The sequence below is a fragment of the Macaca mulatta genome, chromosome 7, assembly GCF_049350105.2.
Source record: "Macaca mulatta isolate MMU2019108-1 chromosome 7, T2T-MMU8v2.0, whole genome shotgun sequence".
NCBI classification, from domain to species: domain Eukaryota; kingdom Metazoa; phylum Chordata; class Mammalia; order Primates; family Cercopithecidae; genus Macaca; species Macaca mulatta.
The window spans coordinates 110,959,119-111,031,207 of NC_133412.1; the positions used below are offsets into that span (position 1 = coordinate 110,959,119).

Genomic DNA, 72,089 nt, shown 5'->3' on the forward strand with positions numbered 1-72,089 from the left:
CCTGAGGCCCTCACTAGAAGCTGAGCAAATGTTGGCACCCTGCTTGTAAAGCCTGCAGAACTGTGGGCTGATTAAATCTCCTTATAAGTTATCCAGTATCAGGCATTCTTTGTAATAAAACAAAAAGCTGACTAATAAAATCTGGTTAAATTAGAATTTCAGATAAATTATTAATAATTCAGGGCTCCCAGTTAAACACAGGTCACTCAAATTTGAATTTCAAATCAATAAGTTTTTTTAGTATAAGTATATCCTATTATATGGGATATACTTATACTAAAATTATTCCGAAATTTAGTTTCAGAAAAACATTTTCAAAAGAAAATGTTGTTGATCAGAAATTCAAATTCAAACAGGCATCCTGTGTCTTATCTGGCAGTCCTGCTCTGGAACCAGCCATCTGGCCATGGCTTCTGACCCTAGATGGATCGTATGTTTCCCTAGAATCTACAGTTGCTGTGCCCATTTCTTTATTTTCAGGCTTCCTCTCTGGCAGAGCAGCATCTCCCCCAGTTTGGCCAGTCTTGTGTTGCTCTTCTGGGGGCCAAGCCCAGACCCTGCTTCTCCAGACTTTCCAATGATGTGAGCACCCATGTCCTTGTAGGAAACCCCTTTCTTTGTAAAAGAACTAGATTGCCTTTGTTATCTATAACTGAACTCCTACTGATACTTTTCTGTTCCCAAGATTTTTTTTTCTAATTTAGAGCTTTATTTTTCATTTGACATGGATGGGAGTCTCTTCTCTGCAATGAGGCATTTCTATAGTTTGGTCACGGGCAGAAGAATGTAATTAGAACTAAAAACTAATAATCACAATATTTAGCACTTAGAGGTATAGCCTTCCATGCCTCACCTATGTTGCCTCTACTTTCTCTGTAGCCTTGTAAGGTAGGTAGGTATCATTAGATGAGGAGACTGAGACTCAGAAGGATTGAGTTGTATGATTGGGGTCACATAGCTAGTGAGTGGTGGGGTTGAGGTTGAAATCCTGTTCTAGTGCCTGCTCTGCGCTTCCTGCTCCTGTTCACCTGGAAAAAAATCCAAGGCAAGATAAACGCATGTTCTATTAAACAGTCTTTATTATAATGATATTAGAGCTCTTTGGCTTCCTAATGATTTTTTGTGAAGAAAAAGTATTTCCAGTCTTTCACACTTTTTTTTGGTACTGTCTTATATACATATATGTATGCCTATGTCTGTCTATCTATCTCTTCATTTATCTATCCATCCATCCTAAAATTAGATAAATGCACAATAGTAATAAGGTTATCTCAAGCTTTTAATTTGAAATACAGTCAATGTGCTATGTCTTATATTTCATCTCTAACAATAAAGGCAACATAGGAATTGACACCATAAAGGTCAACACACAGGCAGTAAGAAAGGGAGAAAAACAAAACCATTATTTGTTAAAAACCGACTATATACCAAACACCCAACTGTGGCTTAAGGTTATATATAGGTGTAGATATATATACACATATATGTATATATAGTTGTGTGCATGTATATGTGTGTGTGTGTATATATATTTTTGAGACAGACCAGGCCGGAGTGTAATGGTACGATCTCAGCTCACCACAACCTCTGCTTCCCGGGTGATTCTCCTACCTCAGCCTCCTGAGTAGCTGGGATTACAGGCATGTGCCACCAAGCCCGGCTAATTTTGTATTTTTAGTAGAGATGGGGTTTCTCCATGTTGGTCAGGCTGGTCTCGAACTCCCAACCTCAGGTGATCCGCCCGCCTCAGCCTCCCAAAGTGCTGGAATTACAGGCATGTGCCACCACGCCCAGCTAATTTTGTATTTTTAGTAGAGATGGGGTCAGGCTGGTCTCGAACTCCCAACCTCAGGTGATCCGCCTGCCTCCGCCTCCCAAAGTGCTGGGATTACAGGCATGAGCCACCATACCCGGCCAATATATTTTCTTAAATTGATTTGCTAGTATTAATCGAACTTATTTTCAAAGAAAGAATTTGTAAAAGTAAATGCGTGACTATTAAAAATGTGTCATTCTACCTAAAATCATCTCATTTTATTCCAGTCATATTACATTTTGGGAAACATTGTACTTCACAGTATTATTGTTTGATGGGTATAGCTAGAAGAGTAACCAGAGTGCGGGAGGGAAGAATGTCAAATGCCAGCTGAGATGGATAAGGGAAAGAGAATGAACAGGAAACATAAGGTGATTGCCTGGGCAGACAGGTCAGAGTCAGAACAATAATAGCCTTTTACTTTGAGAGTCCCAGTCTACATTCTTAGTGTGTTTTTGTAACAGTAAGATCTTACTCCCAGAGCTTCTCCAATGTCACAAAAAGGTTTTGTTAGTCAAAGCTTTAGACTCATTGATTTCCAAAAACAACAGGAACCTTAATGACCATTCACAATGAGGTACCAGACTTTGTTCAAAATCTCTTCCTCTTCTCACTCATCTTTGCCTGGCTAATTTATTCTCAAGAAGGGTCTTATTTCCCCATCTAGGAGAGTGGCTTAGATCTTTTGTTATATATTCCCACAGCACTGTCACCTTCTCTTTGGGAATGCCCTTCACATCTGTGTATCCTTGTTTAATGGTTGTCTTCCTCACCAGACTGGAAACTCTTCTTCACCAGACTGAAAACTCAGATTGTGTATATCTGTTCACCACTGCATCACCAATGCTTATCACAGCTCCTGGCACTTATCAGGTGCTTCATAAATATTCGATGTGTTTATTTAAGGAAAAGACAGGTATGGACCCTCACACAGGACTCTGTGACCCAACACACTACAGATACATGTTTTACTATTCATTTATAAGATAAAGTGAGCATCCTGCGAGATTTCAGGCAAGCCTTGACAAAGCAGTGACTGCCTGCATCCTCAGTACTTTTCTTATTTAACAGTTCATCCTTAGTGTCCACACAGCTTTAACTGTGCCTAACTCATACACACACACACACACACACACACACACACACACACACACACACACACAACATCCTTAGGATCAGGAGATAAGATTAACCTTGAAAAATGAAGTTTCAAGCAAAATCAAGACATAATGCATGAGATCACCCTGCTATAAAAATACTCTAAGGATTAGTCAACCAGTAGTAGCTGAAAACAGAACTCTGTCAAGGTGATAAGGTTGTAATGTCTGAAACAATGATGTATCAACATCTCAACCTAATCATTGTACTCTTTATAATTAGATGATGACATAACATAATCAAGTTGTAACCCAATAAAGTCGAGTGCATATGAGACTATGCAGATTTTTAATTTCTGTGCTTTTTAAGAAAGGTTATACTAATCGAAAGGGCATGGTGGGTGTGGAACTTAGAATAGGAAGAGGAGGGAATGATCAGAGTGTAAACATCTATATGCATGTTTCTGGCTCTGTCTGCTGAACAGATTCTCTAAACAGTGCACAGGAACATTCTGATATTTTGACCTCTCCCCAACTGGTAAATTTCCATCAAGTATATGGACCATACCATTGTCATAACTTTAATTCATGAAACCAATAAGACAATTCAGCAACTTCTTTTCTTGATTCTATTCTATCCAAGAAGTCTTCCATTGATAATTAGTTTTCCATATGGATATGCAGAACAGTATGTATAGTGTAGTAAGCTTCCATTTTATTGTAAAATAAAACCATACATATGCAGAATATATTACATTTTCGTATAAAGCCTTAAATGAGTTTCATACATCAGACTTTAACAATGAGTGCCTGTAGAGAATGGGATTGATGGTGTAGAGTTTATTGGTAGAAGCTGCATGAGAATTTTAAGAGATCTTCAGTTTGATTTTTTTTAAATTTTGACACTTCTGCATTCTCTGATTTATGTATTTTTAAATCACTGAGTACAACTTAGTTTTATAATAGGAAAAATGTAAAGTTATCCCCCTCCCATGTTAAAATAGCTTATTCGAGGCAACATTTCAGACTCTAAAAGTCCCACATTGCCTTTTCCATGTATGCCTGCAGTGGACTCTGAGCTAGAGCTGGCAGAGCAGGAGTTGTTCAGAGGTCCCACTGGTCCAGGGAGGTACTGTCCACAAAGCATCTCAGGTCCGTGTTTGCATCATGACCATCTCTTGGGAAGAACTTAGCTTTAAAAGTATTTTTCTAAAATACATAGGCTGATGACCATAGTCACTTAAGTTTCTAAGGAAAATATGAAACTTACTACCTAAACCTGTGAGTCAATTGAGGTCTTTTACTTCCCAGGACTACAATTTTAATTTCTCTGCAAAAGGATCTGTTCATTTGCATGCGCTCATGTGATGATTTTGCTTTGCTTTAGAGCTGTTACTTCTCTGAAAATAAAAAGATCTCTAAAGCCTCTGATAAAAAGAAAAGAGGATAATCACTGAAAACTTTGTCTTAACATATCTATCAACTTTATGACACAAATTTTAAAAGAGGAAAGAATTTTGGGAGGCCGGTGGTTTGTGCTGATAATACCTGTAATTTTGTAATGTGACTTAAAAGCAAAAAATCACTAAGTGGAAAAAGCATCATTTACATTTCAAATACAAATATACTCCTTAATCTTACTTCAGTTGGTTAATAGGTGAGACAATTCAATTTATTGCATATATATAAAGTATCATATGATTTTATATATAAAGGATGTGATTATATATATATTATACATAAACCACATGACACTTTAAAGTACAATTTTTACTTACATGGTTGTAAGACCTAAGGGAAAGATTCCTAATTGTTTTGTATGAAGCATTACTTTCTTTCTCTAACCTTCCTATAGGAGACCTATGTAAGTCTACAAATCAACTTGCCTTATATTTAAAGAAAGAAAAAGTAATTGGGAATTTAACTTAATATTTATGTCATTCTTCCATTCTTAGTATTTATGTCATTATTACTCTTACCCAGTAGTCATTTTGTGTAAAAAGCTTGTTATAAACCACTAAATGCTGAATTTATTAGACTGGGAGAGCATCATTTAGGAATGTTTGCTTTATAAGTCAGGAACAAATCTCTCTTTTGAATGTAAAGATCAAGATAAGAATTTTAGTATCTAAGTTAAGGTGTTTTATTCTGCAAAACCTAGAGATGAGGTCTTCTTTCCCTAAAAATGATAGAGCAATGATTTTTATTAGTCTTGGAGTCCTATTCAGAAAATTGACAAATTCTGTAGCAGAACTCTGTGCCTTTGAAATGTGAGAGACATCTCACCACAACTTCTCCATGTATAATTTACCCTGAATAATGTATGAGTCGTGTAATAGCCCTGCAGCGCATACTCATCTTCACAGAATACTGACTTCTCTAGTATTGCGTCTTCTGCTTTCCATTCCTATGCTGTGTGTTTACTATATTAAGTCTTTGATGGTGAGCAGAAAAGGTGGGAGAAGAATATTTGAGAGCTGAAAATCCTGGGCAATCCAGGAAATAGTTTAATATACTAGACTTCTCATTGTAGCTTGGTTGTGAAAATGTGATCTTTGCTTAGAACTTGCCTCTAGGGTTTCGGAAACCGGGATTTCTTTACAACTAGGGAAATAAGTGAGTAGCCAAAGAGTATCAACTTTACTTCACGGGTGTTAGAGGGGGAATTGGTATAGGGCACCGGGAGGGTTGAGAGGGAAGAGAAATTTAAGTTATTTAAATGGAAAGTAATTTAAAATATTTTTACATCGAAAGATACAGCTATGTCATGGGACAGAATTTTTAAAGTTCACATGAGTCTTAGTGGTAAGGCACAGGGCTTTGTAGACATTTCTCGTTTTTGTTTGACTGCTTTGGGATATGCCACAGGCCCACAGGCTGGCGTTCACTCTGCTAAGGACCATGAGACAACGGCAGCCTCTGCCACCCTAGTCCCACATCAGCACTGTTTTCTGAAGCCCCTTCAACAGCAAGTGCTCACTGGATCCTCCCAACGAGTTGTTAGCCCATTTCGCAGATGAGAAAACCTTGAGTACAGAAAGATTAGGTGGCTTATTGAGGTCCCACATTTAAGGACAGAGCCACAATACAACCCAGGCTACCTGCAAAATACCATTTCAGGAAAGCTTTGGAATGGAAAATACCAATAAAGCAAGATTAAAAAACCCTGAGGCCCTCTCTTGCAAGTTTTTATTTAAACAATTCTAATAGAATGCATTCTTGACTGGATGTAGAGTAATTCATTTCTCAAAGTATTTTCAATGATACATGTATTTTTTAATTAGTATTTTAAGTGCCATCTCCATGTCTACTTAGATTCATTCTATGCTATATAAAATATGGGAAATAATAAAAACATTTAAGTGCTTACTAAATGTCAAGACCTTTTCTAAATGCTGCATGTGTACTCTCTCTTTAATTACTGCAACCGCTCCATGAAGCTGTTATGATTCATATCCCCATTTCATAGATGAGAAAATGGCAGTGGAGAGAGGCAGGGTTATTTGCCTGAAGTAACGTGTAGTAAGAGGTGGAACAGTTTGAGTCCAGGACCTCTGCTTTACCATGATCCTAAATGGCATAAGGAGAAAAAGGACCGAGGCCCCCGTCCTGTACAAAGGAGGTGACTGTCAGTGGCCTCCAGGCCTCAAGGAAATCTGTGCCCTGGAAATTCTATCTCTTGGCACCCCAGAAATTATATGTCTCCTTGAGGAGTTGAGGAACTTTATGTTTTATCCTATGTTTGAAATAGCCTAAACCCAAAGTGGCCGATTCAATTTTGCTTTAAAATGAGGAAGATTAGAGGATAAAACACAACCTTAAAACCTAATAATTAACTTCACAATGCTGTAGGGTTATAGCTACTGCTAAGCCAGAACTTTATTTTCTGGATGCTAAGTCACTCTGAGATTTATCCCTGAAAGTTTATAGGAAAAAGAAAGGAATCTCTGAGAGGAAATAGCTAATGCTGACCGGGTGCTCAAACAGGACAGGGGTTTAAGAGTAATTTCTGCCATTAAGCTCTCCTGTAACCCACAAGCAATAAATGACAGTCTTTTAAAAACGACAACGTCTTATCGAATTCCTGGGCACCACACAGGAAAGAACTCGATCAATTTCTCTACACTTGTAATGTCAAGAGGACTCATACTCTAGACCTCTGTTATAAAAGAGGAATTGTTTATGGCTATTGAAAAATCCTTGTGGAGCTGTCCATCAAACTTTATGAAATATGTGAGTTACTTAGGTATCAGCTCTCTGGATCTAATTTTCTTTCCAGAGCATTTGGAATCAAACCTTTTTCTTACTGGCTGGTTTCACATTGATAAACATTGAGCATTTTTACTCTTTTCTCTCCTTTCCTACCTGTTTTTATTGACTCTCTTCCTATCCTTTTTTCTTTTCTTCATCTCCTGTTCTGAGATGAAGAAACTGTTAGTGTTTCTCAAAATGGAGCCTGTGGTCTACCTGTGTCAGAAAAGACTGGGATGCTTACTAAAACTTCAAATTTCAGGCCTTACCTCAACTGTACTAACTCAGATTTTTTGGGAGTGATACCCAAGAAACTGAACTTCAGTAAGCTCCCAAGGAGATTCCTATTCACATTGGAACAGAGAAGGTCTGGTTTAGTGGTTTTCAAACTTAATTGTTGTGGAGGGTTTGTTAAAAACACAGATGTCTAGGCCTCACCCCAGAGTTTCTGATTCAGGAGGTCCTGGGTAGACCTGGGACTTGCATTTCTATAGGGTTCCTGGGTGATGCTAATGCAGCTGCTGTTTTGGAAACCCCACTTTAAGAACTCCAGAGTGGGAGGCTGAGGCAGGAGAATGGTGTAAACCCAGGAGGCGGAGCTTGCAGTGAGCTGAGATCCGGCCACTGCACTCCAGCCCGGGCGACAGAGCGAAACTCTGTCTTAAAAAAACAAAACAAAACAAAACAAAAAACTCCAGAGCGTTGAGAAGCTCTAGTCTAATCTCTGAAGTTCTGAAAAAGCTTTTAAATAAAACATACCCTAAAATGTTGAATGTTAATTATTTTAGTTGTAAAAATATAAACATTACAAAAACACTTACATTTCTATCTGTACCTCTGTGTGTATCATTCCTCACTCTCCATCTCTACATATTGAACTCTGCTCATGGTTCAGAGGGTGATGGTCCTTGATATGGGTTGGCTGTGTGTCCCCACCTGAATGTTATCTGAATAGTAAGCCCCACATGCTGAGGGAGGGAGGTGATTGGATCATGGGTGTGGTTCCCCCAAGCTGTTCTCCTGATAAGTGAATTCTCATGAGATCTGATGGTTTAAAAGTGTTTGGCAGTCCCCTCCTTGCACGCTGTCTCTCCTGCTGCCTTGTGAAGAAGATGCTTGCTTCCCCTTCACCTTCCACCATGATTGTAAGTTTCCTGAGGCTTCTCCAGCCATGTGGAACTGTGGGCCCAATTAAAACTGTTTCCTTTATAAATACTTTGTCTCAGGCAGTTCTTTATAGCTGTTTGAAAGTGGACTAATAGAGTCCTCCTCCACGAGACCATCCTTGATTCATACAAATGTGGGTCATCTCTCTCCTCAGCCCCAAACCCCCACCCTGGCTTTCTACTTCTTTGTGGACACTGATTCCCTTCTACATGGCTGTGCAGTTGTGTTTGGGAGAAGATGTTTCATCTTTCCTACCATATTGCAAGCTCCTAAACACAAGGTTTGTGCCTTTTTATTCTGTTTTGCCCTGCAGTATATAGAGTAGTCCTAGGCACTTTGGTGATGCTCAACAGATGTTTCAGTAATAATAAATGAATGCTTTTCTGGGCGAAGGATGCATTTAATTCCTTTAAATTAGAGCTAGACTATTAAGGTTTCATATCTTCCACCTGAAGGATCCTTCCACCTGAAGGATCTTTCTTCACAAGAGTGATGGCCATTCTTTTCTTTCATTTGACTGAGAAGGTAGGTAGTGTTTTGGATGAGTCCCCTTATAGAAAAACCTATTAAAATCCAAGGAACTCTCCAATAAGTTGTTGAGGCCTAGTGCTGGTATCTCAGAAAGATTTTCCTACTCTCTGTCTATGTAAAGTGTGTTTCCTGCCTCACCTGAGAGCATGTTACAAAGGCAGCGTCCGGGGTCCTACCCCAGACCTCCCGAATGAGAATCTGCAGGTGACTTGTATGTGCGTTCATGTTTGAGAAGCAGTGCCCTAAGAAGTTTCCTTCTTTGACTGAAAAAAGTACTTAAAATAGTACTCAAGTCAGTACTTGAAATTTTGGCGATTATAGGTTTGTTAATTCTTTTTGTTTATTTTACAAGACACTCTGTGGTAACTGGGAGTTCTGCCGAGGGTTTGTAACCATCATCAAAGATTCTTATTAAATGGGCATCATTTTATGTTAGACATACTAAAGAAACATAATCTGAGCTTTGCCACAAAACCAGACATCATTGATGTGGGCAAGCATATATTAAGACATAATTAAACATACAAAGCCTATAGATGCAGCATCAATACAACATGGGTGGATTTGTTTTTGAAATTTTTGTTATTCATCCTCTGTAATCTGTATTTCTTTGATTTCAGAGTTTTCAAAACAATATTTTTTAGCTATATGTCTATAAAAATTTGGTATTAAACTAAACAGAAATTTAGTAACCTGGGCTGGTTTTATAAAGATTGATATTCCTGAGTACCTTTGAATCTGTCTCAATTTGTAATGAAAAAGCATAAAAATTCTGTCGTATGGAAAACTAGTTGTGCTATATGGTACTCATTTTTGACTTTAATTTGTAGTATAACTCATGTATAATGGATCAGGCATCAAAGGGATAATTAACAGTTTGAAGTAAATTCTCAAAAATAAGGAAAAGTGCTTATATGCTTTGTATTAAAATGTTTATTCATAATTTAGAGTTCAGAGTATGCCATTATTATACAAATATAAAAACATTCATTTAAGCTTATTTGAGATTCCTGTGCTTAGACTATTGATCCTTCCTGCTTTTCAGTGCATGGATTATGCAATATTTAATGTGTGAGGCTTACGTGGGATATAAACTTTCTTGGTTAATAAGATCTCTTTCCTTTTATGACAGTTGTGATTCTGGTAATATGCTCATTAGAAAGGTCAGAGTGGCTGCTTTGAAAATGTGTTCAGTACTGGGATGAGTATATTGGCAAGGCTCTTGAATGAGTTTGGGAACTTCATATGTCTTGTTCATAACTGTGCTTTTTTTCATTTCTTTGGGAGGTTTTATGTGACATAATTTAGCCAAAGAAGAGCAGTGTCATTAAAAAGCTATTTAAGAGATGGATAGTATTACCGGCTATAAACATTCTGCTCTCGTAGGCCCAAAAGCTTTAGAATAAGTGAACATAGCAGTTAATTGTAAGAATATCTTTTTCCATTTTACATAATATTATAGGATTTGGATGAGTTATTTCTTGACTGTTGTAGACTGTACTTTTAAATGTTCTACTTCCTAGCTATATCATTGCTGTTAAATTTCCAGCACATAATAAATAATATATTATTCACATTCATAATAATTTTGTTTCACTGAAACTGTCTTTGAGATTGAAAACAACCAATGCATGCTATCATTTCAGAATACGATAAAATGACCATGTTCATTATAAGCAGATACAAAACAATACCCATCTCTTCTTAATGGGAGCATAAAATCCTCTTCAAATTTGATATGTACTTTTCTAAGTTATATGAAGATTAGCATTGTAAACAGTCACGTTTCTTATCAGCTTTATTTCTCCTTGGGGAATTTTACTTTCTGTTTCTTCTTCCTTTCCTCAACAAAAATCTCAATAATTTCTAAATCAGTAATGGAGCGGCCAGCTTATAGTGGGCATTTGATGTATATTTGTTGAAATTTATATTTGGGGAAAAATTTTGATCCTTTAAAAAAGAAAGGTTTTAAAATGCAGACATGGGTTTCAGCAAATCTCAACAAACAGTCAATGCTAACAGCCAGGATATGGAAGGTAGTTATGTATGTTTTATATCAGTAATAACTAACATGCCTTTTAGTCTTGTATTATTGCGCTTTAATGTTTAGAATAATAAACTTCTACATAAATGCATATAAGTTCCTTGATCTCCCTGTATGTCAGTTTTCTGAATCAAAGCAAATTAACAGTAAAATAAGGCTGTTTCCAGAGATGAAATAGTTCAAAAGGCTAAGGCACTTCTTTTTTTTTTTCTAAAGTGCATATCTGCACTTAGGTTTAGAATTGCATGTCTGGAAAAACTATTCATAATCTGCTTTTCTCCCCTTTTCTTTTATTTTTGCCTGTATTTATTTTGGCCAGCTGGTGAGACAGATCTTTTTCAGGGCTCAGCCTTCCAGTCTGAGCGTGGTTCTCCAAAACCAATCTTTGGATTAAATTCCTGTTTTATTCACTCTGGTGTCTGAACAGTGTTGATGTCAGGGGGCCACGGTGACCCAGTTGTCTGTCCCAAGTGGCTGGTGGCTTGCCAAGTAAAGAGCTTAGCCAGGCGGCCACACACTGTTGCATAGTAGTGCACCTTAGCTAGGCGGTGGCCACACACTGTTGCACCTGGGGAAGGAAGTTGGGGTAGAATCCTTGGGCAATCTGTCTCACGTTTGTGTCTCATGTCAGTTGTCTCATATGAAGGTAGACACAGAGGTCTCCTGATAAAATAAATGGCCTAGTGTGGCTTTCACCTTGTCTCTAGTCTTGTCAGTACATCTGATGGGCTCACACAAAGATTGAGCTGAGGAGGCTGGGGCTTAAAAGTTATCCTTGTTCTGAAAATATTCCATGGCTTTGATTCTGGGGGAAAATGGTAAAATTTGGTTCCATTCTATGTATAATTTGTTCTAACATCGTTTTAGGATTTTTAGTTAAGTTTGAGCTCTAAGCATCACAGTCAGCCTGAGAAATGACCTTTCTTCTCAGAGGTTCTGGAATTCCAGACCTAGGCATCCCCTGAAAAAGATCAGATGGGGTGTATTGACTAGGAACCAATTTTCGTTTGGGATTGGGCAGGCTTAACAAGTGGCTAGTTCACTTCTCTGTCAGCTGTTAACATTGGCACATGAACACAGAAGATTTAAAGGGGTCTATACCTCACAGTCCTATAACCTTGAATGTGAAGGTCTCAGCTGATGTTGTCACAAAACAGAGATATGCTACAATTGAAACCCTTGAGCACTTCTCCCCTCCCTCCTTCTCTCCTCCCCCCTCCCCCTCCTTCTTCCCTCCCTTCCTCTCTCCCTCTCTCACTTCCTTCCTCTCTTCCTCCGTTCCTTCCTCCCTTCCTCCTTTCCTTCCTTCTTCCCTGCCTCCCTCCCTTCCTCCCTTCCTCCCTTCCTCCCTCCCATGTGCTCACTACACACAAAATGGCCACTTTCAGCTTTCCCTAGTTGGGATCAATAAGGCAATCTGGTATGGTAGAAAGGCAACAGAGGGGTCTGGGTGTCAGAATGAGGCTTTGTAGTCATGTCTCTACTAGCTATGTGACCTCAGTTAACTGCTCTGAACCGATTTTCTTACCTGCAGGATAGGCCTTCAAGTCCCTTCTAGCCCTAAGATCTACGGGTTTGATGGGAATAATATTACCTGCCTACCCGACTGAGTTGTTTTGGGAATTAAAGGAGATCATATTTATGAAACTACTCTTTAAACCCTCTACAAAAGATTAAGCAATATGATACTATTAATTCCCTCTGAAGAATCAAAATAGCTTGCAATTTACTCTTAATCTTCAAGACTGTGTATATATATCTTTTGTATTTAGACCTTTAATGATGTATGCCATAATGCAGGACAAATGAACAGACTAATCTGTCTCTCACTAGATGTTACTCCAAGTCACATTCTAAAGCAGTGGATTGGAGGGAGGAACTATTTTTATTTTTTTTGAAAACAGAGAGAAAATTAATCCCAGGTACACATGGTTCTGGACTTTTTTTTTTCTACTCCTTTCAAAGTTCTGAGAAGCAGTTTACTGTTTCACACTAGAGATTGCTTAAATAGAGCTGGGCACTCAACATTGTCCGGGAGGAATATGCTGTGGTCCAGAACTGCCCACAGCCAGGGAACCCGGTTAGAAGTGAGGGACGGTGAGTTTTGCCTGCAGCCACGACACACTCAGAGCCCAAAGGGAAGTGGTGGTAACATTTGTACCTGGCTGTCACTGTTGAGACACAGCAGCAGCATTATATTAGGTCCTCTATCCTCTTGTGATAGCAAAAGAGTATTTTTTATAGTTCCAGTTCAGAGTGACAAAGAAACTAAAATGTCCCAAATGTTTTAAATCTGTCTATCTATCTATCTATCTATCTATCTATCTATCTATCTATCTATCTATCTATCTATCTATCTGTATGTATGTATTTATCTATCTATCTAGTCTGTCCATCTAGCTAGTCTGTCTGTCTGTCTACCTACCTAATTTGGATGTAGCTGAGAGTAGCATAGAAAAAAATAAGACTATTCAAGAGGTTCTGAATTGTTCCATAATTCTGCATGCTTCTGAGTCATCTTTCCATCTAGATTGCCTGTTCCCTGAGGGCAGAAACTATGTATTAGGCTCTTTTCATGTCCCTGCCTTACCCTGATAGCACTGGACTCAGTCCTCAGCCCATCACAGGTGCTTGATAACTCCTATTGATGAAGAAGAGGTGGCTGGTCAGACAGAAAGAGAGAGGGGGTGGGAAATCCCATTCTTCCTCTCGTTCTCTGTGTCCTTGAATTTTGAGCTTATGGTTAAAGCTGAGGGTTAAGCACTGCTTAAGCTCTGTAAGGTGTTGTAAGGTGGTGCAAAGGGCCCTGGGAGGAGGGTCCCAGTTGCCCACCTTTTGTCCACTGCTTTGTGATGAATTCTAGATCACCTTGTGGTTACCTGCCTATTAGGAGGTGCTGTTGAAAAGTCACTTAAAAAAAATAGGACTTTGGGAGAGTGGGGCAGGATCAAATGAAGGGGACCAGCAGTGTTCATAATGGTGCTGAAATTTAATTTCAGTGCTGACCTTTTACTTGACATTTTAGATAATGCTATGGATGTGCTCAGCTATTTGTTCTTAACATATTTTCCATCTTTTGGGGGCACTAATCTACTTAAATTCAAAGTCAACAAAAGAATAGAGTAAATTTTTTGGCTTTAAAAATCACCCTTTTGAAAAAAGAGTTCATTCACAATAGCAACAAACTATGCAATGTGCATGAGTTCACTTAAATGTTCACAACTATGAAAGAGTGCAAAACTATGAAGGGGCAAAAAATTAGAAGGATCATGTTCTGAGATGGGAACAGTTCTAATTATTATATAATTAATATATAGGTGCTAATTATTCCACATTAATATATGCAGTTTAAAATTCTATTAAAAATCTTAATGAGTTACATTTTTTAGAACTTGACAACAGAATTCAAAAGTCTTCCTAAAAGAATAAATTGATCATATTGAAAAATGCAAGCTGGGCGTGGTGGCTCACGCCAGTAATCCCAGCACTTCGGGAGGCCGAGGCAGGTGGATCACCTGAGGTCAAGAGTTCAAGACCAGCCTGACCAACATGGAGAAACCCCGTCTCTACTAAAAATACAAAATTAGCCGGATGGTGGCGCATGCCTGTAATCCCAGCTACTCAGGAGGCTGAGGCAGGAGAATCGCTTAAACCTGGGAGGTGGAGGTTGCGGTGAGCCGAGATCATGCCATTGCACTCCAGCCTGGGCAAAAAGAACGAAACTCCATCTCAAAAAAAAAAAAAAAAGAAAAAAGCTTAAAAGCTTGAAAACACTAAAAACTGATGAGGCCGTGGAGTGATAGAAACTCTGCTTATAGGGAGGTAAATGTACAAGCACTCTGGAGAACAACTGGACAATACCTACTATGAAGTTGAAGATGTATACATCCGGCAGCCCAGCGAGTTACTCAAGAGATCTTTCTACATGTTTATGGAGATAGGGACGAGAATGTTTTACAGCAAAAGAAACCGCACATAAAACCTTATATACAAGGCTATAGGCAAATAATTTAAATGATACATTCCATTCATACAATGGAATATTATAAAACAGTGAAAATGAAGGAACTGGAGCTACATATATAAATTGCACAAACATTGAACAACAACAAAAAATAGGAAACAGGAATATTTTCATTTACTTACAAGAAGTTTTAAAAAATGCTAAACAAGTGTATATATTGTTTAGAAATACATATGTAGTCAGAGTATAAATAAACTCGAGAATGATAAATGTCAAGGACAGTGACAGGATAGTAAGAAGCTCTTTTTTACTGGGGGAAGTAATTTGGGAAGTGTACACAAAAGACATCAACTGTACTGCTAATGCTAAAACACCTTAAGCTCGTTGGTAGGTATATGGGTGTTTGTATTAGTCCATTCTCACACTGCTATAAGGAAATACCTGAGACTGGGTAATTTATAAAGAAAAGAGATTTAATTGGCTCATAGTTCCACAGGCTATACAGGAAGCATGATGCTGGCATCTGCTCAGCTTCTGGGGAGGCCTCAGGAAACTCACAATCATGGCAGAAGGCAAAGGGAGAGTGAGATGTCTCACATGGCGAGAGGTGGAGAGTGAGTAGGGGGAGGGGCTACACACTTTTTAAACAACCAGATCTCATGAGAACTCCGTCACTGTTGTGAGGACAATACAAAAGGGGATGGTGCTTAATCATTCAGGAGAAACCACCCCCATGATCCAATTACCTCCCACCAGGCCCCACCTCCAACATTGGGGATCACAATTTGACATGAGATTTGGTGGGGACACGGATCCAAACCATATCAGGGTTTATTATTCAATATACCTTTTCATATGGTGGAAAATCTTCACAACATGTTGAAAAATGTTAAAGGGTAAATATATGAGACTAGCACAATTTCTATTTAAACAAAACAAACCAATCATGAGGACCTTATCATACCATACCAGATATGATAGTGTCTTTTAAAAATTGAATGAGTGCATACTGTTGGCTGAGGAATGGAATTCCGACTAATGGAAAAAATAGAAAATCTTCAATCTGATTCATATCGTCTATAAATTTTGGTATGCAATTAAATGGAAGAAACAATAAAAAGGGATGGAATTTTTGCTAAGTAGTGTTGGGACAACTGGATAGCTATTTGCAAAACATATAGGGAAAAAACCAGTACTTTATCACCACATAACAAAATAAATTTCAACTGGATTAAAGAAATTTACATGCCAAATTGATAACAGTATAAAAAACTTTGAGAATATTTATATAATCTTGAGTGTGTTAAATTTTAAAAACTTGACACCAAATCCAGAAATAAAAAAAGATAAAGGTGGATTGATTTGACCATGTACAAATTTATTTTTTTGTAGCAAAACGCTACAAAAATAGTAAAAGCAGATATTAAAAAGTATATATTTGCAGCATATGTACAAAGAGTTGTCAAGAATGAAAAACCCCAAATATCAAATATACGAATTTTATGGTGAAGGCTATAACTCAAAAAGGAAGAAATCACATGAATAATATGCATTATAAAATTTTTAAAATCAGTAATTAAAGACAAATTAAACCACAACTTTCACCTAGCAAATTAGCAAATAATAAAACATAATCATCATATCCAGTGTTCAAGAAAATCACCTCCCATTCATTGCAGAAGGAATATTAAATTGGTCTTAAGATTTTCACAAGCTTTGTCTGTATCCATCAAAAACCTCTAAAATATGCCTCCTCTTTGACCTAAAAATTATACTTCTATAAATTTGTCCTAAGAAAATTAAAAATATAAGCAAATATTTAGATATTATCATGCTCATCAAGTTCTGTTTTTAAAATTGAAACATTGGAAGCCATCTAAAGGTACAAAAGCATACAGATTAAATTAAATATGGAATATTTATAAAATATGATGTTATTTCCCCATTACAAAGTACATTATCTCTGAAAGGTGGAATTAAGATGTTTATTTTTCTTAATTATATGTAAATAAAATAATTTGCTAAAATAAAGTTTTCTACAATTTTGAAAAGACAAAAAGTCTTACACTTAATTTTTAAGTCCCTGTTTTTATTGTCAAACTCTAAAGCAATTCTGAAGCTAAAAGCAAATATTCATGAACTTCTGTAAGAGCCGTAGAAGAATTTTCTATAGAGATTATTATGTTACAGTACAACTAATATATGTTGGCTAGATTTCATGGAGTAGTGACCACCATTACCATTTCATATTCTTAAGAAACATGTGAAATATAGTATATTGAGTTTATTGCATGTTTAATGCCTCAAAATAAGACTCACAGTGTCTGTGTGCTACTATTACTAGTTTTACATAATTAACAAGGAAAATAGCCCTATAGAGAAAAATATATTTTCACCAATTTTCAGGAAGAAAATTGGTGCATTAATGATGTTATAAGTTATTTGAGTAAATTAAGAATATACACCTAGGGTTGTAGGCTATGAAAGATGGACCCTACCCCAAGGCACCTGAGATGAGAAGAGATTGTGGGGCCATCAGAAAGGCTTCCTGGAGGTCATTCCCCTTGGTAGGAGTGGTTGGGAAGCATTTTATTCTGTCCTGCCCCTCTCTCTAGCAGGCACACTTTCTTAATTATGATTGATGTAGGCATCATTTATGTGAACTTTTGCTCTCTGAGCACACAACACAGCTGGTAGGCTGAGAGAGTATTCTGGGCGGTAGGAAGAATTACCTTTGGGATTAGAAACCGGATTTTTTTCCTTGTTCATGCTACTGAATATTACTGTTGATAAGAGTTACTATAAAGTTTGATAGTGAAATCAGCCCTGCTGACAAGAGTTTTCTCAGCAATTAAGCAAGGATTAACCTTCCTGAAGTAACTATTTTATCAAGTCACCCTTTTGCTAAGGAATTTTTCATGATTTCCATTACTTTATGATCTGAAAATCAGATTCCTTGATCTGGCACCCTTGGCCCTCCATTTCCTGACTATCCCACTTTCTGACCACATTTTCCACTATTTCCTATACACCACTGCCCAGGCACATGGGACCATCTACTTCCTTTAAAATGTAGGTCCAATGTTTTCCTCCTCAATATCATCACTCACACTGTTTCTCCTTGAGAATACCTTCTGCACCATCTTTGCGTGTACTACTTTTACCTCAATCCTGAGCTCCTACACAAAATATTTTTAATTTCCCAATTTGGAGATCATCTCTCTTCCTCACCAAGAACCAAATGAAGGTTTGATCTTTAACTATATGATGAAACTTACCTTTTTTTTTAGCCTGTATTATAGATACCGTGTATTAATACTTATTGTTAGTGATTACAGTAAGCTTTTCAATGGAAGGACCTGTGTTTATTTTTGTTCTGCAAAGCATTTAACCCAGTGCTTTGGGATATAAATATTTGTTGAGTGAGTGAATGAATGAAATGCCTGACTACAACCCTAGCCACCAAATCTTTGAGTTCATCTACTAATGCTTGTTCCCTGGGCTATACAAGCCAGAGGTAAGAGCTGGTGGTCCTGTTAACATATAGGCATTTAATTTTGGTTCTTACCTTCATCATGGCTGTGAGGCTTTAGAATCTCACAGTGAGTTCAGGGGGTCACTGGGTACCATGTCAGTGGGCTTCACGAACAAACCCTGGCTGCCGTTACGTCAGTAGCTGCCATCTGTTCCTCTCAAGCTCCACCTTCCTTTGGTGACTTCTGTGTGGCTGATTAAAGCCACTTGGAGGACCTCACTAATGCTCACTCCTCCTATGGGTCTCCTCTACTGATCTCGTCACTGGGGGGCTGGCTCCACAGGTAAGCCATACTTGCTACTTGTTCCTAGGAAGTCAGGGAAGAGGGGAAGGAGGCAACGGATTGCCGCTTTTCACCTCATCAAAGCTATGGGATCCTGCCTTTTGGCTGCTTTCATTGATCCTTTTATTCTCTATGGATGTTTGTTATGAGATCTTTGTGTTCACAATGAGGAGTCCTAAAAACAAAAAAGATGTCAATGTCATCCATTTAAGTAATCTGTACAGCCTTTTAGAAGCAACTAAAATATTCTGTGACAAGCATTTTCATTAAAAAACATCCAATGTGAGAGGCTTACTATAAACTACACAAAGTGTTGTGGTCTTCTAACGGGTGCAGACATGGCATCCTCATAATCACTCTCCTTTGCAGTTTGAGCCTATTGTTTTTTGTCCTTCCTGCACTGAATTGAAACCACCTTTGTCACCTCTGGAAACTTTGACTTTAGGGCAGCTCCAAGGCTGACTGAGGTGAATATGGAACACGTCCCTCCAGTGTCTGGATTGAGCAAGTGAAATATCTCTCTGGGGTAGAGGAGTGCCTGCCTGCAGGGACAAGGTAGAATGGGGGACAGGGGAAGAGTATCCACGTCTGCAGCCAGGCCAGCACAACAAGGCCTCGTTTCTCCTCCACTGCAAAAAGACTGGATGCCTCACTGTTTTGTACTTCATTTCCTTTGAGCTGCTGCCCTCTCTCCTCCTCTGCCAAGTGTATGAGTTTGGCAGGGAGGCTGGCAAGCATTTCACAAGACGGTAAAGGTTAAGGTACGGTGGAGGTTGTTTAGTGCAGAATTGTAAATATTTGTTAAAAGGTTTGTGGAGCTGCTTCTTTTGATACCTCTAATCCACCGAGACAGAAATAACTTCAAAGCCATGCCTAGTCTGACTTGGTCCTCAACCAAAGGAAAAAATCAGCTACTGCTAAAATGTGTTTTCACTCACAGCCAGGCAGCCTGCCTTAGCAGGCGTCCTGAAGGATGAATCATAACGTAATTGTCTTTGGGCACTTGCACATCTGCTTAGGAGCGTCAACAGGGCAGGAGCTGAGCTGCATGAATAAATGTGAAGGAGCCTTTAGTTTACACCGTTCCATGCTGTCGACAGCGGAACGAGAAGTCCGTTCAGAAGGATGGGCTGAGCCAGCTCGCCTGCCCACAGAGAAGGAAGGCTTCCCAGCGTGCTACTTGGAATGTAGGGAGAACAATATTTCTTTACAATTTGGGGCTTCTCCAGGGATTTCAGAGCAAGGATTTCCACATTATCTCATGAGACCTGAGTATCTGAGTTCTTAGGTGGAAAACAGGAGAGGGAATTGGAAGGTATTGCACAATTGCAGGTGGGTTTTAAGAATTTTGGTAGTTTAAAAAAATACTATAAACTTCTGTGAACAATTACTGTTGAAGCCAATTCCTTTATTTTCTTCCATTATTATTTTTATCTCACAGAATTTCATTTGTTCCCCAAAGCCATAAAGAACAGACGAGTGAATAGTATTCTGGGTGTCATCTATAGGGAGAAAATTGATTACATAAACTTAATGTAACAGTTGAAGAGGCTTTAGAACTTTGCAAGGCCTCTGGACTGAGGTTGGCTTATTTCTCAGTCAATGCTTTGTGGCTTTGGGGTTGAGATTTGAGGCCTGACCACAGTCTCCCTACTACTTTTAACTAGAAGATTGTAGTATGCATTTTCATACAAGAGCTGACTCTACTGCTGAAAGTGAAAATTGTTGGTTACATCCAAACCCTTGGATCATTTTCTGATAGATGATGATGGGCTCACTTGCTCACTGCAAGAACTCCTATGGCAGTGGATCATGGCTTGCCACACTTTAGAATCACTGAGAGTAGTAAAGAGGCAAGAATGTCTTTGCCTGCCACCAGAACTTCTGATTCTATTGGTCTGGGATGGCTCACAGGCAGGAAATAATGTTTAATGCTCCCACGTGATTCTAATGTAAAGCTAGGGTTGAGGATCTGTGTTCTGTGTTAGGTGACTGCCCAGCACAAAGAGATAAAACAGCGCCCCATCCTCTCCATATTTTCTGATTCGTTTCCTGTTTTGGCAAAGAGTGAGGATGGTAGAGGAGAGAAAATATTGTCATGATCTTTGGTCTGAGACTTCATTTTTTCCCCAAACAATAATTTTGTGTACCTATTCCTATCCCTATGAAGATACCAATGACAAAAAAAATACAAAAATTGATAAGGAAGCAGTGTTTGCTGAGTGAAATAAGTCAGGGCATTTAGAGACCTGGGTTAAGAATCCTGACTCTTAAACTCTCAAACTTTGTGATATAGGGCAAGGAATTTGACTTTTCTTCAACATTGGTTTGTTCCTCTTATAAAAAATGAATAATGATGTATATCTCATAGTGCCATTACAAGAGTTAAAATGATGATAAATGTAACATCTAGCACCTATGCACGCAATAACAGCTATTCTAATATGGTTGAGTGGGCAACAAAAACAGTTACTGAGAATCCATGAAATTTTTTTAAGAAATGAATTTTATGGTTCAGTAATAATTTCCAAAAGAATTCATTCAGTAATTTATGTATAAAATATTGAGTCAGTATTATGTACAAACAAATGTGCTGGGGATATGGGACCAGACACAGTCTCTTTTTTTTTTTTTTTTTTTTTTTTTTTTTTTTTTAATTTATTTATTATTATTATACTTTAAGTTGTAGGGTACATGTGCATAACGTGCAGGTTTGTTACATATGTATACTTGTGCCATGTTGCTGTGCTGCACCCATCAACTCGTCATTTACATCAGGTATAACTCCCAATGCAATCCCTCCCCCCTCCCCCCTCCCCATGATAGGCCCCGGTGTGTGATGTTCCCCTTCCTGAGTCCGAGTGATCTCATTGTTCAGTTCCCACCTATGAGTGAGAACATGCGGCAGACACAGTCTCTTGACTGATGGGGCTTATAGTCTAGTGGTAAGTTAGAATAGAGAAGAAGGAAAGGGAAACAATGGTGTCGAGACTTTTACCTGAAAAGGTTGAATTCTCCTCTATTTGACTAAGAAACACATCTACTGAGAACACTTATTTTGTAGGCAAGCTCAACAGTTAGATACCCAAGTTTTGTTATTACTGTGTAGCAAACCACCCCAAAACTTAGTGGCTTATAACACACATTTTGCATTATCTCTCATGGTTCTAGGGGTTGATGGGGACTCACTCAGCTGGGCTGTCTTCAGGATTTTTCACACACTTGCAGGCAAGTGGTGGCTGGGACTAGAGTCATTGGAAGCCTCTGCTGGGTTCACTGACATGGCTTGCATGTGCTGCTGGCTGCTGGCTGGGAGCACGGGTGGGGCTGTCAACTAAGACACCCCCATGAATCTTGGGCTTTTCACAACATAATGAGTGTTCCAAGAACGGGCGTTCAGAGGACCTAGGTGGAAGCATCATGGATTATTATGACCCTCAGCTTTGGAAACCACAGCATCTCACTTCTATCACTTAACTCATTAGCAGGAGGCCCCAGATTGAAGGGGTAAGAGATACTCAGGGCGTGGATTCAAAGAGGGGTAGTTCACTGGGGAGGGAGCGTTAGGTATCCTTGGATCTTTGGAGATGAGCTACCATAGAAATCCTGCAGATAGCTGGAATAGTGGCTGTGGAGTAGGGATGAGTGATTGTGAGACAGGATTCAGATTTGGAAGACATCTGTGTAGAGGTTACAGTTAGAGTGAATGGAGGACTACTTTTAGAGGAATGGAGACTCTTACAGTTATTCAATGGAAGAAAAAACTGAACCAAAAATAGGTCTCATAGGTGAAGAATGAAGAAAGTCTAAACTCGGGTGTTAATGTAGAGAAGTATCTCATCAAGAAGGGTGCGATCAGATTTAAATGTCTCAGAGTTTGAGAAGAAAGAGATCTAGAAATGTATGTGATTTAACAAAAGGGAGGTCAATAAGTCACAGCATAGTATATAATAAATATGTGCTAGGAGTTTGAGTTTATAGTATAAGATTATCAGTTAGATTGCTCCAGAAGGACTTCATGAATGGAATGAGGCCTTAGCTGGCATTTGAAGGGTGTATCTGGGAATACATTCTGGATAATACATTCTGGTTGTGTGTTTGGGCTGGTTGTGTCGGGAGCCAACCATTCACCAAACCCATCCTCATCTTGCTGGATATTCCACTGGACTACATTAGATGTTATATGACTCTGAGCTCTGATATGTGCTTATAACAACCGTCCACATGTGATTCTCCATGTTCTCTCTCCTTTTGAAATGACCCTGGAAGTCACATGTTAAGGATGGCAGAGCTGAAAGATGGAAGAATCCTGAATCCCTGAACCACCCATTGTAGGAGAGCCACCTGCCAAGTAGGAACACCTGTTTTGGATTTTAGGTAAGCAATAAAAAAACTTTTGTATTAAGCCACTGACATTTTGGTTAATGTATTCCAATGACTAGCAATATCTAGAAGTGAAAGAGTCCTTTAAAGGACAAGAAATAGACTGATGAGGCTAAGGAGGAGGGCTGGGAATGGGAATAATTGGAGAAAAAATTGAAAAAGTTGGTGGTGGCCAGATTGTGGGGGACATCTTACAATATTACCTCTTACATTTGTATTTTCAAATTTGAAAAACATGTCATATTATCTTTTTCTTACATAGCCTTATGAGGCCGATATTAATATTATATTTTAAAGATGATGAAATTTAGGCTTAAAGCCAGTGATTATACCCTAAAGATATGTAAGCACAGAGCTAAGGTTCAAATGCAGGTTGACAGAGATGGAGGCTAATACTCTCTCCAGTAATAGACAGCTAACTCATATGGCCAATTGAAAGTTGGAAACTACTACAAACAGTCTGTGTGTTCAAGGCAGAGTCTAAGGATTATTATTTTGGTAGCAGCTTTTAGGATGAATGAGCAGTGATTCTAACTAATGAGCTTTGGAGACAGCAAGGAGCAAAATGATAAGCTTGAATTAAGATGGTGGCAGATGAGAAGGAAAGGAAGGGTCAAAGTAAAGTTTTATGAAGGAGAAATCTACAGGGCCTGGATCCTGGGTGTGAGATACAAGAGTGAGGCAGGATTAGATGCTACCTACTGTTAAGGTTCAAGTATGTCTGGGCATGTTTAGCAAAATGGTAGGGAAGGCCCCAGAAGGGTTAATTTGCATGGGGACTTCAATTCATCTTGAAAAGAGGACTTTTGTCCCTGTCTGGGGGAATGGAAGAGAGGTGCTTATTCAATTCCCAGGGCCCTGTTCTAGATCTAAGACAGGCAGAGAGAGGAACAGAAGGCAAAAGCAGATGAAGATGGTTTCATGAAATATTTTGTGAAATGTGGGGCAAAAGACTGTTTCGGAGCTCAAGGAACAAACATGTTATGACATGGTGCTGGAGTAACAGGCCCTCTTGCCTTTTTCTTATAGGACCTGCATGGCTCTGACCCGATGCGGCTTGAAGGGGGTGTGCATTTTTTTGGAATTGAGTGCACTCTGCACATTTGGGAGCCTGAGGATAGCACAGGGGCAAGAATGGCATTTGGGAATTGTATCCCCTCAGAAGGTGCCAGTGGGGCAGCAGCACCTGTGCCCCTGTGGAGTAAGCAGGCAAGGGCTTCTCATCTGCATGAGTGGGACACTCACAGGGGGCTCAGGAACACCTGGTTGGGGTGAGGGGAGGGCCTTGCAGTACGTGGGGACAATGGATGAGCAAAATTTAAATTATTGCTATTGATGTAGTTATTTGCCTCTAACAATTGGTGAGCCCTGGGGAAATTCTGGATCCCACTGGGCCCCATGCTGAGAATATTAATGTATAATTTAATGAGGAGACACCTTCCATACACAAGATAGGATCATTTAAGGATTGAGACCTGAACAACAAAAACCGGCTTATTTATATAAATGTAACCTAATCCTAACCCTGTTTAAGCTTCTTATTGTGGGCCCTTTTACTTGATGGGACTTGGTCTGGCAGCATCCTTGGTGTTTAAGAGGTTATATTTTCAGAAAAAAAGAATTTTTTTTTTACTTGAATGTTTCAAAATGCTTTCATGGTATGTGAAGAAAGCCACTTGATTAAAGCGTTTGTAGTTTATATTAAATCTCTTTCTTCTTTGCAAAGAATGTAAAGTTCTGGCACAAACTAAAAGGGTTAACCTACACCTGGCCCTTTCACTGTGTCATTGCAAATACTGTGAGTAAAGTCCAAAATATGAGTCTTCATGTGAATATTTGGTAATTTCTCCCTGCCCCGCCCCTGCACCCCAAACCCCCCCAACCATGTATCTCACGCTGTAAATATGTTATTCATTTATTAAGTACTGTGTGGTGAGCAAGCAAATTAGCAGTTTTGACACCCCCTCCAGTAGTAAAGAGGGAGAAAACCTGTAGAGACTAAACGTTTGCTCATTCATTTGTTCATTGTACCACCCTTCTCTTACAAAACCCACTAACTAGAAGCCTCCTGGTATTGGTTCTGTGTCTGTGTGCTCCTTCTCCTGTGTTTTTGAGATGCAGAGCTGCCTGTTTAAACACACAAAACCCATCTACACGTTGAGTTTAGATGAGACCATCCTAAGCCACAGGCTATTATTTTTCCTGCTTTGAGTATCACTACCTCGCTCGCATTTGTTATCCTCAAAGAAATGGCTCCCAAGGGCGAGGAAGCAGTCAGTGCTGCACCTTCCTTCCCCCCTTCTCAGCAGCCCTACTTGTTTGATAGATTGCTCCATTAGAGCAAGTCTATTTACTTAAAGACAGACTGCCAGACTTCCATAAACACTTGTGAGAGAAAGACAGTCCAGTTCGTTGTTCTCTGCCCAGCCATTAGCCACGTTGTTTCAAACCTTCTGTATTTTGGCCTGGAGGACACACACTTGGAGGTCGGTGAGCCACGTTTCCTGCAGGAGCTGTTTCTGGCACTCCGGGTGTTGCTCATTCCCTTCTCTGCAGCAGGGGAGTCAGTGTCCCTTGTAGGCAAGAATACAAAGCAAACTGAAATGCTAAAGAAATAAGTTGGCAGAGCACGTTCCACAGGCCCAATCCAACAACAACCTAGTAACCATTTAATTTTTGCCCATTTGTTTTATTTGTTGCATAATATGCTTTAAGGCAAAGTTAGCACAAATAATTCATTCATCCAGTATTTACTGAATGTCTGTGATGTGCCAGGTACCATACTAGGCAATGAGGATGTAGCGTCGAAGTAAATCAGACAATAATCACTGCTCTTCTGAAGCAAACAATCTAGTGGGAAAAGAAAACAATTTGCATATTAAGTGAAAATTATGCAGTGAAACCTAAAATTACAGGGCTTCACATATTTCCTAAATCTATTTGAAATAACATACAGTGTCTTATCACTTTACAGTTTGTAAATAGTTTTTTACATATCAGGTGAAATCAAGGAGGCACTTTCATATGCTTCAACTTTATTATCATTTCAGTAGTTCTGTGAAGTGGGCGTTATTTACCTTGTTTACTAATGGTGAAGCTAAGCTCAGAGTTGGTTGTGTAAGCCCAGCTTTGCAGAGTCACCTCAAGCTCAGACATTCTGACAGAGCAACTAGAACAAAACCTCAAAACATCCAATGAGTTGTATGTTTTTGAAATAATACTGGTAAAAATGTAAACACTCAAGGTTAATAGTGGTCTGACAGTTAGTGGAGGGAGACTCAAGGAAATTCATAAATTATGCTACTGTCACTTGCATCCCTCCATACTTTGCCTCTTAGGGTGTTACATACTCAAGAAATCGTGGGGAGGGGAGTGTGGAACAAACAGTGGGAAACTAGCACCACACTCTTCTGTCTCGCAGTGAGATGCTGGAAAAGACCACTGCATTTAGAGTTTCCATACCTGAGTCTCAGTTGAATCTGTGATGTGGACTGGAGATTCCAATTATCAGGAGTGTGTCTGGGGCACTCTGGGGCCTATGAACTCTAGAAACAAAAACTCCCCAACTCCCTTCAGAGGCCAAGTCCTGCATTGAGGAGAAACTGCTGGGAGTAGAACCCAACCTGACAATAGGAATCACAACGCCAATAGAATGAGAAATTCCAGTAAGAATGGGAGAGGGAGCAGAGAAGGAGCATCTCAGAAAGCCGGGATGTATTTATCTCCTTAAAAACAACAAAAGAGGTAATTATAGAGCTATGGGCCTAGACAAGTGATCTAGACACATCCTTCTCTCCTAAAAGTGGAGGAAAACTCATCTGTCTGAAAAATGAGCAACAGAAAAAGGATCGTGGGTGAATCACATACAAAGTTACGCAAAAAGGAACATAAAAAGCAGAAAATGTCCCTATTCAATGAAGAATTTAGAAAAATGTGCTGAAATAGATGACAATTATAACCAGATGTTTCAAAATAAGCTAAAAATTTTAAGAAAGTGATAGAAACTACGAAAGAACAACAGAAGTAAGAATTAGAAAAAACTCAGAAATGAGATAATTGGGCAAAAGGATAATTTCATTGACAATAGAATTTATAAAAAAAGTTTTTAAAATTAGAAATGATAAAACTGGGAAGAAAATAAAAGTTAATTAACACAATGAATATTGTCTTAAGAGAAATAGAAGAGGGAAAAAGAAAAAAATTTAAAAATCAAGAAATGAAGGAAAGAAAAGCTGTTTGAGAGAATGTGATACATAAAAGAACAAAGAACATCCAATATACATATTATAGGAACCCCCAAAGGGGAAAATAAAATAAATGAAGCACAGGAAATATTAAAATCTGTAATATGAGGAAACTTTCCTGAAATAAAAAAATGAAGTCAGGTCTCATATTAAAAGGAATGACTTGGGAAAACTGCTCCCCAGAAAACCAATACCAAGACATACTCTAGTAAACATTGGACCTGAAAGCGACCCTAGAGAAAAAGATCCTTTGGGTATCCAGGCAAGAGAACAATTCACGTGTTAGGGAAAATAAATAAAATTTTAATCAGACCATCTAAGAGCAGTATGTTAGCCAGAGAACAACAGAATAACAATTACAATACTTAAGAAAATGTCAGCTATCTAGCCAAACTGACCTTCACATATACAGTTCAGACATGTTTCGTGGCCATGGCCCAAACTTAGGAAGCGGCAATCCTGTGAGTTCTTCCTGAGGGATCTATAAGAGCATGTGACTTAGACAACCCTGATTACTGTCAAGTTGTTGGTGGAAGGGCTGGTGGACCTTGCTGGTGGAAATGCTCCACTAAAAGGAGGAAGCAAACTCAGGAGAAGGAAGGATGATATTCAGGATGCATGGGATCCAATGCAAAACAGGTAAAAGCAAGAATAATCTGACAGATTCCTTTGTGGAAAACTGTCTTCAATAGAAGCACTTTGGAGGGTATGGGAAATTTAGTCAGATGTTTAAATAAAGCACATGAAAAAAATAAGACAATTATTCATTCCAGGACAGACAAAAAGATGTATGAGAAATTAGATAGAATCATAGTATATTACCTGACTTAATGAATAATATGTACATAGTCAAAACACAGAAACTGAATATAGATATGACTCAAGATATATTAATAAGACAAATTATATTTAGAGAATAATGAAGAAGAAAAGATGGTATAATTGAACTATTATCCTAATCCACTAGAGTAAAAAGTCAATAGCTAATGAATCAAGTAATAGGATTATATTGTATAAATTATTCAGAAATATGGAGCAAAAAATGGAGGAGAAACAGTAAAAGAGTTTGAAGATATTGTTTCTGGGGGAAAAAGATAAAGAATGTGAGAGGGATAAGGGACTGTTGTTTTGGTTATAAGCCTTTTAGTCCAATCTGATTTTTTTAGACAGCGTCTAGCTCTGTTGCCCAGGCTGGAGTGCAGTGGCCTGATCTTGGCTCACTGCAACCTCCGCCTCCCAGGTTCAAGCAATTCTCCTGCCTTGGCCTCCCGAGTAGCTGGGATTACAGGCACCCACCATCACGCCTGGCTAATTTTTGTACTTTTAGTAGAGATGGGGTTTCACCATGTTAGCCAGGGTGGTCTCAAACTTCTGGCCTCAAGTGATCCACCCGCCTCAGCCTCCCAAAGTGCTGGTATTACAGGCGTGAGCCACCACACTGGGCCCCTATCTTTTTGTCCAAAGTGTATGTAATCTTTGATAACAAATGAAAATGCTAATTAAAAAAGAAAAACCTCCACTGAGCCCTGACTTTCAAACAAAACCGACTCCCTGCCCATCACATGTCCCAAGGGCCTCACCCTGGCAGGTGACCAGCTGTCTCTCCATGGTCTCTTCCAGATTCCTCCAGGTCCGAACAAGAACCACTGATGCAGAACGTGAAGACCAGAAGCGTTCATTAGCGACCACCCTTTGTTTGATGAGGAAATCAAGGCTGATGGTGAGTGGCTGGCCCCAACGCACTGCTCTCTTGTGTCTGACTTAGATCTTGGGTCACCTGCCCGTGATTGGTGTTCTTTCTGCTGTCACAAAGTGCTCCCTCCAGTGAGTTTATTCGATCCGTGTGAACATCTGCCTTCAGGCTGCTGGTGGTCTCAGTGCCTGCTTTTCCCCTGTCCTCTTAGGCATGCTCTGATTTGAACTATTTTGGAGCTGCCTTTGGGGTGAGTTTGGCCTGTGAGTCCAGTGCACTTTAACCTGCCCTCTGCTGCCCTCTGCTGGCGACATCTGGGCTTTGCCGTTCACCCTTTTAGGCGTGGCCCCACCACTTCCTTTCTGTGAAGAACATTCTTTGCGTCTGGGCATGATTGTGCCCTCTGACCTGTGCCAATCCATGTTGACTAGTCCCGTCTGTTACCTGGGAGCTTGTTAGGAATGCAGAACCCTAGGCCCCACTCTATATTTATTGAATCAGAATCTGCATTTTAACTAGATCCCAAGTGATTCATATGCACATTAAAGTTTGAGAAGCACTGTTCTGGGTCAAACTCAGCTACACTCAGGAAACAGTCGAGATCAATCTTTTCTACTCAGTAATTATCTTGGATCACTCTAATACCTGTTCCAGTTCTGTCACTTGGTAATGATGATTTCTGGTCCAGATGCTTTTTTCTGCCGGGATGGCTGGCTGCAGTAACAGAAAGCAGGAAGTGCCGTACTTGGAATCCTAAATTTTAAAAATCCACTAAATTAAAAGCTGGGATGGCAGGAAGGCATAGCACATGAATTGTGCTACAATATTTCAATCCTCCTGCATCTTTTCCCCTTTACCTCCCACAATTAATAGAAATGTCATTTTGGCTTTGAAGATAGACTAAACTTATTATTCAGTAAGTTTAAAAAAGATCTATTTTGGTTTTGGAGGGTTTTGTTTTATTTTGTTGTGACATGGTCTCGCTCTGTCACCCAGGCATGTGCCACCACACCCAGATACATTTTAAATTTTTAGTAGAGACATGGTCTCCTCTCCAATGTTGCCCAGGCTGACCTTGAACTCCTGTGCTCAAGTGATCCTCCTGCTTCAGCCTCCTAAAGTGTTGGGATTCCAGACATGAGCCATGGCACCCAGTCTCTATTTTGTTTATAAATTATAAAATCTTTTTATATAACTGCACTGGGTATTTGGGAGACATTAGTCTGTGGGGTTTTCAGAATGCTAGAAATACAACATGTTACTTAATGAAGTATTCCCCCATGTTCTCTTTCACAACTTCATTCATTCTCAGGCATTTGATTGTCAAAGGTTTACTAAGCACCCACCATAGACCAGACATGTGTTAGGTTCTGAGAATTCAGGGCAGACGTGGCTCCTACTTTCATTGATATTCCAGTCTAATGTGGAAGACAGAGATTAAGCAAATTATGATTTCACGACAATTGTATCAAGAGAAACTGATGAAAGTTCAAATTGGTTTCCACAGAAAAATGACATTTAAATGGAGACTTAAAGGATATTGGAGTTGGTGAGGGGTGTGTGGGAAAGAGCAATTTAAGCCAAGAAAGTCCTGAGAGGAGCAGGAGCTGAGTGGGAGCACCAGGAAAAGGAGTGTGGTGGCGCACAAGCTGGAGACGGTCTGTGAGGGACATTGAGGTCAAACGGGGCAGGGTTTAGTAGCATCTGGAAGTTAGCTGGTGGTTGATCTTATTGTAAGAACAATGGGAGACCCTGGAGAGTTAAACACAGGGAAAATGATGTGATATAATTTTTTCAGTCTCACCAAACATGCTATTGTTCATGCAGTTTGAAGCTGACCCTAAATCTCTGGGCCATGGTATCTCTTATGGGCACGCCAGACTTTGGGTTGAGTGTAGGCTCTGAAACCATATTCCCCTGTTCCCAGGAGACCAGCAAAGACACCTAGTTCTCCTCCTTCTGCATGCCCTGGAACACAGAACTGTAGACTGTGGCTACCCGTGTTCCATCTACTTCCGGAAAGAGGTCCTCCCCTCCACTCTCTGCCATCCAGCCCCTTGCTCCAAAACTGTAGTAAATGGGTTTAATGTAGTCTGAAGTTTTTCTACAGAGTATATTTATCGCCATAGCAAATGATGCTCATTCTTTGAAAACAAGGCTCTGGTGTATAAATGATAAGGATAGTTTTATCCAGGCATAAAGCAGAGAGACTGACACCAGTTCATGCCTGGATAGAATGATTGGAAAGGGGAGTCCAAAGAGAGAATTCTCCTCTGACAAGAAGAATTTCAAAATATGACTCTGCCCCCCAAAAATTTGACTTCAGAAGGAGGAACTCACACTATTCGAGAAGGAGTAGGCAGGTTGTTTAGAATCTGTGAAAACGGAATAAGTGGGCATGTTTGCTTTTATGACTTACAGCAGAGCAGAAGAAAAAATAACACAAATCTATTATTAGAAATGCAGTTTGCTTTTAAATCAATTATGTAGAGACTGTGAGAAAGAGGAGTCAAAATAAACTTAGTATAAGGAAGATTTTACTCTGTAACTAGGTTTTGTTTTCTTTGGTTCTATATTTTGCTATTACTGAAAAATTGTTTATTTAGTGAAATACATTAAAGTTTTCTTAACACGTGTAACTACCTTTTACATAATTAGCCCTTCTGTAGCAGTATTTAACATCTGTCTTTGCCATAAGTCCCAAGGGCAGCTGAACCCAGGCTGCAATGGGCCACATTGACTGGCCATCTGAGCTTGTGGCTCGGTGTAGCAAACATGGTCCCCAGAGATATCCCAAGAAGCCTGGAGGACCAGTCTCAGAAAACAAACCAATGTTGGTGTGTGTTTTGTAAAAAAGTTTCTCCAAACTCACATGTAGCACTTCTCTGACCACAGCACTACCTATTGCTTTGGTTTGAAGCCAAGAATCTGCTTTTGCAATTTTAGTCTGCTTTCAATGTGTCAAAAGATGCTGTAAAATTCTCAGACCTGGATGATCATATACTGATTTATACATTTCTATTTCCACCTACATAAGCACATACCATGTAACTCACCAGGGACTTCAGGAGTAAAATCATGCAATGACAGGTAGTAACTCTAAGAATTCTGCACAATCAGTGAGTGTCCAAGCTCTTCTAGAACTCTCTATGAACCATCAATAGAGCAGGTGTAGTTTGAGGATGATTTATTCTTCAACTGAAGTCGATTCAAGTCACTTTCTAGGGAAAAAAAAGTGTTGCTTCTTAGGGAACTGTCATTTCTCTCCACATTTCCTTTTCACCCACCAATCTTGCTTGAACCAGGCTCCGTTTTAACAGTGAATGTGGAAGTAAGAATGCAGAACCCCATTCTGAGGAACAAACAGCATTTAACAGGTGAACTTGTAGAAGGAAGACCAGTATTTGGGCACCATCAAACTTAGTAGGGCATTTCTAGTGGAACAGAAATGTTTTCCTTGCGGACAGATATCTAACAGCTCTCACACTGATTTCTTGGGGAGATAATAAGTACAGTAAAGTATGCAATTTACTTTAGATGTTCTGGATGCCTTTTCCTGTGAGATTTCCTCATGTGCCTTTTTTGTGCTGTTTTGCGTTTCTGTGTACAAGAGAGAAATGTGTTTCCATTATGCCTAGTGGCAAAAGTAAGCCAGGCTGGAGGTTTTTTAATTTACTGTAAACTGCAACTTCCTTATAGCAAGGTGCTTACTACTGGGGGATGGAGTTTACAGAATGAATACAGTTGAGTGAGGTTAGAAAGAAAACCAGAGACAAAGAAAGTGGCTATATTGAGGATGCTTAAAATGTTCTATTTTCTGCAGAGGCACATATAACAAACTGACCTCTGAGAGCCATAGTCACAAGCTCATTAAAAGCCCAGAGCTAGAAAAAACCTCCAGATGTATGGCCTATTTCTCACTCCATCCTTGCCATGGTTGGGCTTAGGAACTTTGACTACCCTGGTGAAAAAGGAAAGAAAAAGAAGTGGGAGGGAGAGAATCATTTTAAAATGAAAGGTTTAAATTTGAAGTGACTGGGTATACTTAAGTGAAAGTAAAGACTCTAAAGCTAAACCAACATCAGTTCTGGAAACATAAAGAAGTGTAAATTTTTGCACATCCCACTCTCAGTACAGAATCTCTGAAACTTAAATCTGCTCAGGCACCAAGCAGAGCCCAGAGAAGTATTATACAGTAGTTCCTCCCAAGAGCACTTCCATGCATAGAACTTACAAACCATCCTAGTGAGTTTCCCAAAACGAAATCATCACTCTATGTTCCTTTGATACCAAAACAAAAAAAAAAAAAAAAAAAAAAAAAGAAGGAGAAGGAGAAGGAGGAGGAGGAGAAGGAGGAGAAGGAGAAGGGCAAGTGGAAGGGGAAGGGGAGGGGTAGGGGGAGGGGTAGGAGGAGGGGAAGGGGAAGGAGAAGGAGTCATTCTTTTTCTGGCATTGGCCAGTTTTGTAACATTAAAATTTGATATCTGTTAAATGTGTACAACATGCCTGGTCCTGTGTACCTCTGGGGTAAAAATGTAAATATGGTACAGTCATGCCCATGGAGACCTGACATTCTAGTCAGAGACATTAGATATATGCATGTTGAGTAAACGATTAAGGAATAGGACAGCGTATCACGAAGTGATCATTGGGTAAAACTGAATAACAATGACATTTGTTGCACACTTGCTATGCACCAGCTTCTGTATTAATCACGCTATGTATATTAACTATTTTACCCCGACAACAATCCTGCAGGGTAGGGGCAATTATTATCCTCATTTTACAGAAGAGAAAGTGGAGATACAGAAGGTGAGCGCCATCTTCAGGCTGTATGTCATTGAACTAGCGTTTAAACCTGGCCTGAGCTTTGCTGCCTCCCAGAGTTTAAAGCAGAGAGGAGAGCCTGGGCCAAAGTTATTCGAGTGGCTTCTTAGGAGAAGCAGAGTTCTGGACTCTGGGCAGAGTCCAGAAATAAGAGTAGGTAGTTGTGGATTGCTAGTAGTGGAGGTTGGAAGGCCTTCCAGGTAGGAGAACAGCATGAACACAGGAGGGCTCCAGGCAGGAAGAGTGGTACTAAAGAGAAACTCTGACATGGAGGCCAGTGAGTTCCAGTGGAAACAGAACAGGCTCCAGGGTTATGCCCATCTTGAGTTCCAGTCCAGTCATTTACTTGCTTCAACTTCCCTGAGCTTCAGTTTCTTCATCTATATACTGGAAGCAAATTAGTAACCTCACTACAGAGTTGTGAGTACTCAAGATATGATTCACGTAATCTCTTAGCACAGAAACTATCACATTGTCAGTGCCCAATAAAAGGAAGCTATTATATTATTCTAAGAGATATGTTAGGAGAAGTGGGAAACTCATACAGAACAGGGAGATGGGACCAGATTGTGGAAGGTCTTGTAAATCAGGTGGCAGTGAATAGGCATGTCATGGTAACCACTTGGGAAGTGAAGTCACAAACTTCAGGCCAGTGTATTTCTAACAGGGTTATGACTTATAAATGAACAATGATCAATATGCTGGGCTGTGACAAGGGTTTTTTAAAAAATAAAATCGAGCTAGAATTGAAATTTCACAGTGCTTCAGGGATAATACATTATTGTTTTATGATTCTCTTGATTCAGTTTGTATGTATTTTTTTTTATTATACTTTAAGTTCTAGGGTACATGTGCACAACGTGCAGGTTTGTTACATATGTATACATGTGCCATGTTGGTGTGCTGTCCATTAACTCGTCATTTACATTAGATATATCTCCTAATGCTATCCCTCCCCTCTCCCCCCACCTCCCCACAATAGGACCTGGGGTGTGATGTTCCCCTTCCTGTGTCCAAGTGATCTCATTGTTCAGTTCCCACCTATGAGTGAGAACATGTGCTATTTGGTTTTCTGTTCTTGCGATAGTTTGCTGAGAATGATGGTTTCCAGCTGCATCCATGTCCCCACAAAGGACACGAACTCATCCTTTTTTATGGCTGCATAGTATTCCATGGTGTATATGTACCACATTTTCTTCATCCAGTCTGTCACTGATGGACATTTGGGTTGATTCCAAGTCTTTGCTATTGTGAATAGTGCTGTAATAAACATACATGTGCATATGCCTTTATAGCAGCATGATTTATAATCCTTTGGGTATATCCCCAGTAGTGGGATGGCTGGGTCAAATGGTGTTTCTAGTTCTAGATCCTTGAGGAATCACCACACTGTTTTCCACAATGGTTGAACTAGTTTACAGTCCCACCAACAGTGTAAAAGTGTTCCCATTTCTCCACATCCTCTCCAGTACCTGTTGTTTCCTGATTTTTTAATGATTGCCGTTCTAACTGGTGTGAGATGCAAATCTCATTGTGGTTTTGATTTGCATTTCTCTGATGGTGAGTGATGATGAGCGTTTATTCGTGTGTCTGTTGGCTGTATGAATGTCTTATTTTGAGAAGTGTCTGTTCATATCCTTTGCCCACTTTTTGATGGGGTCATTTGTTTTTTTCTTGTAAATTTGATTGAGTTCTTTATAGGTTCTGGATATTAGCCCTTTGTCAGATGAGGAGATTGTAAAAATTTTCTCGCATTCTGTAGGTTGCCTGTTCACTCTGATGGTAGTTTCTTTTGCTGTGCAGAAGCTCTTTAGTTTAATGAGATCCCATTTGTCAATTTTGGCTTTTGTTGCCATTGCTTTTGGTGTTTTAGACATGAAGTCCTTGCCCATGCCTATGTCCTGAATGGTATTACCTAGGTTTTCTTCTAGGGTTTTTATGGTTTTAGGTCTAACATTTCTAATCCATCTTGAATTAATTTTCATATAAGGAGTAAGGAAAGGATCCAGTTTCAGCTTTCTACTTATGGCTAGCCAATTTTCCCAGCACCATTTGTTAAATAGGGAATCCTTTCCCCATTTCTTGTTGTTGTCAGGTTTGTCAAAGAGCAGATGGCTGTAGATGTGTGGTATTATTTCTGAGGGCTCTGTTCTGTTCCATTGGTCTATATCTCTGTTTTGGTACCAGTACCATGCTGTTTTGGTTACTGTAGCCTTGTAGTATAGTTTGAAGTCAGGTAGCGTGATGCCTCCAGCTTTGTTCTTTTGGCTTAGGATTGTCTTGGCAATGCGGAGGGGGTCTTTTTTGGTTCCGTATGAACTTTAAAGCAGTTTTTTCCAATTCTGTGAAGAAAATCATTGGTAGCTTAATGGGGATGGCATTGAATCTATAGATTACCTTGGGCAGTATGGCCATTTTCACAATATTGATTCTTCCTATCCATGAGCATGGTATGTTCTTCCATTTGTTTGTGTCCTCTTTTATTTCACTGAACAGTGGTTTGTAGTTCTCCTTGAAGAGGTCCTTTACATCCCTTGTAAGTTGGATTCCTAGGTATTTTATTCTCTTTGAAGCAATTGTGAATGGGAGTTCATTCATGATTTGGCTCTCTGTTTGTCTGTTACTGGTGTATAAGAATGCTTGTGATTTCCCATTGATTTTGTATCCTGAGACTTTGCTGAAGTTTCTTATCAGCTTAAGGAGATTTTTGACTGAGACAATGGGGTTTTCTAAATATACAATCATGTCATCTGCAAACAGGGACAATTTGACTTCTTCTTTTCCTAACTGAATACCCTTTATTTCTTTCTCTTGCTTGGTTGCCCTAGCCAGAACTTCCAACACTATGTTGAATAGGAGTGGTGAGAAAGGGCATCCCTGTCTTGTGCCAGTTTTCAAAGGGAATGCTTCCAGTTTTTGCCCATTCAGTATGATATTGGCTGTGGGTTTGTCATAAATAGCTCTTATGATTTTGAGATACGTTCCATCAATACCGAATTTATTGAGAGTTTTTAGCATGAATGGCTGTTGAATTTTGTCAAAGGCCTTTTCTCCATCTATTGAGTATTAAGATGGGAGTTACCTGATTTTCCAGGTGTTGTGTGTCTCAATTTCCTTTGGCTAGGAAAAAGAATTACCTTCCCCCTTGTGCTTCCCAGGTGAGGTGATGCCTCACCCTACTTCAGCTCTCGCTGGTCGGGCTGCACTCGCAGACCAGCGCCAACTGTCCGACATGCCCCAGTGAGATGAACCCAGTACCTCAGTTGAAAATGCAGAGATCAACCATCTTCTGTGTCGCTCATGCTGGGAGCTGGAGGCTGAAGCTGTTCCTATTTGGCCATCTTGGGCATGCCCCTCGACTGATTTTTCCATGTATTTTTGTATGTGTAATTTTTAAATATATATATATATATATATATGTGCAGGGTAACTACAAAAATTATTTCTTAGTGTAGATTGAGGTGAAAAAGCTTTAAAAACCACTGATTTAGATAGTATCCTCCTCTACCAATTCCAGATGTCCTGATAAATACCAACTTGCCTACAAGAGCCAGAGGAAATTCGAAAATGCATGACATTATAGTAAGTACAGATTTTAAACCACAGCAAAGTGAGACTGTGTAGAAAGTTTATTTTGACTTTATCCTGTGGGGCTGCAGTGGCACAAAATGGTACCCTGACATAGTTTTGATGTTTGCCCCCCCAAATCTCATGTTAAGATGTGATTCTCAATGTTGGAGGTGGGGCCCAGTGGGAGGTGTTTGGGTCATGGGAGTGGTTACCTCATGAATGGCTTGGTGCCCTCCCCATGGTAATGAGTTCACACAAGAGCTGGTTGTTAAAAAAGAAGAGACTGGGACCTGCCTCCTCTCTCTTGCTTGTTCTCTTGCCATGTGACACACCTGATCCCCTTTTGCCTTCTGCTATGAGTAAAAGCTGCTTGACGCTTCACCAGAAGCCAAGGAGATGCTGGTGCTATGCTTGTGCAGCCTGCAGAACTGTGAGCCAAATAAACTTCCTTTCTTTAGAAATTAGCCAGTCTCAGGTATTCCTTTATAGCAATGCAAAATAGACGAATACATGCTCCATACCAAAGAACCTGAGGTGAGTGGAGTTCCTTTCGAAGAGGCACTCTTTACCACTTTTGATCTCCAGAAGCCATGTAGTGAAAGTTGTTCCACATCTGGCTAAAAACTTTTATAAATCTTCCAGAAAATTTGTGTCAGTTCCCCTTCCTAAAAAAATAAACAAATATGTAGGAAATCATCATTGTTAAAGAAACACTATTTTAAATTTTGCTAAATGAATGGAATTTCCCCCAGTCAAATTGCCCTTTTTCCCCGATAGCAACAATACCCTTTCAGCTAATCATTTGATATGTTGGGTCTGTAGAATTTCCTCATTCTTAGGAGGCAAGAGCTGGTTCTTCTTGAATTGTTACCAATGGCAATGATTAACAAAGGGTACAATGTGGGAAGTTGGAAGGGGGAACATAAAAGGTGTTTAGTAATTACTGGTTAACAATGTCAAACCTAAAACTAATCCTGTCCTAAATTGTTCCATAAGTGAGATTCCTCCTTGTTCCCAACCAGAGAGAATATAATTCTGTTCCCTAGGTCCCCAGTATCCTCCAAGCCCCTCTTTCTCACTCCATATGGACACAGGAACAATTCACAACTGATTTCTCTAAGGACTGAAGTAACTTTGATGCAGTTTCTTACTGGTGCATCCCCAAAGTTGTGTTTCTATTCCTAAAGGCTGTCTTCTAACTCATCTTTCCCTCCAGGAAGATGTTGTGGTGTCTTTTCCTCATTTCATATTCTTACCTTCCTGCTCTGCTTATTCATTGAAAACCATCCACTCTTTCCCTCAGCACAGTGATTTGAGAAATTGCCCTCATGCAGTCTGTTTTTGTTTCATAACATGTTTGTCCCCAAGCTTTGTGGTAATTATTTTGACCTTGGATCTTTCTGGAGGACTATGAATTCCTGTATCTCCCATGCCTCACTTCCACCTACCAAGTTGATTCTGTTCTCCTTTTGCTCCAGGCCAGGAAATTATCTCTTGGCAATCTTTCTTATTTGCATTACAACCTATGTAAAGCATTCCTACTTTTAGAAACCTTTCTACTTTCTGAATGCCAAATCTTGTTTCCCTTTCTTTTGAGATATTTTTCAATGCTATTTTGCAATACAGACAAAATATGGACTGGATTCCCAAGACCCCAACTACACCCAACAGTGGAAGGAGAGAAAAGGACAATGGGACATGAGATGCTAAATTCAGTACTGACCTGGATCCCAAGAAATTTGAACATTTTCAACTATTCTATTTAGCTATTTGACAGTACTTGTGAGTTTTTTGATTATGAAATTATTTTGTGTGAGTACTAATATAAGGTGAAATGTTCTTTGGAGAACTAATCTTCTAACTTCTCTAACCATTGATTTGTTGCATATTCAAAATATGTTTTATTAAAAAATTTTATTTTTAGAGCAGTTTTCAGAGGAAAACAGAGTTTTCTATAATATCCCCCTTACTTTCCTCATTATGAACATGCTGCATAAGGGTAAGATGTTTGTTACAATCCATGAACCTACCTCAACACATCCTTATCATCTAAAATCTCTAGTTTACATTAGGGCCCACTCTTGGGTTGCACAAATATATAATGACATCTATCCACCCATTGTATTATTGCACAGAATAGCTTCACTGCCCTGAAAATCTTTTGTGCTCCACTTACTCATCTGCTGCCCCACCTGCCTAGCAACCACTAATCTTTTTTCTTCTCCATAGTTTTGTTTTTCCCAGAATCTTATAATAGTTAAAATTGTACAGTATGTAGTCTTTTCAGATTGGCTTCTTTAACTTAGTAACATGCATTTAAGTTTCTTCCTTGTCTTTTCATGGCTTGATAACTCATCTTTTTAACACTGAATAATATTCCTTTGTCTTGATATACCACAATTTATTTATCCATTCACCTGTTGAAAAACATCTTGGTTGCTTCCAAGTTTTAGCAATTATGAATACAGCTGCTATAAACATCCATATGCATTTTTGTGTGTGTATGGACATAGGTTTTCAGTTTATTTGAGAAAATACCAAGGAGCATGATTGCTGGATCATGTGCTAAGAGTATGCTTAGTTTTGTAAGAAACTGCTAAGTTATCTTTCAAAATGCTGTATCATTTTGTATCCTCACCAGTAATGAATAAGAGTTTCTGTTTTTCCACATTATTGCCAGCATTTTGTGTTGTCAGTGTTTTGGATTTTGGCCATTGTAACAGGTACATAGTGGTACCTCATTGTTGTTTTAATTTGCAGTTCCTTAATAATATGTGATGTTGGGCGTCTTTTCATTTGCTTACTAACCATTTGTGTATCTTCTTTGGTGAATTGTCTGTAAGAGTCTTTTGTTCATTTTTAAATTGTTCATTTTATTTTTGGTGAGTTTTAAGAGTTCTTTGTATATTTTGGATAACACTCCTTTATCAAATGTGTCTTTTGCAAATATTTTCTCTCAGCCTGTGGCTTGTTTTATCATTCTCTTGGCAGTGTCTTTTGCACCGTAGAATTTTTAATTTTAATGAATTCTAGCTATCATTTATTTCATGGATTGTGCCTTTGGTATTGCATCTAAAATGACATCTCCATACAAAAAGGTCATCTAGATTTTCTCCTATGTTATCTTCCAGAAGTGTTACAGTTTTGCATTTTGCATGTGGATGTCCAGTCATCCCAGCCATTTGTTGAAAATGCTATCTTTGCTCTATTGTTTTGCCTTTGCTCTTTTCTCAAAGATCAGTTTGTGAACTGATCTTTATGTAGGCCAATTTCTTGGCTCTTTGGATCATTTTCTTGGCTTTATGTGGGCCTATTAGCCAGCTTTCTGTTTTGTTCCACTTATCTACCTGTATATTATTTCATTGGTAACACATTGTCATGATTACTGTAGTAATATAAATTACTGTAATAATAAAAAGATATTAAGTCTGACATTGGGCAGTGCCAATCCTCTGACTTTATTCTCCTTCAATATTGAGTTGGCTATTGTGGGTCTTTTTCCTTTTCATGCAAACTTTAGAATTAGTGTTTAATATCCACAAAACAATTTGCTGAAATTTTGACTGGGATTGTGTTGAATCTATGGGTCAAGTTGAGAAGAACTAAAATTTTGACAATATGGAGTCTTCTTATACTTGAAGATGAAATATCTATTTTAAATTTTGTCTTGGGTATCTTTCATCAGAGTTTTTTCATTTTCCTAACATAGATTTTGTATATATTTTGTTATATTTAAACCTAAATATTTCATTTTTGGGGGTGCTAATGTAAATGGTAATTTATTTTTAATGTCAAATTCCACTTGTTTATTGCTGGTATATTGGAAAGTGATTGACTTTTGTATATTAATCCTGTATCCTGCAATCTTGCTATAATCACGTATTAGTTTTAGGATTTTTTTTGTCATTTCATTTAGATTTTCTACATAGAAAATTACATCATCTATAAATAAAGCCAATTTATTTCTTCCTTTCTAAATTTGTATACCATTTTCTTCCTCTTCTTGTCTTATTGAATTATCCAGAACTTTCAACACAATGTTGAAAAGCAGTAGTGAGAGGGGACATTTTTGCTTGTTCTTGATCTTAGTGGGAAAGCTTTGAATTTCTTACTGCTAGGTGTGATGATATCTATAGATATTTTGTAGATGCTCTTAATCAAGTTGAGAAAGTTCCTCTCTATTCCCAGTTTGCTGATAGTTTTTATCATGAATGTTTGATTTTGTCAAATTATTTTTCTGTATTTATTAATATGATCACATGATTTTTCTTTTTTAGACTATTGATGTGATAGATTATATTAAATGACTTTTGAATGTTCAGCCAGTCTTGTGTACCTAGGATAAAACTTACATGGTTGTGATATAGAAGTATTTTTATACATTGTTGGATTTCATTTGCAAATATTTTGTTGAGGATTGTTGCTTCTATGGTCATCAGTGATATTGGTCTATAGTTTTCTTTCTTCGTAATGTCTTTGTTTGGTTTTGGTATTAGGGTAATTCTGGCCCTATCAAACGAGTTAAAATGTAGTCCCTCTACTTCTATCTTTTGAAAGAGATTTTAAATAATTTGTGTAATTTCTTCCTTAAATTTTTGTTAGAAGTTACCAGTGAACCCACCTGGGCCTGCTGCTTTCTGTGTTGAAAGGTTATTAATTATTTATACAATTTCTTTAATAGATATAGACTTATTCAGATGCTCTATTTCTTGTGTGAATTTTAACAGATCGTATTTTTCAATAAATTGGTTCATTTTATTTAGATTATAACATTTATGGGCATAGTAATTTTTTTATTATCCTTTTAATGTCCATGGTATATTTACTGAGGTCCCCGATTTCATTTTCATTTACTGATTTGTGTGCTCTCTTTCTTTTTTTTCTTAGCCTGGCTAGAGGCTTATTGACTTTTATTGCTCTTTTCAAAGAACCAGCTTGGTTTTACTGATATTTTTCTATTGATTTCCTGCTTTCATTTTTATTGATTTCTAGTATAATAATAATAATAACAACAATAATAATTTTCTTCTGCTTACTTTGGATTTAGTTTGTTCTTCTTTTTCTAATGTTCCAATGTGGAGGCTTAGATCATTGATTTTATGTATTTCTTCTTTTCTAATATAATCATTCAGTGCTACAAATTTCTCTCTACACAGTGCTTTCACTGAATCCCCCAAATTTTTTAAATTGTATTTTCTATTTTATTTGGCTTAAAATATTTTATTTTTTCTTTTTTTGACAGAGTCTCACTCTGTTGTCCAGGCTGGAGTGCAGTGGCATGATCTTGGCTCACTGCAACCTTTATCTCCTAGGCTTAAGCAATTCTCCTACCTCAGTCTCCTGAGTAGCTGGGACTACAGGCATGCACCACTATGCCTGGCTAATTTTTGTGTTTTTGGTAGAGACAGGGTTTCACCATGCTCGCCAGGCTGGTCTTGAACCTCTGACCTCAAGTGATTCACCCGCCTCAGCCTCCCAAAGTGTTGGGATTACAGATGTGAGCCACTGTGCCCTGCCAAAATATTTTTAAAATTTTTATTAAGATTTTTCCTTTGACCCATATTTTTTAGAAATGTGTCGTTTAATCTTCAAGTATTTTTGGATTTTATAGACTTTTTTTCTGTTATTGATTTCTAGTTTAATTCCATTGTAGTTTGAGGTATTATATGATTCTATTATTTTAAATTTGCTAGGTTTGTTTTATGGCCCCAAATGTAATCTATCTTTTGGATGCTTCTTGTGAACTTGAAAAATGTATATTCTGTTATTGTTGGATGAAATAGTCTATGGATGTCTACTATATCCAGTTAATTGATGATGCTAGTGAGTTCAACTATGTCCTTACTGGCTTTCTGCCTGTTGGACCTATCCATTTTTGATAGAGGGATATTAAAGTCTGCAACTATAGTAGTGGGTTAATCTATTTATTCTTGCAGTTCTGTCGGTTTTTGCCTCATGTATTTTGATGCTTTGTTGTTGGGCGCATACACATTAAAGATTGTTATGTCTTCTTGAGAGTATTGACTCTTTTTTTAATCATTATATAATGTTCTTCTTTATCCCTGATAACTTTTTTGCTCTGATGTCTGCTCTGTCTGAAATAAATATCATTACTACATTTTTCTTTTGATTAGTAAGATCATGGTATATCTTTCTCCATTCATTTACTTTTAATCTATATGTGTCTTTATATTTAAAGGGGATTTCAGCTGGAAAACATATAGTTCATATAGTTGGACCTTGTTTTTTGATTCTTCTTACAATTTTCTTTCTTTTTCTTTTCTTTTCTTTTTTTTTCTTTTTCTCTTTCTTTCTTTCTTTCTTTCTTTCTTTCTTTCTTTCTTTCTTTCTTTCTTTCTTTCTTTCTTTCTTTCTTTCTTTTTTTTTTTTTTTGGAAGAGTCTCTTTCTGCCTCTCAGGTTGGAGTGCAGTGGTATAATCACAGCTCACTGTAACCTCTAATTCCTGGGCTCAAGTCATCCTCCTGCCTCAACCTCCCAAGTAACTAGGACTCCAGGCATGTACTACTATGCTCAGCCAATTTTTAAATTTTTTTGTAGAGACAGGGTGTTGGTTTCTTACCCAGGCTAGTCTTGAACTCCTGGTTTCAAGTGATTCTCCTGCCACAGCCTTCCAAAGTGCTGGAATTACTGGCATGAGCCATTGCACCTGACCAACAATCTGTATCTTTTAATTTGTGCATTAGGCCACTGATGTTTAAGGTGATTATTGATATAGTTGAAGTAACACCTACTACATTTGTTACTGTTTTGTATTTGTTGCCCTTGTTCTTTATTCCCAGTTTTTTCACTTCTTTTATGCATTTTGTGGTTTTAAAGGAGCATTTTATATGATTCAACCTTCTCTGCTTTCTTAGCTCAATTATACTAATTTTTTAGCTTTTTTTTTTAAGTCGATGTTCTGGAGTTTGCAATACATGTTTACAACTAATTCTAGTTCACTTTCAGATAACACTATGCCACTTGATGCATACTGTGGAGTACCTTACAATAACAAAGTATTCCCAACTCTTTCCTCACTCCTGTCTCTGGTCTCTTCACTGCCATTCACTTACACACACACACACACACACACACACACACACACACACACACACACAGGCATATAAAATCAAATACATTCTTGCTGTTATTTTGAACATGCTAGATCTATTATGAATAAAAAAGTAAATGTTTTTATTTTACCTTTATTTCTTCAGATACTTGTTCCTGTGAAGGTTTCTGCTCTGCTAAGTTGTGATTTTCTGTATCTGCCTGTCTGTCTTTTGACAGAGTCTTGCTCTGTTGTACAGGCTGGACAACAGAGTTTTTGGGATGGTGGTGTTGCCCGTGACCTCCCTTCTCTGACAGATCTAAGAAGAGTTGTTGATGTTCCAGTTTGTTTAGCTCTTTACTTTTTGGGTTGGAGTGAAGACTTCTTAGCTGTTTAAATGCCAGACTAGAACCTGGAAATCTGCGTATTTTCATAAAAAGGATGCAATACATAAAGGGATACAATCTATTGGAATATTATACTGTAAAGTTAGAAAAAAGCTAGAATGAAACTACCACATTCTCTTCTATTTTTGTGATTTTTAGCCAGGAAAAATGAGAGGCTCTAATTCCCTTCAGAGAGATTTCTTACTCTCACTGTGGGTAGCTCTGGAGCCCTTCTATATGAATATGTTATCAGTATATTGTCACGTATTCAGTGTCCTCTGGAGGCCTGGCTGTGTTCTGGTACTCGGCACACATTGATGCCAACAAACTTGAAAGGTAGAGATTATTTATCAACATTTTTTTCTGATGGGGAGATGCTCAGGTTAAATGGCCTCTCTAGTGCCAAAAAACTGTAACCAAGGATTAGAAATATAAGCTAGATAGCTTAATCTACAATGTCAGAACCTTTCTATTATTTATAGATAATTTACTATTTTTGTATTTTTAGTATTTAAAGTCTGCACTGTCCAATATTGTAGCCACCAGACCCAAGTGGCTACTGAGCACTAGAAATATGGCTAGCCCAAATTGAGATGTGGATTTCAAAGACTTAAAATGGACATATCTTATTAATAATTTTAAATATTGACTAAGTGTTGAAATGATAATAGTTTAGATATATTGGGTTAAAGAAAGTATATTGTTAAAATTAATTTTACCTGTTTCTTTTTATGTTTTTAATATATCTACAACAAAATTTTAAATTATATTTTTAGCTTGCACGATATTTCTGACAGCTCAAATCTTATTGTCCTGCCCTAATTAACAAAGGTGAATTTGTTAATTTGTGCTCTGTGTCCTAGGCTGCTGAATGTGGCATGGACCACTCCCTTGCAGTTGTATGTAATATTCGCTCTCTGCTTAGGGAATCTGAGCCTTTTGATTGTGCCTGCCAGAGGCTCATGCCTTCAGCTCAAGGTCAGCGAGATGTTTGGGCTTGCACCCAGATGTCCTACTTTCTTAGCTGGCTGTGTGCCAGGCTGTCTGTCTGCTGCTGTGTTGCACTGTCTCTAAGCCACCAAAGTCAGTGTTACCTTGTTCCCCTGCAGATCTTGTGAGACAGTCCATGGGGAGCTTTGGCCTTGAAAGACTTGGCTAAAGGCCTGTGAGTCTTTAGAAATGATGCCAGAAGCCCTGTGGAGAGCAGCGTGATTCTGGCGAAAATGTAAATATCTTCTATACACAGACATCTCATACACCTTACCCCACATTCCAACACCTCGTTGACTTTACTTAAAGGGCACATCATATATTCTTGTTGTCTTACAAATTTTGAGTAAACTTTTCAGATGCCCAACCAAATCCTGGGTTATGAGCTCCTTTGAATGATGAATGAAGCAGAAAAGTAAAAATAATAGATTATTATACTTACCATATTGGTTGTTTGTTTCAAATCTGTTTTTATTAAGCTGAAACCAACTGAAATTCTCATCACATGTACTTAATACACTTTCATTCATTCATTAATAGAGCATCATCTGGGCAATAGACACTGCAGGTGACCCAAATAATACATACTCCCTTCCCTCAAAGTACTTTTGAAAGTCACATATGTAAATGGACACAACATGAAGCTAACTGCCAAATTGCATTTAAGGATCTCAACAGAGTGCTTTTTGGAGGTAAGAGGGGAAAGAACTTTTCACCAGGATGACCAGGGCAAACCATCAAGTAGAAGATTTAATTTGGGCTGAACTTTGAGAGATTAAGAGAGCCTATTCAAAGAAAAGAAAGGATGTTTGGGTGATGGAAAAGGGTCAATAGTTAGGTTAGAATACGGTGTTCTTGTTTGGGAGGAACAGGAGGTGAGGTCAGGAAGGTGGAAGATCACATTGAATATAATTACTCAATGCCAGGCTGAAGAGTGTCAATTTATTTTTCCCCCTATATTAATGTTAGGATAAACAAGATAAAATTATTGCAAGAAACATATACAATGGAATAATAAAATATAATGAAAACTACCAGACAAGAGGAAATACAAATTAAAATAAGAAGGCAAGAACAGATGACATTGCTAAGGAAAAACTATTTATGAGCTTCCTAGTGGCCAAAGCAAAAAGGAAGGTCAGATTGATATTATAATTATTATAGTCCAAAAAAAACTTTAATTCTATGAGAAAAGTGACATCAAATTTAAAAGAAATTTCTCATGTGGGCTTAATAATGTATAGAAAATTCTTTAATCATAGATTTATTTAAATGTCCTTTTATAAAATAAGAGAGAAAATACTGTGTATATTGGTGCTTTCTAAGTAGAATGTGCATACAGTCACCTGGGATCTCATTAAAATACAGATCCTCTTTTGATTACTATAGCCTTATAGTATGTGTCAGGTTGGGTAATGTGATACCACCAGCTTTGTTCTTTTTACTTAGGATTGCTTTGGCAATTCAAGCTCTTTTTTGGTTCCACATGAATTTTAAAGTAGTGATATGGTTTGGCTGTGTCCTCACCCAAATTTCATCTTGAATTGTAGCTCTCATAATCCCCACGTTTTGTGGGAGGGACCCAGTAGGTGTTTCATGGGGGCAGTTTCCCCTATACTGTTCTCATGGTAGTGAATAAGATCTGATGGTTTTATAAGGTGAAACCCCTTTCACTTCACTGTCTTTCTTTCTTGTTTGCTGCCATATAAGATATGCCTTTGCTCCTCCTTCACCTTCTTCCATGATTGTGAGGCCTCCCCAGCCATGTGGAACCATGAGTTCGTTAAATCTCTTTCTTTATAAATTACCCAGTCTTGGGTATATTTTATCAGCAGCATGAAAATGGACTAATACAGTAAATTGGTACTACTAGAATGGGGCACTGCTGTAAAGATACCCAAAAATGTGGAAGTGACTTTGGAACTGGGTAACAGAAGAAGTTGGAACAGTTTGAAGGGCTCAGAAGAAGACAGGAAGATGTGGGAACATTTGGAACTTCCTAAAGACTTGTTGAATGGCTTTGATGAAAATGCTGATAATAATATGGACAATGAAATCCAGGCTGAGGTGGTCTCAGATGGAGAGGAGGAACTTGTTGGGAAGTGGAGTAAAGGTGACTCTTGCTATGTTTTAACAAAGAGACAGGCAGCATTTTGCCCCTGCCCTAGAGATCTGTGGAACTTTGAACTTCAGGGAGATGATTTAGCGTATCTAGAAGAAGTACTTTCTAAGCAGCAAAGCATTCAACAGGTGATTTGGGTGTTGTTAAAAGCATTCAGTTTTGAAAGGGAAACAGCATAAAAGTTTGGGAAATTGCAGCCTGACAATGAGATAGAAAAGAAAAACAAATTTTCTGAGGAGAAATTCAAGCCAGCTGCAGAAATTTGCATAAGTAATGAGGAGCCACATGTCAGTCAACAAGATAATGGGGAGAATGTTTCCACGGCATGTCAGGGACCTTTGTGGCAGCTCCAGCCCTCACAGGCTCAGAGGCCTAGGAGGAAAAAATGATTTCATGGGCCAGGCCCAGGGCCCTCTGATGTATGCAGCCTAGGAACTTGGTGCCCTATGTCCCAGTTGCTGTAGTCATGGCTAAAAGGGTCCAAGGTACAGCTTGGGCCATGACTTCAGAGGGTGCAAGCCCCAAGCATTGACAGCTTCCACGTAGTGTTGAGCCTGTGGGTGCACAGAAGTCAAGAATTGAGGTTTGGGAACCTCTGCCTAGATTTCAGAGGATGTATGGAAATGCTTAGATGTCCAGGCAGAAGTTTGGTGCAGGGGTAGGACCCTTATGGAGAACCTCTGCTAGGGCAGTGTGGAAGGAAACTGGGGTTGAAGGCCTCACCCAGTCTCCACTGGGGCACTACCTAGTGGAGCTGTGATAAGAGGGCCACCATCCTCCAGACCCCAGAATAGTAGATCCACTGACAGCTTGCACCGTGCAGCTGGAAAAGCAGCAGACACTCAACACCAGCTCATGAAAGCAGGTAGGAGGGAGGCTGTACCCTGCAAAGCCACAGGGGTTGAGTTGCCCAAGACCATGGGAACCCACCTCTTATATCAGTGTGACCTGGATGTGTGACATGGAGTCAAATGAGATCACTTTGGAACTTTAATATTTGACTGACCAGTTGGATTTTGGACTTGCATGGGGGCCTTTAGCCCCTTTGTTTTGGCCATTTTCTCTCATTTGGAGTGGGTGTATTTACCCAATGCCTGGAACTCCACTGTATCTAGGAAGTAACTAACTTGCTTTTGATTTTACAGGCTCACAGGCAGAAGGGATTTTCTTTGTCTAGGATGAGACTTTGGACTGTGGACTTCTGAGTTAATGCTGAAAAGAGTTAAGCCTTTGGGGGACTGTTGGGAAGGCATGATTGGTTTTGAAATGTGAGGACATGAGATATGGGAGGGGCCAGGGTGGAATGATACAATTTGGCTGTGTCCCCACCCAAATCTCATCTTGAACTGTAGCTCCCACAATTCCCATGTTTTGTGGGAGGGTCCTGGTAGGAGATAATTGAATCATAGGGGCAGTTTCCCCCGTACTGTTCTCATAGTAGTGAATAAGTCTCATGAGATATATTGATTTTATAAGGGGAAACCCCTTTCACTTCATTCTCATTCTTTCTTGTCTGCTATCATATAAGACATGCCTTTGCTCCTCTTTTGCCTTCTGCCATGATTGTGAGGCCTCCCCAACCATATGGAATTGTGAGTCCATTAACCTCTTTGTTTTTATCAATTACCCTGTCTCAGGTATGTCTTTATCAGCAGCATGAAAATAGCTTAATACAAATAGTATCTTCTAGCTCTGTGAAAAATGACATTGGTAGTTGTGATTGGAATAACATTGAATCTGTAGACTGCTTTGAGTAGTATAGCCATTTTAACAATACTGATTTTTCCAATCTAGGAGCATGGAATATTTTCCATTTGTTTGTGTTATCTATGATTTCTTTCAGCAGGCAGTGTTTTGTAGTTCTCCTTGTAGAGACCTTTCACCACTTGGTTAGATATATTGCTAGGTATTTTTTTTTTTTTGCTATTGTAAATAGGATTTTATTCTTTCTGTGGCTCTAAGCTTGAACATTATTGATGTACAGAAATGCTACTGATTTTCATACACTGATTTTGTATCCTGAAACTTTCAAAAACAGACACATGACCAATGGAACAGAAAAGAGAAGCCCAAAAATGAAGCCTTACACCCACAGCCATCTAATCTTTAACAAAATCAAAAAACATAAACAGTGGGGATAAGACTTCCTATTCAATAAATGGTGCTGGGATAGCTGGCTAGCCATGTGCAGAAGAATGAAATGAGACTCTTACCTTTTACCACATGCAAAAATTAACTCCAGATAGATTAAAGATTTAAATGTGAGACCTCAAACTATAAGAATCCTAGAAGAAAACCTAGGAAATACCATTCTGGATATCAACTTTTGGAAAGAGTTAATGATTAAGTCCTCAAAAGCAATTGCAACAAATCAAAAATTGACGAGTGTGACCTAATTAAACTAAAGAGCTTCTGCACAGCAAAAGAAACTGTCAAGAGTAAACAGATAATCTCCAGAATGGGAGAAAATATTCACAAACTATGCATCTAACAAAGGTATAATATCCAGCATCTATAAGGAACTTAAACAATTAAACAAAAATAATAAAATCAAATAGCCCCACTAAAAAGTGGGCAGAGACATAAAGACACTTCTCAAAAGAAGACATACAAGTGGCTAACAAACATGAAAAAATGCTCACCATCACTAAACATCAGAGAAATGCAAGTCAAAACCACAATAAGATACCATCTCACACCCTTCATAATGGCTATTGTTAAAAAGTCAAAAGAAACAAAACAACAACAACAACAACAACAAAAAACAGATGCTGGTGAGGCTGTGGTGAAAAGAGAACACTTATATACAGTTGATGGGACTGTAAATTAGTTCAACCACTGTGGAAAGCAGTTTGGAGATTTCTCAAATAACTTAACATAGAACTACCATTCCGTTCAGCAATCCCATCACTGAGTATCTATTCAAAAGAAAACAAATTGTTCTACCAAAAAGACACATGCATTCATATCTCCATTGCAGCACTATTCATAATAATGAAGACATGGAATCTAACCTGGGTGCCCAGCAGTGGTGGAGTGCATAAAGAAAATACGGTGCATATTCACCATGGAATACTGTGCAGCCATAAAAATAATGAAATAATATCCTTTACAGCAACATGGATGGAGCTGGGGGCCATTATCCTGAGCAAATTAATGCAGGAACAGAAGATTAAATAAGTTATGTTATAATTTATAAGTGGGAGCTAAACATTGAGTTCACATGGACACAAGAGAGCAATGGACACTGGGGACTACTAGAAGCAAGAGGGAGGGAGTAGGGCAAAAGATATAAAATTAACTATTGGGTAATAAGCTCACTATCTGGGTGATAATATCAATCATACCCTAAACCTTAGCATCGTGCAATATACCCATGCAACAAACCTGCACATGTACTCCCTGAATCTAAAATAAAAGTTGAAAGTATTTAAAATGCAGATGCCAAATTGGTAGGTCTGGAGTGGGCCTCATATTCTGCATTTCCAACAAGGTCCATGCTACGGTTTGAATGTTTGTCCCCTGAAAAACTCATGTTGAAATTTAGTTTTAATAAATTAGTATTTACAATACACATTGTAAGAGTAGTAAGAGGTGGAACCTTTAAGAGGTGATTAGAGGTGGTATAAATGCCATTATAAAAGGGTGAGTTTGACTCTCTTTTCTCTCTTGGCCCTTTTACCTTCTGCCAAGGGAGCATCCAGCCTACTCTTCTCTGAAGGACGCAGTGTGTAATGCTCTATCTTGGGACAAGAGAATGACCTCACCATACACCAAACTTGCCAGCACCCTGACCTAAGGCTTCTCAGCCTCCAGAGCTGTCAGGCAATAAATTTCCATTCTTTATAAATTACTTAGTCTCATGCGTTCTGCTATAGCAGCACGAAATGGACTGAGACACTCCCACTGCTGTTGCTGCTGGTCTGCAGCGAAAACTATGCATTAGCAAGGGTCAACTACATGAAAAGTCTATTAAAGCAGGGAATCACAAAAAATGATGCATATGATATTAATTTGTTTTGTAACTAATGGTGTAGCCATGTAGCTGTCTTTTGATGTACAGCCAGAGCCTTTTTTTTACATGGCAATCTGAATGAAGTATGTTTCTAAATTTTTATATTTTTAGAAATTTCCCAGTTTTTTACAGTTTTTTCATATACATCTAGTATGACAACAATTTTTAGTACCCAGTTTACTGAATGTATCCAAAGCAATTAACTAAAATTTTCGCAAAACCTATCCTCTTTTCATTGCATTCTGATCACTTCTATAATATTTAACTAAATTATAAAATTATAATAACAAAATTAACTAGCATAAATGGATTTGAGGAAAAACACAATTGACACTTGACAAGCAAATAACTGGGGAAGCAGAAATGGCCAGACTAACTGGCTGTTGGCATTCAGCTGGCCATGGGCTTTCCTCAGTGCACTTCCAGAGGAGTATCTGTTAACTAGCATGCTGGGTAAGTGGAGATCAGTTAGTGTGGCTCCAAGAGAACCAAGGCCAGGAATTAGTCTTTCAGAGAATTAGGCTGTATAGAATACATGAAAGTGTGGGTGGGCAGTATTCTTTCAATAGTATTCCTTAACTGTCTTATCTTGGCTTTTGATGAATGCTGGACAACAGCTACTTCCCCATTGTGTTATCTTGCCAGGCTATAGAAGAAGCAGAGCCCTGGGAATCTCCTGGGAATCTTCCTTATTCTGAGTAGGGTTCAGCGCACAGTAGCTGCAGACTGCGATAGTTCTGCATGGTCCAGCTCATTTGGAACAAGACAGTTTGAAGTGATGTTAAATTCATAGAACTTCTGGTTGTCACCAAGGAGCAAGGGTCACTGAGGATCAGCCTGAACTTCTGTGCCTAGCCAGTGACACGCAAGTGATGGAATAAGACAAAATATTTTCAGCATGTAAGATACGAAAGACTTAGCGCCCTGAATGTATAAAGAACTCTTACAAATAGGTAAGAAGAAAACAAATCCAACTGCCAAAGGGATAAGGTATCTGGATAGGTAATTTACTCAAGAGGTTCTCGGGGAATGAAATATTGGATTAACAAAAAATTTAACAGACTTATAATATTCAAGGTTAGCAAGGATCCAGGTCAAAAGGCACACGCACATTATGTGATTATGTAAATTGATAGTCTTTTTGAAGGATAATCTCACAAAAAATGTGTCCCAAGTACCCCCGGGTGCCAGCACTGCTTTATGGGCCAGGAATGTAGGAGTAAAAGAAATTTTTATTCTCATAAAGCTTACCTTTTTGTGGAGGGAGATAGACAATAAACAGGTATGCTTTGGTTGATAATAGCTGAGAATAAAATAAAGCAAGGTAAGAGATGAGAATGGGTGGGGTGCTATTTTATATAGAATGGTCAGGGACAGCCTCAGATAAGGTAATATTTGACTATTTGCATCTGTTAGAAGAACGATTTATATCTATATGCGTAGGCGTTAAAAGAGCTTCAACCTATTGTTTATTGAAAATAGCAACTTACAGAAATATGTCTTGGGTGTGATCCCTTTATATTAAAAAGGTATGTGTGTTTGTACTTAAATAAATAAATACATGTAATGCATTAATGCAATACAATAAATTCATAGTGAGGCATGCACAAACACACGCACACTCAACCCTGGTTGTCTATGGGGTTAAGTTTGCGCAGGTAGTGGTAGGAAGGGGAGAGATAATGTACTATGTGGATAATTTCTTTTTAAAGAAAGTAAAATAAGATCCTTAAAAGGCACAGTAACATTTGGAAAATATTACAAAAATAGAATATGACAATGATAAAACATATTAAACTTTTTTTTTTTTTTTGAAAACAAGGATTTGGAGGCATGACCTTAAATAAAAAATATCAGCAGGCTTAAAAACAAGAGCGAGAATCAGGTGAATGGTAGCTTGTTATGGTGGAGGAAGGCACAGTTGGGAGCCACAGTTTACATTCTAGCACCCGCGACCCATGTGTGATGAGACCTTGGGCCACTTAACCATTCTGTGCTGTTTGCCTCACCTGTAAAATGGAGACAACTACTCCTGGGAACAATTGTGTGGAATAGATGAGTTGATTCATATGCAATTCAGAACACTGCTTGGCACATAGTTTACAGCTTACTAAATGTTAGCCGTTAAAAGGGTCCCCAGTTCCACTAAGTGAGGGGCTCCAATAGCTCCACACAAGACCAGCAGCCCACCTGCAGATGGTGGGACCTCTTGACCTTTCCTTTAGCATCTCAACACTTTACAGATATCTGTCATGGCTGAAAAACGTATGTCGGGTAATTACAGTACAAACTGACTGACTGGTGTGTGGTATAGAAGTCAGAGAACAAGCGTGGGACACAATGGAGCTTGGGTCCTGACTCCACTACTTAATTGCTGTCACCTTTGTTAGTTGAAAAAACAATGGCTCTCCTGACTCCTTCTAGGGTGCTATTTGCACTTATGGAGAGAGGAAAAACAACAGGCAGACCCCCTTTGCTTTGCTGACATTTATTTGCCTTAATAAGCTGTGCAGCTGATCCTCAGGAAGCCAAGGGGTTTAGTTGTTTTCCTAGATTTCTAGGAGAAGTAAGTTTACATATCTCAAACTGAGTAATCAACTTTAAAACAAATAACTAGATACATTTTAGTTGCCACAAGGCAACTTTCAAATTCTGCCCATTGTACAACTTCCATTGTACCTGGCGAAGTGGGTGACACATTTAATTTTGCTGAGAACAAATGTTAAGGGACCCTACCTGAACTACTTTTGAGGGAAAAGGAACCCAGAATTTCCTGGGTTACCGTTTTTCTTGGGCATGATCCCGTTATATTAAAAAAGGTATGTTTTTAATATAAACTGGATACCACTTTTTCTTACTGCTTCCTTAATATAGTGTCTCCCTTTTCCTTCCACAATGATGTTGCCAAGTAAGCCAATGTATGGAATGAGTTGTCCCAGGGCAGGTAATCCTGCCAGGGTCACCATGCATTAATAGCTTTGGGACAAAGCCAGGTATGTTCACAGGAAACCTAGGCAACCACTCTAAGTCCTGACCTACCAAAATCTTCTCATGGGTTATGGAAGTGATCATATACCACTTGTCAAGCCAGACTCGGCAGGGTTTCTCTTGCCTTTTAAACTTTCTCTTCATTTCTGTCTTCTTTCTGTTCATGTTTCCTCTCTCCTTTTTATTTAATCATTGCTTTCATTCTCTACACCTGTTCTGTGCATTTCCCATATTATTTCCTATCTTGTTTCCTATATAACACACTCACCAACATTATGTTCATAATTTTCCATTTATTTTCATAGCATGCGTGTGTTCAAAATAGACATTGTCTCAGATGAAAAAAGTTGTCATGTACCAAGCTAGGGCAGGCTTAGCTAGACTGCCATTTCCCCATGAAATCTTATTGACCATTCTTTTTAAATGCCTCATAGCTTTTTTGAGAAATAACCATCTTTGGGGAATGAGCTGTAATTTATTGGGAGACATTAGCTTTAGTAAACACTTAAGTACTCTCATGATAAAGAGACCAAGCAACATTTGTCTCTGTCCCTGCACGTTTAAGAATGTAAGCAGAAAAGCTGCAGCAATGTTCCTGGTGGATGTTTGCCCCAAAGTTAATATGCTTCTGAAGATTCAGGACAGTTTCTGTGGAGTATGTTGCCTAATAACTGCTGTGACTGGTGCTTATATATTTTGTTCTTGGCACTTAAACTTGTGCTTGGGGTGTAGTGTTCAGTTTATTGAAGAAGGAACAAAAAAGCAGTGGCTTTATGAAACTCATTTATTCACCTTATCAGAATTGCTTCATTGTTTGTCAACTCGAAATATTAGTGAGGATTTAGGGAAATAATCTTGCTCTCTAATTAGATGAAATGGGAGGCTTATTGCTGCAGCCATAAATGATCTTTTAGGTGTTACTAAGTCAACTAAATCTCAGATGTCCAATTTGTGCAGCCTGTTGATGATATTATTCGGTGAAAAAGGGTTGGGGAGATTGGGAACGATTAAGAAAATTAGTTTTGCTCACAACCTAATGATAACACTTGAAGATAATGTAAAAACAATAGCAACTTTGAAAGTCAAGATGGGTCATCCAGCAATGAACTATTACCCAACTAGGTCGCTAAGATTTGGATCATTAAGTGCTCAGCTACATAAGGAAGGAATGAATTAATAATTTGTGTTGTTAAGGCTAATGTTCTTGTTTAGTGTTTAGTCTGAAATATAAGTTCCTGCGCTGTCCTGAAGCCTTGCAAGATGGAAATATGGCAAGGTTGCCAGGTGGGCTGTACTCACAGGGGTCCCAGATTATCTCTGTCCAGGAAGCAGTGGTGGGAAACAGGGAAAAATATTCTCCACATGGTGTCTCCACTTCTCTGGCATCAATAATCCAAGCTACAAGTTCTTGCTATTCTTTATCTTTGTCCTTACTGTGCCAAAATTTATCTTTATCCATTCTCAGCCTTTGTTCAAGGAAAAGAAGTATTGTGAGGGCAATGAGGATCTACGTCTTTACATCCATTTCTTTGCTTTGCATAAAGTCCTCAGTATTTATTTTCCCTTAGGGATGCTGGCTTTCTTAGGGAGGGGATCTGTTATAATAATTAATTTCAAGGCCACTAGGCTGAGATGGCTCCAGTGCCTTTGTAAGCAAACCAAAACCTAACTCAACCTAAACACTAAAATAAAACTTAAGTTTAACCAATCAGAAATTGCTAACCAACCTGTAACCAGAGATTTTCAGCCTAAGTCAATCAGATATTTTCTTTGTCTGGCTTCCACAAATATCTTATACAAATTTTCCCCTTGCACCCTCTCAGTGGAGTGCTGAACCACTTGTGGTCTGAGACTGCTGCGTTCATGAATTGCTGGATGCTCAAATAAACTTGTAAAAATTTTAATGTGCCTAAGTTCATCTATTAGCAGATCATTCTTATCACGGGATTCAAAAGGAACTGAAAAATGCAAAAGTGATGTACTTTTATGGAAGATAATGAAGATCAGCAATCTTAAGGCTGCCATACAGATCAGAGGTTTCATACGTTCCTTTGATAGATTAGGCAAACTAACTCAAGGCAATTAACAGAAGAGTTCAGGCTAACACTTTGGGGTCCATTTAATCAGAGACTAGTGTAGTGGCTCAACTCTGAGGCTCCACTAAGCTCTAAGAGCCAAAGCAGCCTTTGGCTTTCTAATAGTGAAAAGGACGAAGTTTTAAAGCAGACATGTGTCTGCTAATAACCAGGGCTCAATCCTTAAAATTAATTCTGAGGCCTCCGGGTTTATACTTGGCAACTCCAAAATACTGAATTATTATTAAGCTATTGTGACACTTTATGTATGCTTATTATTTTAGTGTCCATAAAAAGAAATATTTTATGTAGTGGCTCTAATAAAATTTATTTTCTTAATAAAAACGTTGGCCATATCATGTGCTGGATAGTAGAGAAACTTCACCTACATTTTGAAGAAGATCGATCATGGATAATTAAACTTAAGCAAAAAGGGCCACTTAGTTTTAACAGCCCAAATAGTGGCATCGAGTCTCAGAGAGGACAAACACAAGGTTTAAGAAGGCAAGTCTTATAGACTGAATCTTATTCAAATGACCTAAATGTCCAAAGTAATATGATTATAAACCTACAAAAAAGTGAGAAAAATCCATTTCTTGCTTACATTGTTAAGTAAAAAAAGAAAGGTGCTACAAGTATATATAATATGCTACATTTTGTGTATGGCCAGCACAGAAAATGAGAATATATATTTGATTTGCGTGTATTTGCACAAAGAAACTTTGGAAGGATAAACGATAAACTAATAAAAGTGAAGGAATGAAGTGGATGGAGACTTGGGTGGTAGCATGACTTTTCAGAGTATACGTTTACATTGTTTTGAGTTTGAAACAAGTAAATGTATTACTTATTCGAGAACAAAAATGAAAAGACAAAAACATGATGAGATATTTTGTTGGAAGAATTAAACCTGGAGGGAATATTTGCAGAAGACGTAAAGTGTGACATTTGAACATAAGTACAACATTGTGATGTAGTAGAAAGGTCAATAAGCCGAGAGAGAGGAGACGTGGGCCCAGTTTCACCACAAAATAGTTTAGCATCATTCAACACTGGATTGGCAAATGGGTTTAATGTTTGATGTCATTTATGTTTATGATTAAATATGAAAAGTCTGCCTGAAGCATTCTGTCCGGAAGGATTTTAAGGCCACACCTGTGTGCAGTCGAAAAGATTGCTTTAATTGATCAGTGACCTGTGCTGTGGGTAGAGGACAGGAGAGTGATGGTGTGCATGCCTTCTATTTGTCCTTGTGGTTTTTTTTTTAATTATGTACAAGATTAGGGGTTTAGACCAGATTATCTTTCAGTCTCATAGTTTAAAAATGTTACTAATAAACAGAATATGTTCTAAAAAGATAAAGCAAAGAAGGAGGGGAGGGTATGGTCAATTGTGGTCCTGTAGCTTCAGGCAAGTTACGCCTCTCAGTGAGTGAACAGGCTGGATTGGTCTAGCATTGAGTACTCCTTAGTCATTCCGTTGGAAGGTGTTCAGGGCAAGGATGCAACACTTTCTCAGGGAATGTGCTGGAGACAATTTTTGGAATATGGAAAACTTGATAGGTTCCATTCCCATTTCCGTTTCTGGACATTATAACAACTAGAGAGCCTGCTGGAGGAAACTTGGAAGAGCCTCCGAGGCGGCCAGTTGTCTGTGGTGCTGGGGAAGAGCTGAGTGACTGATGGAAATGGAGACGGCTCATCTCTCTTGAAAGCCGGGTGGAAGGACAGATTTTTGTGGCTTCTTCAGAGCCTAGCCAGGAGAAGTCTGTGGGTCTTCTTGAAAAAGAATTGTCCTGTCCATGTGGCATTTGTGCTTCCTGATGAACTGCTTGATCGTACTTTCCCTGAAGTTTGAGAGCCGTGTTTCTAGTCTAAGGCCAGGTGACTGTGCAAGAAGTCTGTTTGCAAGAGGAAGGGGGCTGGCTCTCCATCATCTGAGCAGGACATCAGGTAGAGGTCCCCTAAGGCCTGAGAGGGATTGCTAGTGTTCTAAGGACCTTCAGAGTCCTGGAGATGAGACAATTGAAAGCTCCTGGTGCCATAAGTCTGCAGAGAGATAAAAGACATGTGGAGAGCCGACCAGAGCCCATTTGGGATGGCAGTTCCCTTTTCCTCTTAGCTCCTTGGAAACTCTTGTGCCCTGGGGCTCCCGGCAAAGCAGGCTGCACTCTGTCAAGTCGGCCCCAGACTCCCGGCCTCTGCTTCCCAGATGGGGCCCTTCCTATCCCAGTATCCCTGCAAGACAAAAGCTTCTAGGCTGTCCTGTCCAATATAGTAGTCCCTGGCCAGCTGTGGCCATTTCAATTAAAATCAGTTAAGATAAAATAAAAATTCCAGTTCCTCAGTTGCACTAGCCACATTTCAAGTGCCTGGTTGCCATTTGTGGCAAGTGGCTACTGAATTGGATTGCACAGGTCTAGCTCATTCCCACCATCACAGAATGTTCTGTTGGACAGTGCTGCTCTAGAATGTGTATACAGAAGTCACCACAGACAGATGGATTCACCAGTGAGAAGTTTCCAGCAGGGAAAACACAGGTAAGAGCCCCTGGAACTTATTTTTTATCAAAGCTCCCCAGGTGGTGACAATCTTTCCAGTCTCCCTCCAACCCTCAGAGGAGGAAAAGCAGAGTTTCCCTCCAGCCTCCAGCAGTGCCTTCTAGGTTACTGTTATCTGAAGTCTGATCTGTGGACCTATAGTGGTCTGTGAACTGTTTGTATTGAGGTTGAGAGCAGGCATTCAGAAACTGACAGATTTTTTTTTTTTTTTTTTTTTTTTGGCATGGCCATGACATCCAAGCATGTGATCAGGTGACTTGTCTTCCTGAAGAGTGTCCAGACCAGTTCAGGGTTTGGAATTCGGCAGGCACAGTAGAACCGAGTTACTTACGGCAGGGGATATTTTATTTTATTATTTTTTTATTTTTATTTTTTTTTTTGAGACGGAGTCTTGCTCTGTAGCCCGGGCTGGAGTGCAGTGGCCGGATCTCAGCTCACTGCAAGCTCCGCCTCCCGGGTTTAGGCCATTCTCCTGCCTCAGCCTCCGGAGTAGCTGGGACTACAGGCGTCCGCCACGTCGCCCGGCTAGTTTTTTGTATTTTTAGTAGAGACGGGGTTTCACCGTGTTAGCCAGGATGGTCTCGATCTCCTGACCTCGTGATCCGCCCGTCTCGGCCTCCCAAAGTGCTGGGATTACAGGCTTGAGCCACCGCGCCCGGCCGGGATATTTTAAAATTAATTGGCAAACTCAAATCTGAAAGAGTATAAAATCCAAAATTCACTACTTTCATTAAAAGAACACAAATTTAACTGCAACTTTACAGGATAAATTGTTGTGACTTGCTACTGATAAGGATAAAAGAATAAGGATTCTTTTATTGAATAAGGACAAAAGATTAACAAGGATAGAAGTTAAGTTTTGCAAATGTAGTGTCAGTTGCTTCATTTTGGCTAAAAGTTGGGAATGAATATTCTGATCTTGCTCAAATGCCTTTGAAATATCTTATTCTGTTCCTGCCAACATACCTCTGGTTAAGACTTGTTTCTCTGATATCAGTATTATTAAAAGAAAACATAGAAATTAGATATCCATCATAGCCTGTAAGCAGTATTGTTGCCAACTCAATTTGATTTAGATTAGTTAATAAGCAAGAAACGAGCTCCTTTGTACCATTAAAGACCTTAAGTGTTGATATGTATTGTGTTTGTACAAAGTATCTACACAGTACTTACTACAGAGACCGCTATTTCTTTCATAACTTTTTGTTTTATTGCACAATGAGTAAAAGTGGCAAGTATAATAAGCATTTTCCAAATTAATCTGTAAACACACTTTCAATGAATCATTCATATGGTTTTGGGGTTCTTTTATTTTATCCCATGCTGTTTGTTTTGCTCGTATGTATTAAAATTTATTTTTATGTGTATTGAATCTAATAACAAAAGATTGGGGCTTATATTTCACATGTTTTTACTTTTGTGTTTCTTTTTCTCTAGTAATTCATTTATATAATATTTTACCAAAAATGTCTACAAAAGATTAAATTAAAAAAATAGTCATTCAACCACAGATGATTTGAACAGCATGTCCACACTGGACCAGATTACTTTGCTGTTCTTTCCTGGGAGCAGCTCGTAGGAGACTCCTGGAAGCAGGCTGGCTGTAACTCCAGGGCTGGGTTTGTAGGCTGCCAGTTTAAAATGGAGATCTGCTGAGCCATTGTGGAAGAAAGTTCTCAGGACAATTCCTAGTTCAGAAAAACTGTGGGCTTAGAAGGGAGCATGGCAGGGAAGGGAGTGATAGAGCAAAATGTTCAGGTGGGAGGGCGTAATTATATTTTAATTTAGACACATTAATAGAGCAATACAAATCCAATTATCAGCAAGATTAATAAACACAGCTTAACTTTCCAATTAGTGGAGGTAGAGGTGGAGGTAGAGGGGTGATGAAGGCAAGGGAATGAAAAAAATTTGACCAAGTCAGCCAATGTAAGAAAACAGAAAAGAGGAAATAACAATAAAGAATAAGGGATAGTAAATCTAAACTCAGATGAAATGGCAAGGCATGTGTATCTCTTTTCATGTAAGATATGAATGGTCTAAAATCATCAATCAAAGAACAGAAAACTTCAGATTGAGTTTAGAAAATATTGCACTATCTGTTGCTTATAGATATTTCACACACCACAAAGTGGCCAAGATAGGTTGAAAAGTTCTTGTAGATGGGTGACAGTCATGCAGTATGCACTTTGTGTAGCTGTTTATTATTTAATTTTACGAGGGATGTTGACCAGCTGTAGTTTTAGAGAATTAAATGGCTTGGATTCATGCCAAAGGAAATAAGCAAACTTGTGGACAAAAAGACATCACTATCTTTTCGGGATTCTCACTGGGAACATTGTTCTGCTAGAAGTAGAGAAAGCAGGAAAGACAGAAGGAGAATCAGTCTCTTTAGGAAATGTCTTGCCAAGAGGGCAGGTTTCCTACCAGCTGGATGGAACCCTGTGGTGGCGGATGGGCAGCCTCCTGGCAGCACTTCTGCCTGCATTTCTCCTTACAACCCACCAGGAGCCTGTCCTGGCAGGCCCAGTAGAAGGCAGGACTGCCTTGGGATGCCTTGGGTTTTTCCACCCACACTAGTTCCCTCCCTTTGGAGGCAGGAAAAGGCAGTTGGGATCCAAATAGACTGATTATTCTCTTTCATGGAATTCCTCCAGATACAGCAGTAATTCAGTTCACAATGCTCATCAACGTGCAGGCCATATGTCTCTGGATGGTCGCTGTGTATTTGAACATTCTTCTCTTCCTCTGATGTTTCCCCCAGCTTCCAGCTGTTCTTGGGAGATTACAAAACAGACAAGAATAGAAATTGAAAATTTTGAAAGCATATTTTAGTCTCTATATAATATAAATTTAGCGTAAGCCAAGCTAAGAGATTCAACCTGATGTGCATAAGAGTATTTTCTTTGGATGCAAATGTAGAGGAAAAACACACATTTGATGTTGGAAACAAAATATGCTTATTCTCTGTTGGCCTTTGCCGTGAACCTAGTTCTGTAATGGGCATATAGCAGATATTCAATACATCGTGTTAAATTAATGTCATTTAGCAAAGTGAATTTTATCCACAAAGTTTCGTCATAAAAAAACATGATTCAAAGTTGTTATGTGGTCTGATGTATGAAGAAGAGCTAAAATTACAATGCTGAGCTGAAAGTTAAAATGAAATGTACCCAATTCGAATCATATAAGCAAACAGGGTTATTAGTAGTAGTAGTACTTGAAAACGTGAGTGGAAGACTAAATGACAGAGATATTTTGCATTGACTTTCATTTTTTCTCAAGTCCAAGATACATTGGACTAAAGGTTGGAGATCCAGTCATGTAGAGTGAAGACAGGTCTTCATATTAAACACAGTCAGAGCCTAAGTGAGAAATAAGTTCTCTTTTCATTGAAACAACTGAACATTTTCTTTCTGAGTTTGCCAATCATAGATGGTGGGTGGGCAAGAGAATGTATGGTTTGAACATTATTGGAGTTATTGTGTGAGTATGAGAGAGACTCAACCTTGTCAGTAGAATCAGTTTGTCCCCACTATGTGTTGGGAGAGCTTATCCTAGCCTGGATTATTACCCACTCTATTCTCAGGATGTAATCAAAAGAGAAGGTACCTCTAGCACAAAGCCGCAGCCATCTATAGATAGATGCTGCAGTGGTCTTTGAACTGGTGGTGACCAGAACAGTAGCCTCACGGGAATGAAAGCATTTTTATAACACTGTGCCATATTACCTCTGTTTTTTGAAAGACTTCAAGAATATATGTAAGACAGTTCTTATAAATTTTCATCATTTATGGGTGGTGTACAAACATTTAGACATTTGGAGTTTATCTTGTAGGTATGCATGCATTAATACACAGGGACCTGCAGGAACCAGATGTTAGAATTTCATTTTTCACTCTTATGCTACTCTTAGAAATATTTTAAGCTTGTCATTATCTGGCAGATGCAGGAAACATGGGCATGGAGAGTTCCCAACACTGATTGATACTGATGCTGTGTTGGAACTTAGTAATTCCCTCAGGAAATTTCGGGTCCCTCCCAATCTCCTGCCATCTCTTTTACTGCCTTTAGCTACTAAGTCCATCCCCCCCCTTGCTATAATCCTGGGCAATCTCTCTGCTGAGAAAATCTCTTAAGACGCCATTCGCGGGTTTTTGTCTGTGTTCTTCCTCTATCATACACTTGGCTGTAAAATAGCATTTTACCATGAGGTGTCGCTGTCTAACACATAATGTAAGCAATAAAGAAAAATAATTTCAATTTATTTTAAAAAGTCACCTGATTGATACTGTAACACGTTAAATATGTAGATTTTGAATTTTTTTGTTTTAGATAGGAAATTCAGACAGAAAAACTGGCAAATCTTCAGTTGGAATTTTTTAAGTAAATCAAATTTCAAAGTTTATTGTATTTGCTGGAAAGATTGCTAAGGAAAATCCAAGCCTTTTAGGTTGTCATTCTGAGCAATCTCTGACTTATTTCAAATCTACATTTCCAAAATTGTTTCTTTTGAAAAGAAGAAATCTGTCTTTAAGTACCCCACACAGCTTAGTAATATTGTGATATTTGTCACTGTTTGGATATTTATATACTTTTCCATGCAATCTCATTTATTAGGAATATTCTGCCTTCACCCTCCAATGTTATCAGTTTGAAACCTACTTACTTTTACAAAGAAGCTTGGATACTAAGTTCTCTTAGTCTTCTATGAAAACTTTCTTAGTATTTTCAAATGGAAGCACTTATCCCTACTTTTAGGTGTGTATGCCTTTTTTTCTTTTTTCTTTTTTTTTTTTTTTTTGAGACAGGGTCTTACTCTGTTACCCAGGCTAGAGTTCAGTGGGGTGATCTCAGCTCACTGCAATTTCTACATGCCCAGGTTCAAGTGATTCTCATGCTTCAGGCTCCCGAATAGCTGGGACTACAGGTGTGTGCCACGACACCCGGCAAGTTTTTTATTTTTATTATTATTATTTTTTTGGTAGAGATGGGGTTTCATTATGGTGCCCAGGCTGGTCTAGAACTCCTGGGCTTAAGCAATTCACCAGCCTCAAACTCCCACAATGTAGATCTCTATGCCATTTTATTGTGCTTCTTGTGCAGCGTTTAGTAAAACACTAGCTCAAACAATATTCATTCCTATTTTATCGTGAAAGCAATGATGAATGATTATGATGTAATAACCACAAAGCCTAGAACAGTACTTAAAGGTTAGTAAATGTTAGTGATGTTAGTTAAGTTAGTGAATTAATAATTTAAAAGAACGAACACGGGAAGATTGAATTCTAGTAGACTTTCAAAGCATTGCTAATTTACTGGGTGCTGGAAACTGGCCATACAATAATAATTAAAGAGTAATGATCAATGACAGTATATCAATATATGAAGACATGTATTCTATGCAGTGCTATAGGAAACCAATCAGAACAATTGATTTACTGTCCATAATAATTGATGACATGAGAAAGTAAACAGGTCATCAAAGTGTTAGCAATTCTATTTTGGGCTTCTTGCTTTTTAGCCCTGCTCTTGTGCACAAGTAAGAATACAGTTAGAAACATGATATATACCCAGTCTGTATTCAAGTCAGGAAGAGTTTTCCCTTTATCCATCATATTGGTGATAAAAATAATGAGAGACCAACAATACCGAAAGGGGAGAACAGAAAGTCTATCAAGGTAAAAATTAAGGAGATAGGAGTTTGAACTCACTCTTTAGTAACTCAGTCTATCAAAGAGAGATGAAGATTAGACTTATTTTTTTCTATCACTATTGGTCTTTGTGATTGTTACTGATAATCTTGTTTGCCACCCTACTTAGCACTCGAATGGAAATGGGCTATTTCAGCTACAACCCTCAGAAAAATCCAGCCCAAAGGTTGGTAAGCTGTCGGAGCAAGCAGAGATTCTACAAATCCTGATAGTCCCAAACACTCCAGAACTAGCTGCCTATACTCATTGAAGCCTATCCCCAAAATTCTGGTGCAGTATTGAGTCAAATGGCTATTATTTTAATTTTAAAAGTTAAAAGAAATCATTTATAGAAAGTAGAACAGCTATACATTTTGTTTGATCAAATTACCCAGGATAGACCAAAATTTAATTGATGACCAACCAGTGACATCTGATTCACCCTTTAACCTTTACATTAAGATACTCACAAAAGTACAGGGAGTTGCAGAGGCATAGTGTCATGGAAAATGTAAAAATACTTTTTTGATTTAGCAACATCTTGGGGAATTGCTTCTAACTGTCATGTGGTTGATCAGGAACCTTGATCTATGTATTACCAACAAGGAAATAGTGGGAAAAGGTAACCACCCATCCCTTTTGCTGTGTCCTGTCTTAACTAACTGCTAGAATTTAGAAAAGTCTTCCCCATACTGCCCCACAATCACTTTCTAATGTGTTGAAAGCTGTTCCTTTTCTCTAGTCAGAACCTGGAGAAAATCTATAGAATGCACGTAACCTATTAGCTTGGGGCGCTTTTTGTGTCTCAGCGTTTGACTGAGTACCGGTATGCCAGACAGGAAGAGTGAGAGGCAGGTTTACAAGGCAAATGGACCCAAGAAGGTGTTTCAAGCTTCTGAGCTCCTCGGAGAGGATTTTGCAAGGAAGTCAGTGAGGAGTTTTCTCTGAATTGGACTGTGAGACGGGTATAAGTTCCTTTCCCAGTTTGGGATGGGTGGGGGGTTTGTCACCTTCTAACCCTACATCTAGAGAGGGAAGTTCAAGGGAACTACACAAAGAGTTTGAAATGTGTTCCCTGTAACTGGAAGACATTGAGGACTGTGTCACAGGCTTATCTGAGGAAGCTAAAGTGATTGCAAACCAAGATATCAGAGAGATTAATATGAGTTTATGATTTTAAATATATGTGTACACACAGTTGGACAGATATAGAAATAAATTTAGATGTGTGAACACACACACACACACACACACACACACACACACGTTATCTAGCTATGTATTTAATGAGGGCCTAGAGCCAATTATTCTCTAGTAGCAATGAGCATAGCAAGGACCTAGATCTTGGTTTCTAAGTACCATTATCCATTACAAATGGAACAGGGCTCTTTGGAGAAATAATTGTGTTCAGGTCTAGAGCAGGAGAAATACAGAAAGCATGGAACATCTTGTGGCACTAAAAGCAAATGAAGCACTGAAAAAGACAAGGATATATCACAGGATCTCCCAATGGGCAAATCTAGGGGACTTTGAACAACAAAATATGTAATAAGAATAATGGATTATAACCCATATAGAATAAGGTAAAAACTCATGCATCCATACTTATATAAAGAAATAAATGAGGTAGAAGAGACTGCTTTTTATTGCTGTAGAAATGTAATTAATAAGAGAATGGAAAGGTAAGCCATAGAGTAGAAGATGGTATTTTGCAATACATATATCTGATGATGGATTAATGCCCATAATGTATAAAGAACTTCTACAAATCAATGAGAAAAAGACAGACAACCTAATAAAAAATAGGAAAGTCCTTGAACAAACACTTCACAGAAGAAGATATTTAAAAGGCCTGTAAGCACATGAAACAGGAAAATATCACTGGACACCTGCAAGAATGGACACATTTTAAAAAATTGACAATACTAAAAGTTAGAGAGGATTTAGAGCAAGTGAAGCTTTCATGCACTGCTTAGAAAACTGTTTGGCAGAAGCTGCCAGAATTGTATATAAACATACTTTACAACTCAGTATATATGCGCCAAAAGACACGTTTATAGCTCCAAACTGAACACAAACCAAATGTGTACCAACAGGAAGAAAGGCAAATAAACTGTGACATATTCATAGAATGAAATACTATAGAGCAATGAGAATGAACATTTCTGGCCATTTATAACATGAACGGATCTCAAAAACATAACCTAGAACAAAGGAAGCTAGACACAAAAGGATACACAAAATATAATTCCATTTATATAAGGTTCAAAAATAGGTAAAACTAATCTGTGGTGATATAAGGCAGAACAGTAATTACTTTTGAGGACAATTAATTATTGGTCAAATTACCCAGGACAGACCAAAATTTAATTATGCATACTTTTGACATATTTTCATCTTCTTTTAATGCTCTTCCACATTTAAGATGCTACTAAAAATAACTTAAAAGAACCTTACAAAATCTAAAACACATACGAAGATTTCTAATGTGTGGTGATGACACACATCTAATTGCATCTAATGAGACCGTGGTTGATTTATATATTCTTCCTTATGTTTTTATATTTAATAAACAGGAAAAAGATTAAAGTTGCAAATCAATGAAAATAAAAATTTAAGCAATGTTTTCTGTTCATAAAGGAAAAAGACAGAATCAGGCTACTGTTTAAATATTCCCCTAGGTCTGTTTTCTTTTTGCATCTGTGATGCAATAAGAAATTAGATTTGTGCCACATCTAATGTGTGGCACAAAGAGGGTGTCTGAAGTGCTGATAATGTTTTAGTTTTCATCTTATTGGTGGGTATAAGGATACTATGTAAAAATTCAAGGTGCATATTTAAGATTTGTAAACTTAATCTGTATACTATATTTCAATTTAAAAGTTTACATTAAATAGGAAAAAACAAAACACCAAAACAAAGGAATAGTGTGGGACTGTTGTCTTCTTAGTACATCATAAATCATGCTTGTTCAATATATAGGTTTTTTATACTGACACATAGATGCACAGACACATAGATAGATCTAGATTCTATCTATCATATATCTATCTAGATCTATAGATACATCAATATTGATATAGCTATATTGATATATGGAACTATCTATCTATCTATCTATCTATCTATCTATCTATCTATCTATCATCTATCATCTATCTAGAGAAGTACTCTAGGTGCACATAAAAAGACATGTATAGGATCATTATCTAGAGACTAATGCAGTTTCTAGTAAGGGTCTGACATTAAGACCAGGTCTCATAAAGTCTCTCAGACAAACATCTAGAGGGGCTATGTTCATCCATATTCAGTCAAAGGCTTGAGATAGGGACACTGAGTAGGAGTAAAGGGATGACTGCTTTTCCCATCTGGCAATCACCAGAGGTGGTTAAAATTTCTCCTTGTTCAAAGATGCATTAAACAAGGAAAAAAACACCAAATGAAATCCTTTTAAAAGCCCATATAACATAAAAGTAGGGACCCACTGCTACAAAGTACTGTTAAAAAATATGCATGAAAGTTCATCATGGTAAAAGAAGGAAATTAAGAATGCACCTGCTTTGAGTTATTAAAAGATAAAAAGGTTATCTATAAAAGATTATTTAAAAGGGAAGCCGATAAAGATAAAAAAAAACCCTGCCAATATTAAGAAAAGAAGCCATAGAAATTAAACTCCAGTGCAGAATGAAGATCCACACTGGGGACAGTTAGTGCAGAATGTTTTATATAATGAAGAAAAAAGAATAAGAAATAAAATGATAGATTTGGTAATAGAATATGAAGCTATGAATAATTGGCACCCTTGAGAATAAGACTAAATGAATAGACTAGAAATTATAAAGTTAATAATTAAAGACATATAAAGAAGAGTTTCTTAAATCTGAAAAAAAAAATACCCGACTATAGACTGAGGAAAATTTTCCAGACAAAATGAATCAAATGAGGAACGGCATATGCTGGTGAAAATGAGATATTCCAGTATAAAAACAATTGAAAGTTTTCAAGCAAGAAGGGAAAAAAAAAGCAGCTTACTTGTAAGGGCATAAAATTTAGATTGGTCCTAAAGAACCACAGAACACTGATGCCAGACTTATGTGTAGTGTAAAGCCCAAGTAATTGTTATAAATTGGTACCCAAATGGAGTATACTAATTAAAAACAAAAGAGAGGACAGGATGAGAAACAATTCAATTATGTTTTAGGTGCATATTCTCAGGTTGTACTGGCAAGGATTGGGAAATAAAAGGATATTAAACAAATGCTTATACTACTATTGGGATTTATAATTAATGTAAGTTCAAATTTGAAAAAACTTGATTATATATATTAAAAAGTAGCTCTACACTGTCCAAATCACTGAAAAGAAAAGAAAAAAAAATATATATATATGACTGAACTTATTGGATATATGTTACCAACTGAAAGTCAACTCAGCAAAATGCTGAATTTAAAAGTTTACATAATAGGAAAATATTTTCCTTTTTAGAAAAAAATATAAGCAAATATGATTTTGAAAAAACTTGATTAGTTAAAAACTAGTCATACACTGTCCAAATCACTGAATACAATGAGTATATAGATATGACTGAACTTATTTTATGTATATTATAAACTGAAAGTCAATTCAGCAAAAATGATATAGAGGTTACCTCTAGTTACTGAGACCATGGTTGATTTTTACATTCTTCCTTATGTTTTTATATTTAATAAACAGGAAAAGATTAAAGATGCAAATCAATGAAAATAAAAATTTAAGCAATGTTTTCTATTCATAAAGGAAACAGGCAGAATCAGGCTACTGTTTAAATATTCACCTAGGTCTGTTTTCTTATTGCATCTGTGAATAATTATGGATATCAAATAGGAACAAGGCAGGAGGATATCTGAATCTATTTCAAGGTTCTAATAATATTGACAATGCTTCAAGTTTGTATCTTCTTTATGAAGCCATAAAGCCTTTTTAGGGCTATTAGAGCTGCCACATGTAATCCCAAAGGATGTATCATTCCTACCTTTACAAAGCTGGGCCCATTATCTCAAGTAGAGGATCATTAGTGATCAGTCTCTTAACTGCATTGGATTGCAAGGGTGATATGTAAGAGATTCAAGTAAAGATACACTATAGTAGCCAGAGGTTTAATTCCAAACTTAAATTTAGTCACCCTTTGAGCTGAGCTGTATACCACAGTATGTCACCCAATATTTTTGGTCTACAGTAGTCAGACCTAAGTGGTTGAGACAAACAGTAACAAACTCTAACAACCACAATGACCACTGCAAAACAGTCATAGAGTCCTCTTTGGTGTCTGTTCCTAAGCCCTCACACTAATATCAGCTGTCTGGATTTCACCACTCAGTGGTGAGAAGAGGAAAGACAACCCAAGTAGACTGTACCAAAGTCAGAGAAGAGAACAGTTTGCTATAAGGCCTAGAGAAGTGCTAGTCTAAGGCACCCACATCTGGGCCTTGCCAGGATGGGGACCTCCCCATTGGGAGGCAGCCCAAGGTTAATTTTCTTGCAGCAGTTGCAAAATGAGAAAAAAACAAAAATGATTCAAAATAACTTCAAGAGAACAGATACAAAGCAATGTCTCCATGATCTGGAAGCCAGAGTTTTAACTTTCCATCTTCACGAAGAACTCAATTCTGGCTCAGTATTGCTTTAGACTTGACCTGTTCTTTAAATATCCTATCCTCTGAAGTATAGGAATTAAATAAAAATAAAGAACCCAGATAAATAAATTATTTGAATGATAAACAACTGGTAGATAGGGTAACTCAGTGCTAACGCCAGCCCGAGATTTGGCAACGTTGGGAGTCTAGACATGACCACTTTGCTTCTGTCAAGCTAAATTAAGACATAATTTAGCCTTCCCAGTTAAACAGTTTACTTTTCATATACATCCCACTTTAAGAACAACTTCCAACCTCAGGTACCCCACCTTCCTACCCCATGGCTGCACACAACATGGCTAACAAGCAGCAATTTCAGTGGGCCTCAGACAACATAGATGTAAGGAGAATTTGAAGTTATACGTGGTGGATAATTCTGAAAGATGGTGATTTCCTTTTCTTTCGCTCTCAACTCCAACCTATTTGCCTTTGCTGAGTCAAATGGTTGGTGGAACTGATGGGTAGCTAAATGCGAGTGTGGCCTTGGGCAAGGTGGGAATTCTGGTGAGGAGGGCTGGTGGAGACTTTCTTCTGTGTGCGCTGGGTAAGAACTGGGAAGCAGCACTAGAGACCCTTGTGTGAAGACAGAGCTTCTTGGAAAGAGCTTGTTTTATACAGGTGTATGCTCACTACACCTTGCAGGGATTGACAGTGGCTTTACATAAATATACTAGATTTTCTAGCCCCTAAGCTCCAAAAATCAGCTGAATATGAGTGGATTGAGTCCCTCTAATTAAGGGCAGAGAGACTGTCAGGTGTTAGCTTCAATGAGTCAACAACAATAACAATAATAAAAAGGCAGCTTATCTAAAAGACTCAGTAGCAGAAAGGTGAGTAGTCAGTACAAATAGGACACATGCTCGGTAAAATAGAGTTGCAGGAGGAGATGGAATACAGCTGAAGAAAAAGACATAATCAGAACATTTAAGGAAATTTAAATATAACACAAATAAGACTTTCTGTAATCAAAGATTATTTCCTAGTGATTTCAGTGGCTGATTTGGAGAGGAAGGTCATTTTTGAAATAGGAATTTGTGAAAACATATCAAAAGATGGAAGTCATTATGGAGAAGATACAATTAACTCCACAAGACTCACTACGTTCATTGTAGGAATTCCAGAAATAGAGAG

The 72,089-nt window shown here is 38.4% G+C and overlaps 1 protein-coding gene across 1 annotated transcript; it reads left to right on the forward strand.

Annotated features, from left to right (window-relative positions):
• Window positions 1–24,106: 24,106 nt before the first annotated feature.
• On the forward strand, window positions 24,107–51,144 carry LOC144330243 (uncharacterized). The gene is made up of 3 exons (XM_077940936.1): window positions 24,107–24,280; window positions 28,936–29,035; window positions 49,994–51,144. The coding sequence occupies exons 1-3, from the start codon at window positions 24,108–24,110 to the stop codon at window positions 50,063–50,065; spliced, it is 345 nt and encodes a 114-aa protein (XP_077797062.1). The 5' UTR covers window position 24,107; the 3' UTR covers window positions 50,066–51,144.
• The last annotated feature ends 20,945 nt before the right edge of the window (window positions 51,145–72,089 follow it).

Excerpts from the sequence above, each read along its gene's own strand:
- LOC144330243 (XM_077940936.1), top strand. The coding sequence starts at position 24,108 with ATGGCTCTGACCCGATGCGGCTTGAAGGGGGTGTGCATTTTTTTGGAA. Across the intron at positions 24,281-28,935 it reads TGCCCCTGTGGAGTAAGCAG|ATTCCTCCAGGTCCGAACAA; the intron begins GCAAGGGCTTCT and ends GGTCTCTTCCAG. Across the intron at positions 29,036-49,993 it reads TGAGGAAATCAAGGCTGATG|ACACATGACCAATGGAACAG; the intron begins GTGAGTGGCTGG and ends TTTCAAAAACAG.